Raw genomic sequence first — 70,950 nt, 5'->3', positions numbered from 1 at the left:
ACAGCAGCAGCTTCACTTCCTTCTTCATTCACTTCGATGACGGCTTTGTGCAAGATCTGACTGACGAATACATTCTTGCAAGAAGTCATTCCGGAGAAGTCAGCTGAACCAGCATTGAAGATCTGGTTAGCACCGAGGGCCTTCATCTCTGGTGAGAGCTCCTTCTCGAATTGCAGCTTGAATTTTGGCAAGGAGACTTCAACCTTGGTTTTGTACAACTTTTGCTGGACATCGGCCAGTTTTTCCGGGGTGAGATTCTGTTCGAGGGCTTGGAGTCCATCCCGTTGATTTGGCAGTAGGATTAGCATGCTGACATTCTCTCCCTTGTAGGGCAATTCCAGAACTTGGAAGTTGTCAACGGAAGTATAGGGGAATTGAGCTGTCAAGTGCATGAGTGGAACTTTCCTGAAAAGATTAACATTATATTTGAACCAATGACTGAAACTGTTTAAGTAGTATTAATATTAAAAAGTAATTATTAGAAGATTAAAATTTTTGTTAGTTTATATGTAATAGGGAACTTGAAGCAAGTGTAATATGATGTAACTCGAACATACAATCTTGTGAAATGGTTGGTGGTTTTTATGTTACTTAGAGTCATTGTGAAATATTCGTATGATCCAGCCACATATGAAAATTGGATCAATTCGACTTTTAGTATTCTCTATATTGATAAATTCTTCAATCATTTTGATGAATAGAATGTGTTGCCAAAATCTGCCAATAATATAAAGACCATTTAGTGGATTGCTGCCAGTTTCAGGGAAATTCAATATCTTCCGATATGATTATGCGGCAAATTAAAACTATATCGCTTTGATCTTTTATATTTTCTAAAGAACAAAATTTATCACTTATTTTGTTGATAAGACAGTGTGGGAAAATTTGTATATATGCTTGTTACCAAATGTTTGACTGTTTCATGTAGATGCAAAGTCTTGCGAATAACTTTTCATTTGTAAACAAAAATGAAATTAAAATGTTGATGTCTTCAGTTTCTTAAAGTAAACTCATTAAGTATTAGAAAAGTTGAAAATCGAATATTATAATTATTTTCAAATCCTATAATTTAAGTTTAAATCATTTTGTTTAATGTTAGTACATGAAATTACTGCACTATATCTTCAAATATATAATATCGTCAAAACATTTCATTCTTGTATTTTTTTATTCTTCTTTCACGAATTTTGTAAACAATGTTTAAGGGTTCTGTATAAAGAAGCAAAATATTATTTATTGTATTAATGATAATTTTTATTAAAATCATAAGCATGGTTTGCATAAATGTATAAAAATAAATGTTTAATCATATATAAAAATAAAAGTATAATAACATAAATTATTATATAGAAATATATGCAAGTGTAATAGATGTAAAGCTCTAAGATATAAAAGGTTTTCAATAGCGTGTTCTCCTAATACATTTCCTTGTCAATCGAATCGGTTATTTTAATTTCTAAGTAAAATTTTTCATGGATATATTTTCCCTATGCCGCTTTTTTCTATGTTTGTTGTTTTGTAAATCAATGATAATATTTTGTAGCGCCTGATGCTTTTGAAATTTTTATTTTTATTTTTAGATAATTGATTTATAATATATTTCAAAATTCATTATTATAATTTTTATGGAATCTTGTAATAAGGGTTTCTAAAACTCATTACCATATAGCTCTTTTAGTATCGTACCAAATAGATATTGAATAATCAATGTATTTAAAATAATTGGCAAATCCAAAGAATCAGTCCCAAATGGTAATTCGATCTTTTCAATTTTTGTCTTATTATCAAAGGTCATCACTTCTGCATCACAAGGGTCATTTGTTCCCATCAATATCGTATCTCTCTTCTATTTTCGAGAGAAACCTCAACTTATCCTACTTTCTTTTTGATAAAATGCCTTGACAGAGTCCCCAGATTCAGCCATAGCACTGACTTCATCATTTTTTTTAATTTCATTTCACAGTTTATAATTTCTAGATTCCTTATAAAAATTCAATTGCCTTACTCCATCCCCACCCACAGCCACATTTTCGATAAGTATTGTAAAACTAATGGGCTTCGAAATTTAGACTGATTTGTCGATGAATCACGTTCCTTTGAAATTGTTCTATGTTGATTCACTTATACAATTTAAAATGGTTCTTTCTTTTTCTGTGGAAAGTTGCAATACATCAAAGTTGTCAAATTCAAATTACTGCCACTAATATGGTAACAGTCATAAAAGAAGATATTTCATTCACCGTGTTGGAATTCCTGACTTAAACTTAATATGGTGTAACTCTTATGCGCACGCGCGCTTTGATGACGTCAGGAAAAAAATCTCACGATCCCGCAGAAAATGAAGTAAGTTCAAGTTTTGTTAAGAGTATTAAGAGTAAGAATGGAGTGTTAAAAGTAAGAATGGAACGAAAGATGGGTGTATGACATGCATTAGAATTCGGGCACGTGAAAATATGTAAATAATCTTTGTAAATAATTATCTGTGCTTGTGTTCTCTTCCAGAAAAGAAAAAAGATGATAATATAGAGAATGATCATCTATTATTGTATTAATGATTTCGAAGTTTTGTGGATTAAGCTTCGAAACTTCATTTTGATGTCATGTAGGAATACTTCAATTCTTTTGATTTAGAAGGTCCCGGAAAGACAGCTTAGAGTAAATTTTCTCTTACATTTAGATATTTTTGAATTTGGGGCCTAGAAATCCCAAAACACCGAAAGAAGATAGCTGAAAATAAAATACTGTAAAGATTAAAATATTGTAATGTTGTCTGAAAAACACAACTGTTATAAATTTCAAACTTTAACATATTTGAAAACAAATGAAAATTCAATTGCAAAATTACTTTACCAAAAAAAAAGAACCCCCAAAAACAGATAAAATAAAATAAAATCGTGTAAAAAATAATCTTCCTTACTTTCCTGCTGACTGCAGTCCGTTGTTATAAAATAATTGATCTCTTGTGTGTGACTTTTCAAACTGAGTTTTCCAAGTTCCCTTGAAATAAACGGCATTCAGAAGAACCAAAACTGTGGAGGGACTCAACTCATCAAAAAGCTTCTCAATCTTGCCATTCGTCTTTTCTCTGACCCAGGCGTTGATATCTTTTACAACTTTGGGAGCTTCGGTCATGAAATCTACGTCACGTACAGCTGCTTTGTAAAGTTCTTCAACGTCGCTTTTGTATTCCTCCAGCAGTTCTAAGCGTTTATCGAAAAGAACTGCATTGGCGGCGTTCAGAACATATCCATCTGAAGAATCTCCACTGCTTAAAACTTCGGTCAGAAAACGGTTGAAAGAGTCGTGGACTACATCGCTCAGTATATCTGCTTTCTCATAGCCCAAAGTCTCTCTTAATTCCTATAAAGAATCAATAGATGTAGTTAAAATGCAATATCTACAGTTAGAAAATCAAATATTAGAGAATGAAATATAATTTTAAGAAAGGTATGATTCTGATATTAGAATTTATTAAAGTTGTGAAATAAACAGCGGAAGTGGTCTCCCATAAATTTTCTCGCATATTCTCTAAAAAATTATCATGCCAGAGGATGCCTTACTTGGGATTGGCCTACAAAAGTTATGAAATATTAATTTTTAACGTGAATTTAGCAATTTTACTGAATATATCGTGTCATCGTTGGCGAGTTATTTGGCGATTAATCCTTGGCATGTGTTAATAAAAAAAAATCCAAAAATCGAACTTAGACATATTTTTCTCAACCGATTGAAACAAAACTGCACTTGCAGTCACAAAATTTCATACCAAATTTGATATATTTAAGTCACTGCGTTTTTTGAATTTTCGCATTTATACATTTCTGAAAGTATAGTCCCACAGACAATCAACCCATTATTAGACTTAGCTCAAAATTTGACATGTGTCTATACTATAAATGCTAAATCTGTGAACCGAATCTTATCTATCCAGCTCCCTTTGTTTTCTGGTTATTGTGTTAACTTATATTCGAACTGCCGGACAGACGAACTTCCCGAGAACAGATTTTACTCAAAATTTGAAAAAAAATATGATTTTTTTTTTTTTTTTGTAAACACCTTATACCAAATTTCACCCTTCTAGCGCAAAGCGTTTTTGAGTTATCTTTACCACAAACAGACAGACAGATGGACATTTTCCAACAATGTGTTTTTCGAACTTAGAAAGGTCTAAAACGTGGAGATTTGTCAAAATCTCGAGTTTGAATTTTTTGACGATTACTATAATTTTTCTATACTAATTATATGATAAAGTAAAAATTGATCTTTATAAAGATTAATAAAGATAACTCTGACACAATTTAGCCCTTTTTAAACACTTCAGTTACAATTACACCGCATATACTTCTCGATTTGAACGGGTCGTTAACTGGCCATACAGAAATCACATGCGCAGACTCTCAGTAAATGGTATGAGGTAACATTCTTAAATGAAATATGGATTGTTTTATTCAAATCTCCCACTTTAGATCACCTCAAAAATTGAGGATAATAAGCTTCCTGTATGGATGTTTGGTAAAGAAAAAGGTGGGGGGTTGGCTGAACTAACTTCCTTAGGGAAGGGTTGTACAGTGGCCGGTGATAGTCCTTATGACTCAATCGCAGTTCCTGCTAGTGTTGCTGTCGTGTTGGTCCGCTCATTCAGTTTAATCCATGTGCATTTGAGCGGATCCCAGAAGTCAAATTTGTGATTATTTTATCCAAATCGATATTGATCAATTCCCCAATACACAGAAGCCGGGAGCAGTTCGGATATTAGACAGGGAATTTCCTGGTTCGTCTTTTCTCAAAATATTTTTCAATATTTTATCCTGTGGGATTCAGTTTTTCAATGTAATTTTTTTTATATCCTTTGGTACAATTATTTTTAACGTTGTTTCTTAACCACAATTTGTAATATTTTTACTATACGTCTGACGCAGTTTAGCAAAGGTTTGCTCTTGCACCATTAAAACTCACATCTATCCATCCATCTATTGCTGATTGTTCGTTCGCCTACCATCCAATCAGCCAATTATACTCATCGAAGTTTTCTGTATTTGTTATGTGGCAAATAGTAGCTCTTTAAGCATTTTTAAAGGATTAAAGAGCTTTTCCTAATTAGGCTCTACATATAGAAGCTCTCTAAATTATTAAGTATATCGAATCATGAGTTACTATTATGCCATCACAAGAATGGTACTGTAAGAGAAAGGTAAGTGTAGAAAACTACCACTGAAATCATAAACCACTGCCTGTTTAATCAGACTTTGAAGGGCCAACGTTAATCAACATCATTTCTGACAAAAAAATATATACATATAAATTTATTATATATAATATCAACAAAACTTAGAAATTTAAAGACATTGTTAATGACTACAGATTAGAAGAATTCATAATATAAATAAGTAAGTCTGTTCTGAAAACCCTCATTTAGTTTTAATAAAATTAATCCACTAAAATCAACTAAATTGAAATGAACGTTTCCAGTTGCCTTACCTGAGCTGTGTCCCCACTTGCTCCATAGAAGAGCATGGCGAACGCTGTGGAGATACTGAAGGGGGAGAAAAACACATTTTCTGAAGAACCAGAGGCAAGTTTCCGATGAAGGTTGAAAGCGAGCTCATTGTTCGCCAAGGCAAGCTTTTGGAGGTTTTCTTTTGCCATTTCTTGCTGAGTGCAACTCGTTCCTGCTGATGCCAATGCTACACAGAAGGCAAGTAAAACGCTGAACACACTAACACAAGCCATGGTGAGAGACGCTCTGCAAAAGAAGAAACGAGAAAATTGGAACACTCAGAAGCAAATTCCAACTTTTTATATGCCAACACAAATATTAGTGGGCATTTACTTTGAGTTTGAAATCGACAACCATATTTACCATATTCTTCATATTATTTTAAAATCTACCATATAGAGAAATCCATGTTCAGATATAATTAAAGCCATAAAACTGAATATGGCTTTAATTATATCTCAAGATATCGTGTATCAAATAAACCTATCTAACACATCTATCAAGTTACCTCTTTCTTTTCAGTTCCATGTGTTTAACATAGTTGGTTACGGAAGCTTCTAAAAGACATTTGGGTTATCTTTGTTTTTATACTATTTTCTTTTAAGCTTAGCACTCTCCCTTTTTATTATACTTTTTTTAAAACATTGTGCTTTAAAACATCACATTAGAAAATCTTTCAAAGGCTCATTTGGCAATGAACATTAAACAACCGCCATCAGCGATCAACTACTACTATATTAACAGTAGCTTAGTTTTATTAACCAACTTTGATGAACTATAACTTATCACAACTAACAGGTGTGATCTCTCCAGGATTTTCTCGCACACACTCTAACATTTATCTCTCCTTCCCCCCCCCCAAAAAAAAACAGTGGACTTTGAGTAATGCCGTGAATGCCACGAGTGCGAGGATTTTCATTTTTTCAGAGCCCCACAGAGAGTATGAGAGTTATGTGCTTTGTAATATAATAAAGAAAACCAGTACTTATGTATTAATGGCATGACTTTGGCGTACAAATGTTTAGAAATATCGATCTTTGGCGTAAATTGAATGTTTTTAATATCTGGCGGTGGATTTTCGGCGACTTTTTTTAATTGATTAATCAAGTACATTCGGTTAAATACAGGTATCAGTAAATAGAATATACATTTTTGACATATTTTTTTTCAATTGCATTTACATGCATGTAAAAGTAGAGATCGGCAGACGGTTAATCTCTTGACGGATTTGGTTCCAAATTTATATAGATTTAAATTTTAGGAATTAAATGTACCAATCTCTTTATATTTTGTAATTATCATGTGCACTTGTACTCCGACAAGCAGACAAGCGGAATTCCCCCAAACGGATTCATAATTTGTCGGAAATTTACAGATTTCGTGTATAGTTTATGTAACAAATTTCATCCGTCTAGCTCAGGTCGTTTTAGAGTTATCTTATTCAAAGATAAACAATCATAATACTAAAAATGTGTTTTACAGACTCAGGGAGTTTTGAAACGTAAAAGTTTGGGAAAATCTTGTTTCAATTTTTTTTGGTGAATTTATTGTTTCTTCTCTGTATACTTCGCATACTCTAAAATAAAAAAATAAAGTTTATTTTAAATTATATTTTCCTCAATAAACATAAAACATTCTTATTAAAGTATGCTTGCTATGTGCCAAAATAATTTGATGAATAACTTTGCCGAAATCGCTCTAGTTGTTGAAGTTGGGACCTCTGTCAAAGTTTCCTTTTGCAATATCACTTAAAATGAATACTGAAGGGAAGATTATCATTACTAACATTCTAGAGATCATAAGTTTTCATAGAGAATAGAAATTGGAAAAATCAGTATAGTAGATAGATATGGGGGACACAGAACGAACAGACAGTCATAGAGAATGAATGATGAACTAAAATTTTTGAGATTTCTTCAGTAAATGGGATTTGGTGATTGGAATGCGATCTATTATAACACATCAAAGTGTCTAGAACTTCCTAATGAAATAAAAATTGATGAAAACAAAATCATATTTGTGTGAATGAGTAGGTACTGATAATTAATATCCTCGAATTCCAGATTAACACAAGTAAGCCAATTTTCCAAAATATTACAGACTGTATATAATTCTTCTTCTCTAAAAGAAATGTTCTAACAGGTGCTGCTATTTTGATGTCACAGACTTTCAATTAATGTTTTCATGGGGGAATGTTAAGTCTGCGCTTCTCCTTTTATAAAGCTGGCTATAATCAGGAAGCAATGTTGAAAGGATTGCGAAAATTCGTATTTGCTTTCAATGAATAATTAATGACTACAAAAATGTGAATGCATGTTTGTTTTCTTTATTGCGAAGTAAGAGAGGTTGATGATTAAGAACAGAGAGAGAAAGGAAATTAGAAATTGACTCATACTTGCATAACCTTATATTTAAGGACACTTGTATAAACAAAATAAACAAATTGAAACTAAATATCAATTATTTTTAGCTTTGGCAAATTGATAATTATTACTTTTTTTACTTTCTGGCATGCAATATAAAGGGAAAAATTTGTAATCGTTATAAGAACTGACTTCAAAATTCTGATGAATTTATTTCATACTTTAAGATTAATAAGTTCCTAATAAGAACTTTTACTGTAATTTCATCTGTGTGAAAAACAGATGTTCAATATGCAGAGAAATAGGAAATGAAATATATATATGAAATATGATATACATTTGCATCGAAATTATAAGCTTTTATCGAATTTCAGATGAAAACATCAAAGAAAAATTTACGAGTCAGACAATGGTCCTTTAAATAACGTAACATAAAAAGGCTAAGAGTTAGATGGATGAAATTTAGCGTACTGTGTCATCATCAAAATAGTGTGTATGTATATCATATTTTGAAACCAATTCATATCCATATTTTTTATTTGTTTGCATATCTATTCAAGTGAACGAGATCATTTAAATCACAATGAATTGAATCTCTGAATTATAATATGTTATTTTTCCACCAAATTTGTCGGCTGTTGCCAAATTTGAGATGAAATCAGTCAACGGAAACAGTACAAAAATTCATTGACAATTCAGCAAAGTTAAAACACAAAAATCTGGCGTTTTGTGAAATCTTGTGAAACTTTCGAAGGGCGAACGCTTAAGTTGATTTTTTTTAACCCTTTTCAACCATAATTTAAAATTCTAACTTTATTACTATGCATTCGAGGAAAACAATTCTTTTAGATTTCCCAATTGCGTATAACGAAATATAATCTCAGATCTTCTCTAATGCCTTCGACTTTATCCCTTTGTTAAACTAAATGCAAAAACAATGTCGTTAAATGTCGAATTTATTATAAATGACATTTTCTATTAAAATTTCGATAAATATCATATTCCTAATCTTTACAATCTTAAAATTTATTTCTATTATTATTCATTATTTTGCAAAACTTATGAGAAAAACAAACGCACTGTATCATCACTTCGTGCCTCGGCTTTGGCCCGTATTAACATCATATGTTACCGATCTTGTTCTATCACAGAAACCTTGATAATCATTTAACTTGCATTAAAGTTTGTTAAATTTATTAGATATCGATAATGATTCTTGTATTCAATTAAAATATTTTGGTCAATAAATTTTAACTATGCACAAGATATGGCATATTACTTTGAAGATCTAAAATTAAAAAAAAAAACTAATTAAATGGTAACAGAATCTTGCATGATATTAACTTCCTTTGAGCTTTATAATACGACCTTTTTCATCTCTAAAATACATAGGAAACAGCTTTAGCATATAAGAGCATGAAATTATAATTACTAGATCCGTTACATATGATAGCAAATTATAGGTATTTTTTCTCATCGCAACCCTGTAGCTAATTTGTTAACCTTTAAAATTGAGACTTTATTTCCAGTTGACAAAATCTTAAAATGAGACAAAGAATTATATTTTATCTTATTTGAATTAATTTTAATTGAGATAATAAATTTATTTCTGAAATAAAATATGAAATCGAAATTTTTATATAGATCCTCAATTTCTTTAGCCATAATTAAAATAATATCTCTGAGACAAACATTTTCAAACAAAATATTTATCCTTTTTAGAGACCAAAATCAACAGAGTTTTGAATTTCATTAATTTACGCCAATCAACTGATACTCGGAAGAAATAGCATGTTTTGATTTGGGGGTCCCCATTCAGGCACCAATTTAAAACATCAATTCATTTATTTGATTTTATGATTTAAATCAAATAAGAATGAAAATTTAAAAAAATGTTTAATATTAAATAGAACAATACTATTTTTGCTTTATACCATCAAAAATTCATTAAGGCTGAAAAATTCAAATTATTCTGAATTTTCATTCTATTGTTTCAATTCTTTTCATTTAGGATAATAGGAATTTTTAAAAAAAATTAAATGTAAACATATGTCTTGATGCCCCCCTCCTCCCCCCTAACACGACTCTTGCTAGAAAAGAATTGTTAATAGAAAAGCACAAAGCAATTTTGAACGAATCACTTACTTTATCTTTTCTTGTCATTTAATTTAGTTTTTCTAACTTTACCGCTTCAGCAGACAAAATCAACAATGTATTATTTTTAAATCTAAATGGCATTCTAGATATATTAAGAAAACTGAATTTACAATGCAATATTTTCAGCAAAATTATAACTGATGTTTCAGACATAACTAGGAACTGAAGAATTTGGACTATCTACAACCAGTCGTTAAAACATATTAGTGGCTGGAATATTCAATCCAGGAGATTTCTCAACATTCACCAAAATAATATCAACAATTTACAACGTTAGCAAGAATCTATTTGGTTATAAAATAATGTAAAACATAATAAAAATATCTTAACAATTGAAATACGAAGACGTGGACTTTTGGAGAAGTACATTCAATTGTGCAAAAAATAAATCATAAAAAATTTTAGGTATTGAAAATTTTAAACCTTGAAATTTATACCGTTTGTTAAGATAATACTGCTTATCATTTGGTTATCACATTTAAAATTCATAGACACATTTCTAGAAATAATTTTTTTCTCAACGATAAGGATATCGGATCATTCGAGTATTAAACGAATTTTACCTGCGTAATTCCTTAAAAAATTGGTTTGATTCTAATTTTTTGATGAACTAATTTAAACAGATTATTATTAATTTTTCTGACTTTAAGTTTAAAAAAATTAATCTTTTTGGTGATTTTTGTAATATTTCAGGTATTGTTCCTTTACTTTATTCAAATTACTTATTTCAGTTGCTAAGAGAATAAAAAAAACGGACATTTCAATTCAACAATAAATTTTAAAATATAAATAACCCAAGTATTTTCAGCTATCGTATTTTTTGTGCCAAGCTGTTATTATATTATTTGAAGACTTTTTAGCGTTTTCACTGGAATATAGAGGTAATCGCTTGTTAGAAGTAACATTATTTTTTTAAATTATTATTTATTCGAATTTTAATTATCGTTTGCTATTGCAATGATTTCTTTAGTTACATAATGTCTTATGTAAATAAACGATGAATATAAAATTACATTTTATTTATCCTGAAGAGAAGTATTTCTAATCTGATATACAAAAACGCTGTATAAACCAAGGAAACAGTTTATTTGGAGATAAAATAGACATAATTTTTAATAACAAAAAAAATATTTAATAATTAATTTTTTTAAATTTTTAATCATTTTAGCATTTTTAATGGAATATAAGGCAATCATTTGTCAGAAATAGTATTATTTTTGAAATTATTACTTTTTCGAGTTTTATTTATCGTTTGCTATTGCAATGCTTTCTTTAATTACATAATGTCTTATGTAAATAAACGATGAATATAAAATTACATTTTGTTTATCCTGAAGAGAAATAATTCTAATCTGATATTCAAGAAAGCTGTATAAACTAAGGAATCAGTCTATTTGGAGATAAAAATCGATATGATTTTTGATAATTAAACAAAAAAAAATAATTTTCATTTAAAATGTTTGATATTTTGTATGTTTAACCGAATATATAGGCAATCACTTGTTTGAAATAACATTAATGTCTTATGAATAATAACAATATATAAACAATGAATATAAAATTACTATTTTTTTTATCCAAAAGAAAAATATTTATATTTTGATATGCAAGAATGCTGTAAAAAATCACGGAATCAGTTTTTTGGAGATGAAATAGACATGATTTTTAATAATTAAACAAAAATGTAAAAATTTGCAATCCATTAAAAAACGGATTTTAAAAAAGCAGCATTAAGAAAATGAAGGAAATTCCATGAATATTTTGAAGGTTTTATTTTATAGAAAATATTTTCAAGGTAAGATACTAGCTAAAAAATAATGGCAAAGTCAGTAAACTTTCTCGATGAATTTAAATAAAATAATAGACAGTGATTTGAATCGTATAAAACGAATCCACTGGGCTTTTCTCATTTCTCATAAAAAATACATTAATAAACATAACTTTAAAATTATTAAGGAAATATGTATAGCTGAGAAAGAAGAATGAAAAAAATTACTATATTTATTTTAATAATAATTTTATTATTAGAAATTGTAATACACTAAGTGATAATTAAGTTCTAGAAGAATCAAATATAAATATAATATAAAAAAACTCGTTCAATTAAAACTGTATTTGCATACTAATGAATAAATATTTTAAAAAATATTTTTTGTCTTTCAATTTTAAAATCAATTTTTCTTAAACTCGCAACCAGGTGGATTTACTAGTAAAGATCCAAAATTTAGTTTCATTTATTTACTAAATAATAATAAAGTTCAGGAAAATATTAACTACTATCTATTTTCGATAATAGCATTTTTATCAAGCATATAAAATTGTATAAAATTTCAAAACTGTAGTTCATCAAAAGGTGACTGTAAAACTACTTCTTTAAAAACACGAAACAAAATCAATTATATGATTTAGAACGCAAGAAGGATCAGGAACAGGATTTAAATCACGATTTTTAAAGAAAAATCCAGATTTAGGATATGTAAACCATTTTTAAAAAACCATCTGGAGGATCATGATATTGAATCAAAATCTTTTTCTAAGACTATAAACAAATTATATGGTCAAAATTCGAATGAAAACCAAAAAATATGCTGCACAGCTATAATACAGCATAATGCAAATGAAATCGCTATCAATTTGTTTGTAAATAAACGACTCAAAATTATTTTGCATTAAAATTGTTCTCGATAAACATTAAGCAACAAAGACAACATAATTGACAAAATGTACCATAATATTTAAAAATTTAAAGTGAAATGATATTAAAAAGTGCGTTTTAAAAGAGCACGCGAAGAAACTACTTCTTACCTTTACGAATCCAAACTGAAAGAATGCTACAATTGTGTTTTCCATTTTATATATCTTTCAAAAGGGAAACTCACTCGACAGAACAGCTGTGGGAGAATGAAACTTCGATATCTTTATCTTCCACTTTAACACACTTTTATCAACATTTTATCTCTAGTATCAGATAACAATTGCATTGCTTGGTGGTTGAAAAGATCAAGCAGTCTGTTGTGACGGTTTATGATACTGAAGTATACTACAGGTTTTTCTTGTGAGTAATATGCACATGACAGACAGGAATTTATCTCTTAATTTTTTAAATAACTGAATTTTCAGATTGAATAAGATATATTCTATTTGCAGCATTTCATTTAGAGAGTATTTAAACAAATGTTATGAGAAAGGGGTGAGGGTCATTTCGTTCAGCTTTGTAAATTTTAGTAATTATTAAAATTTTTGGTGCATTTTTCCATATAATATTTTCTTCCTCTTGTAAAATGCTTGGTAAAAATATTTCCAAGTTTCTAATAAAGTTGTTTCCAAATGTTAATAATCTTAGAGAAATAAAGGAATACATTACATTTTCTCCTTTTTAATTTCATTTAAAAAAGCTCCCTTGTTTTTACACTCTCATATACGAAATATACAAAGAAAAAATACCGATACATTTCAGATCTCCCTGAATCTGAAAAGTACAATTTTTTTGAAAGTGTGTCTATTTGTTTACGTGAAAACTCAAAAATACTTTGAGGTAGATAAATGAAATGTGGCATGTGTCCTTACATGTAAATTTGTACGAAATTTGGTACATGGTCAATTTGTAAACTTCTTTCAAATTTTTAACGAAATCCATTTCTAGGAAGTATTTATGTCTGAGATCAATAGAATATGAGTACTACAAAATGTACATAACTAGATAAATAAAATTCAGAGCTTAGTTTTAGCATCTAAAATACAGATCCGTACAAAATTTTGTTTCATATCCGTGAAAGGACTGATCATTTGCCAATCAGTACATTTTCATGTATGGAAATGCGATAAAATGCAATAAGCTAATCAAATGAAATATGGTATGTGATCTTATTGCAGAAATTTATAGATTTGTAGCAAATTTTAATTTCAATAAATCGATAAAAAAATGTCCAAAATACATCCTCCAATTTCTTTACTATACTGCAAAACACTTAGGATAACTAGGGGGGCACAAAGCATGCAATTCTGAATATTCTCATGGCTTTACTCAAGTTCCAAAGGCTGCTAAAGTAAAGATAGCACACTTATTGGAGCATATGCGTGGAAGTTTCGGAGAGATCAAAGTTAGGTTTTCTTTTTCTAAAATGCATTGCATAATGTAATTTATAAATATTTGCACAAACACGCAACTTAAATTTCTGTCCATTTCATTCTTAATTCATCCTATTATAATGTTTGTTCTCTTGGCAAAGCGTTTCAGTTCTTTTATTAAATCCTTAATTAGTTCAATTCCATTTTTAATATTTATTTATCTAGCATTTTTGCGCTCAGTTGCATTTAATGGGCATTCTTTTTATTTACCTTAAAAGATTTTTCATTATAATTATCCGTCATTACTATAAATAAATTTCACAAATCACCAGATGTTTTGATACCCGGAAACTTTTAATTGATTTTTATGTGTTTTCATATGATGAAACAAATATGAAATTAGGTTTTTCCCTTCAACTCATGTTTGAATGGTATGTCTATGGCTTTATTTGCGGTAATGAATTTATAGCTTAGTCATAAAATTAAAAAGAGCAAACGCTTTCCTAAATAAATTTCAAATTCATTTTAATTATTTGAAAAATGCAGCAATATTCCTGTAAATCTACAATAGCCTAATCCGTTTGAAATGAGAATCAAATAACTACGAAAAAAAGAATTATTCTATTTTAGACTCAAAAGTTCCTTTTAAGAACTTAATGCATATACTCTCTTTGCGGATTTCAACAGTAATTAGCAATCAAATGAGTACCCCATTTGCTTTTATAATTCTTCAGTTAATGTTCAATTGAAATCGTTCATTTTGTTCTGCTGTAATGTAGCCGGTAAAGGAAAACAGTTTAAATGATTATGAAAATGGTGTATTTTTTTTTCTATTACAGCAAAATTTCTGGAAGTGGTATGCATATTATTAATTCGCCACAAAAAAGCTAACAAGAGCAAAAAATATCCAAGCTTTTCGATTTATCTTATTCATGGAATTATGAAATTGACGATCATTTTAATTGATAAGTTGAATATGAAATAATCAAAAATACCAGCATTAAATATTTCTAGGCTTAATCTAAACTTTTAATTCCTGTTATTCAAAGAAAAGTATTCTTGATCAAAAGCTTTCATAAATTGTTTTATTAACTCTAGCCCTGTTAGCTCTTATGTATGTATAAATACCAAATAAATATAAAAAGTATTTTAAATATACTAAAGGGATTAATTCCTATTAATAGAATACACATTAAAAATCAATCTAAATTAGAAAATCATTGTTGTTTTACAAATTAAAGATGGTTTCTTTTGTAAATGGAATAATTGTTCCTTTTTTTAGTCTATTTCATTGCATTATATTAATTTTTAAACTTTGAAAAGACTATTTAATATCCTTTCATATTTACAATATAATAATCCATATTTGTTAGCATTACATAAACAAGTGAAAATTAGGATATTTAAAAGTTTTTGAATTTATAATATATTTATTTAACTATAATATAATATATTCTTTTTAATTGTTTAGATTATTTTTTTATTTTTTACGAATTAGTTAATAAATATGAATATTAATACGTTGGTTAATATTATTCGAAATAGGACTTAAAATTTATGAGTTAATTAAAAATATAACTACCAATAAATAAAAAAATCTTTTTATCTGAATGAACACTTTTATCATAACATCTAAAAAAATTTCGAATTCATTCTTAATAACAAAAGATTGACAGATTAAAATTTGAAACTATTTGTATGTGGATTCTATATTTACTGTGCATTATTGCAACCAAAAGCCGTATAATAAGCATATAGCGCATTTTTCCACTTTGAAGATTTTGCGCAAAATGTAAACAATCGAAGTAGAACATCATAGCGCAGATTAGGTAATAAGCATATGCATATTGTATCATGCAATGCAATATTTTATTACAATATAATATTTCACAAAATAGAATAATATTTTGTTTAGATAACATTTTTAGCTGCGTTATAATATAATTGCTAAAAAAAATAAATTGATTAATAAATGGCTCGTAATAATTTATACAAATAACAAAATGCATACAAACTGTTTATTAGCTGATATAAAATAATACCATTAAATGCATAGACATATGATGTTATCTTTTCCATGTATCTTAATCCATTCTTTAAATTTCTTAATATAACATCTTTTTTATGCTATTTAATTAATTGATAAAAAAAATTTAATTTCCAGAAATATGAAAACTGACTAAGAAAGATATAAAATCTTTATAATCGTGTAATTGGAAAAGAATTAGGGTTTCAATTATATACTTAAGAAAATTAATTTTTATATCAAGAATTGCCGTTTAATTTATTATTTTCCCAGTACACTATGAAATAATAAATTTTTAATATGGTGTAATTCTTGTTATATTGTGCGCAATTTATGCACGTGGCAACAAATTAATCAAAGGAAAAATATGCTTTTTTTGTAGCATATTAAAAACAAGTACAGTGCTCAATTCAAACTAATATTTAAAGCAAGAAAACAGAAAAATATTAGAAAAAATTATCAAAATATATTCGATGAAACTTATACGTGAGGCTTACATTTACTTGTCCCGGATTAAAATACATTTTCAAAAACAAGTAATCAAGTTACAGGAAGTAGGTTAAAAATAACTTTGTCTGCTTTGTCCTTAACCTTTTCTTTCATACCAAGGTAATTCATACTTGAAGTTTCTGCTACACAGAATGGCAATAAAAAAGAAATGTTGATTCTTAGTGTTGCCACTAGGGAATCCCAAATTATGTATTTGAAAAGTAACACGAAAGCTTTTGTAAAGCTCGGAATTCACGGCTGACCCATAATTTAAAGGTGTATTTTTATTTTACCGTGATAACAAAAGAAATGGTGATTTGACATTTTCTCTTTTTATGATCTGACAGCAATATTTCACCATATTAGTCATACAAATACACGTGGATTTTATTCTATTTGTGCCTGAATGCTTATAAAATGCAGGATATGCATTATTCGCTGCAAATTTATAATAAAAGGGTCATTATTATGAAAAGAAAGAATTTGCTATTCATTTTCTTTTCAGGCTTTCATTATGATTTTTTTTTCTTTAGGAAATTAATGAGTATATGTAATGATATTTGCTATATGCTTCTGTGATAGATTTGTTTAAAGAAAAGAAAAGAGTTTGAAATATCGCTACATATGTATCCTTAAGAAGTGATCATGTTTGTTTTATACACATGTGTCATTTTAATAACTTCAATTATTTTGCAAATGTGCTTTTGTTCCTCTTATAATGAAGCAATCTGTCATTAATTGCAGGCTACAAATATCATTTTTTAATATAAAAAGGAATTTAGTTTATTCGAAAACTGACGGAATCACATTCAAAATTCGAAATCCCCAAAAATTCAGACTAGTAGAATCTAAAAAAGAATTTAAGATAAAACTGACATTTTTTAAATAAAAAAAAGCAGTAGAAGTTTATTTCTTAATTAATAATCTTTAAATTTACAATGTAATTAATTAAACTATAAATTTAAAATATAATAATATATTTAATTAATTAAATTATAAATTAAAATAATAAATTTTATTATTTTAATTTTTAAATAATTTCTTTATTATTGAAATTTTTTTAATTAGTAAAGTAGCGATAAGTAACTTTAATAAATAGTGTTATAGTAATTAAAAATTAAAATTATTTAAATGTAGAAATTTGGTGATACGTAACGTAATTTTAATATAATCTACATTTGTAAGGATAAGTATTTATTTATTTATTTATTTATACACTTTTTGTCTAATTTGGATGAAATAGAACACATATGCTCTTCAAGTTAATAGGAAGATCCCTTTTCAAATCCAAAAGTTAGTTTAAATATAAATTAATTAGAAGTTAGACAGGTTTTTAGTGTTTTCAAGCTTTACTTACCAAGAATATATCTTGCAAAAATAAAATTCAGATCGTATAAAAACTCAAAGAAATTATATGTTGTACAATATAAATAACATTTCGGTGTGATTTATCTTTATATTTACTAAATTTTTAAAATTTAATTCTTTAACAGTGTTTTTATTATCATGATAAAATTTGAAAATTTCATAAAATTTGAAAGTTTTATGAAATTTGAAAGTTTTATTGCTAGTTCAAACTGCTCGACCATGTGCTTTTGGCAATGTTAAAATTAATATAAAAAATTGATTTTTTTTGGACATTAACTCTGAAATAGGAACTTCTTTTGATCTTCTTGTTTCGTAGAATATGCATTTTTAATTTTGTATGCGCAGTCAAGTATTGCAGATTGATATATTTAAATTCATATTTTTCAGTCTTATTAACTAATAAGACAAAGAGAAATACATATTAAAAGTTTCAAAGTCAGTAAAAATATCAAAATAAATAATATGATCATTATAGAATAATCTTAAAATTATCAAATTTGTTTACATTTAAAAAAGTGAGAAATTGCTATTGCATTTCTAATTAAATCCCTTGTATAGTAGTGAATTTCTTGAACAAATTAAATTTTAAAAATATCATTTACTAAGGGAACACGTCATAAGCACATTTAACTAATAAAAAATTTAAACAATTTTTTGTAACAATTTTTCTTGGTTACATCAACATTCTTGATTCTGATGTAACCAAGATAAATTCGAGTTATAGGCATTACTTTAGAATTCTATTAATAGGAAATTCAAATTACAAAGAATAAATTTCGAATTTCAACATTCCAAGTCTTCAAATTCTGCTACATATACTATAAAATTTATATTAATAGTTTGATTTGTCACAGAATTCTATTAATAAGAAATTCAAATGACAAAAATGAAATTTCAAATTATCGACGAATCCAAACTAAAATCATTCCTATTCGTCACTCTACTCTACTTGCTATCTAATTTCTATTAATGGTGAGCTTTATTACATAATTCTATTAATAGGAAATTCAAGTAACGAAGAATAAATTTCGAATTAGCAAAAAATTCGAATTACAATCATTCCCATTCGTCAATTTACTCTACTTGCTATCTAATTACTATTAATGATGTGTTTATTACATAATTCTGTTAATAATAAATTCAAATAATAAAGAAGGAATTTCGGATTGGAGACGAATTCGAATTAAAAACATCCAAATTCGTCAAATTCTACTCTAATTGCTATTTAATTCATATTAATAGCTTGCTCTCTCACAGAATTCTATTAATAAGAAATTCAAATGACAAAAAAAAAATTTTGGAATTAGCGGCGAATTTGAATTGAAAACATTCTAATTCGTCAAATTCCACTCTACTTGCAATCTAATACATATTAATGGTTCTTTTTATTACATCATTTCCTTAAATTCAAGCTACAAGGAAGAAATTCATATTAATAGTTTTCTCAGTCACGAATTCTATTAATTAGAAATTCAAGTAACAAAAAAGAAATTTCGAATTAGAGACGAATTTGAATTAAAAACATCCAAATTCGTCAAATTCTACTCTAATTGCTATTTAATTCATATTAATAGCTTGCTCTCTCACAGAATTCTATTAATAAGAAATTCAAATGACAAAAAAAAAAATTTTGGAATTAGCGGCGAATTTGAATTGAAAACATTCTAATTCGTCAAATTCCACTCTATTTCCAATCTAATACATATTAAGGGTTTGTTTTATTACACCATTTCATTAAATTCAAGAGACAAAGAATAAATTCTTATTAATAGTTTTCTCAGTCACGAATTCTATTAATTAGAAATTCAAGTAACAAAAAAGAAATTTCGAATTAGCCGCGAATTTGAAGTAAAAACTTTCTAATTCGCCAAATTCTACTGAACTCGGTATCTAATTCACATTAATAGTTTGCTTCATTGCAGAATTCTATCTATTCTCTAAGTTCCAAGCTAAAAAGAAGAAAAGAAGTAACAAAAAGGAAATTTCTAATTAGCAATGAATTCGAATTAAAAACATTCCAATCCTTCAAATTCTACTCTACTTACTAGCTTCATATTAATGTTTTACTTCATTACAGATTTCTATTAATCACAAATTTTTTTAATAAGAAATATAAGCAACAAAAAAATTGAATTAGCGGCGAATACGAATGAAAAACATCCAATTTAGCCAATTTCTACTGTGCTAGCCATAAAATTCATGTTAATGGTATATTGATATATGAACACTACCAAATCTATTACCACAGTTTCATAAACTGGAATAGAAATAATATAAATAAAAATCTCAGCAATACTTACTCCGTTATGAATCTCTGACACTCTATTTTCCGTCTAGCGGGTTTGAACGTCGTGCTCGTAATAGACCAGCTGTAGGCCTTCTGTCAAACTCAGTGAAAGTGCACGCGATAAATATTTCCGGATAACGGAAGCATCCGCTGCAATGCTTCACAATCAGTTCAAGGCAATGGATCATCTATTTATTTGTTGCTGCTGGAGCTTCAAAGCAGTCTAGCGAGGTGGTTTTACCTTGAAGAGTGATGAAATGATAAATACCTTGCTACATTTCTCAAAGATTCATTAACTTAAAGATCTTGACAGAAGGTGTGTGCATTTCTTATGAATATTGCATGAAGTGCGTAATGACTCGAAAGAAATTGATTCATTTGACCGAATGTTTTTAGCATCTGTGGGGAATAAAAACCAGAGCCGGATTTACGTTAAGACATAAATTCGGCATTGTAAAGGTGAAAGGGTTGTGCATTACAAAAACCCAATTAAATTTAAAGGTCTTTGAATATGTCTGGGAACTGTGCAACAAATACACATTGTTATCAGGGATGATCTCAGAAAGTGTGACGTCCATTGAGAGCAATTTTGTTTAATGTATATATTATTCAAGAATATAATAATTTAAATTTAAAAAACAAAACAAGGGGAGTGATATTTCTTTGGCCTTCTGTGCACTAACACAAAATAGAGCGCTTTATATTCTGACGTAAATGGAGCAAGCAGGATATGGATTTTGTTTTCGTTATATTGCATCTTAATATTGACCACAGTCTGCAATTCAAGTGGCAAGGCAAGATATAAATTTTCATTGGTCTAGCTTGCTCTTATTTATTTTATCATATACATACAACTCTGTTTTTATTTTATCATATACATAGAGAAAGTATTGCACTCATAAAAAATTTGGATGTGAAGTTTTAGACTCCCTCAGTCTAAAAACCACATTTTGGGAATTATGTGTGCCTTTAATACGATAACTCAAAAATGCTTCAAGCTAGAAGCTGGACAATAAAAGTTTGATAGATGTGATTTTTATATCAAATTTGTAGATTACTCTCAAATTCGAAGGAGATCCATCCTCGGGAAATTTCTGCCCAGCTGTCTCAGTAAAAATGAGCGTAATAATTATGTAACGTAACGTAAATGAACGTAATAATTAATAAAAAAGTTTTTAAAATATGCATTTGATTTTCTGGTACTTGTATATTAACCGCATTCCAGCTATTACTCGTCAAAGTTCGTACTCTAATAGCTTATTCATTAATCTGTTATCTATGAATGACATGCTATTAATAACACGCAAGTACCATTTTGTTTTACTGTTGATGTGTTGTGACTTATGGCATTTTACAAGCCAGCTGACAGTTATCGGTCAGCGATTTAAGCCGAGCGAGCGGGGCTTGTTTTTTCAGTAGCGCCACCTAGGACCAAGAGTACGATTTAGTTACTTCATGCGTCACCTTCGCTTGCACAGCCCCTTTTTACAGGGGGACACATTTATGCACCTCACAGATAGAACACAGAAGAAGAGGAACCATGTCCGAACCGGGACTCGAACCCAGGACAGCCAGATCCTGCGGAAGATGAGCTACTCATATGCCAGGACGCCTATATTTTGTTTTACTACACTACGAAATAAAAATTATCTTGCTTGGGACACTGAAAATAAAATTCTGAGCACGTATCAACAGTCTTGCCCTAGGTATTTATGCGGAAGTAGGAAAGGACATGAACACTTTTATTAGGGAACGCGCAACAATGGTCCGGAAAGACCACTCCCGTTGCTTCAGGATGTTGCGTTCAATGATAGGCGAATATGCTGATTGACAGACTGTCAATTCTTGAAGGATAGTAAATGGAAGCTAATTAAATGTAGAATTTCACTCATATAGGTGGGGTTTTTTTTTCCTTGCGTTTCTGAGTTATTGAATCCCCAGGAATTGACAAAACGGAGAAATTTCGTTAAAGTTTTAACGGAAATTTCCTTTATGATGTTATGGCTGCATTAAAAATATCAGCTGTCTACCTGGCAACGTGTTTGAACTATCGAATTTACATACAGTGAAACAAAAGCCAGCCATAATTCTGAGAAATGATTTTATCTTCGAAATTATCTCAATTAAATCAGACTTGCATTCCATGACATTAATGATCAGGGCACATGCCCTATTGTCTCCTTCCTAATTACGATATTCAATGGAGCTCAGAATTATTGCCATTCAGGTATAGAAATCAATCAAAACCAAATTTTCTTGAAAAAATAGTACTTTTTCAATACTCAACATACATTTTTTGATTTTTATAGCTGTCTATGCTGATTTCCTCATATTTTATCAAAGAAATAAATACTATGAAATAGTGCAAAAAAATGCTGGAAAAAATTTAATTTTTTTAAATAAACTTTTCTTTCTGTATTTTTATGAACAGATTTTTTTAGCTATTCCACGAAATATTTAATAAAAACCCGTTTTAATAAACCTTTTTATTAAAGCATTATAGAAAAAGAAACAGCAGAATTATTTTATTTTATTCACGTTTTCCCTGCTTTTTACGTTGAGATGTGACCCTCTATTGTTTCTCAACGTAACTACCAGATGGCGCCACGGAAACGGAATCAAAATTTAATTTTATACATGATTAAGTGATAATTAAAATTTAATATGATGTCAAAATTAAAGTAATTTCAAGTAATCATCAGTAAAGTCATTTAAAGTCAATCATTAAAATAATTTATAAGATGTCAAAAGTATATGAGTAAGTGAAATTTTAAACGGAACCAAGAGGTGAGAGAGAAATCGAATTCAAAACTGAAGTGTAAAGTTTTCTTGGATTTCTCAACTAATAATAAAGATGAATTTGTTGTGTGTATGTGTATTTGTGTTGGCTCTCTATTGGCCAGATAGTTTGTCCTAGAGTTACCAAACTTGGCACAGATAGACATTGGAGGATGGGAATGCTTGCTTACGAACTATTTTTTTTATATTTTAATTCTAATTTTAAGTAAAAAATTGTGAATTTCTGATGTTTTTTCAGATTGACTTCTGAAAACATTACAACACTAAAATAATTTTTGCATCATTCTAGAATTCAAAAATTATCTTTCAATGATATCAATTATGCTGTAATGCAGTGTAATTTTTTTATATTTTTAATCAATTTTTTTAAAAAAAATATTTTGATCGTATTTTTCAACAATATATTTCATAATTGAAATGACCCTAGTCTTCGTCATGCAACATCTTCATTGTTGAAGCTACTATTTATTCCTGACTTATCATTAACAATGAGAAAAAAAACCTATATTTTGCTACGTTGGGAGATTCCAGTTTATTTTATTAAGCTGTGCAGGTGTCAGTAAACGATCAGATTTTAATAAAAATTTTGAAATCGTGTTGCAGTACAATTGAAATTTGAATCAAGCAATGGGGAAGAATTTTCAAATTGTATCTAAAGGCTGCTGCTCTTTCTTCAATATACTTGTATATATAAAGATATAACAAAAAGTTAAATAATATAAAAAAGTTAAATAAAATAATATGTCTATCGAAATATTGAAACTTTAAAATAATTTGTTGAGGAAAGTATTAAGATAGAATTTCACAAAGCTTCTAATCAAATTTTTTAACAATCTAGAATCAATGGGTCGAATCAACTAAATTGGCGAATCAATGGGTTTCCAAAGACAATATTTTGAAAATTATTTTGCATAATTTTTAATAGTATATCCAGTTGTTACAATGTAATTCCTTCAAAACTGTTTTCAATGTTTCGTCAAACATTTAATTGCTTGCTTTTCTTTCACTGCTTAAAACCGAAGGAAGGAAGTTCCTGTTTATTATCTGCTTAGTTAGTAAGACAAATAAAAAAAATATAGTTAAAAGAACTGCGAAAGGAAGTGTGCAATTTTTAAATAGATAACTCTGACACCTGCATTTTAATAAAATTAAAATGTCACGGAACTTGATCTACGTGAGTTCTAAATAAACATAACAGCTTTGAGGCTATTAAAATAACATAGCTCTAATATTGAACATAATTTGATGTTTAAAAAATGTATTGATTGAATCATAATAATCAAACTAAGCATAAAAGATTTAATTAATATAAAAGCGGCTAATTCTTAATAATTCGCATTTAATTTATTCTGCTGTATGTAGTGCTGAAACTCAGAGCAAAAAGTTAAACAAAATATGTTAATTTTTTATTTTTTTTTAATTTTATGACATAGAAAAAATTATGTCTGGGTACATTAATATCTAAGTTTGCAGAAATATGAAAACTAATTTGGAACGAAACTCGTAATTTTCTGCAAGTAATTTTTAAATAGATTATACGGGCGTTTGCACTTAAATAGTGTTAAAATGTAAACTTATAATGTGGAAGGGATCTTGTAATTTTCAGCTGTTATCAGATACCGAGAATCATACCTGATCTGACTCTACAACTCCCCTCTCCAAAGTTCTACGCTACTGCATGTTTGAATCTCGATATCAGATTTATCATGTGCTAGACCCACATGTATTGTGAACCTTTGGAGGAATAGGGTTTAAAACCAGGAAGCCTCAAGTCCCGAAGCTGAAATCTTATTACTATTATCTTCAAATTTTGTCCTTAACTCAATTTCACGAGGTTCCATTGATCAATTATCATCCTGTATTGCAATTTCCTTTTGTGCATTAATTATATGGGCTTCTTTATAAAAATTACGTTCATTTTTTTTTTTGTGCTATGCTAAAATTTTTAATTTCACGTATATGTGTATTATCGATGATAGTATGTTATTTTAATATATACCGAACTGAATAATGAATGAATTAATTAATTTAATAAAATTTTGTTTTCATAATAGTAACTCCATTGGGTAGTGAATTTAAGAAAAATTATTTTTAAGCCATCTTGATTTTTATTGACGTGTATAGTTAACGTCAAAAAATTCAAACTCGAGATATTGATTAATCTCCTTGTTTCAGATCTCCCTAAGTTCAAAAAACACATTTTTGGAAAATGTCCGTTTGTTTGTTTTTCTGTAAAAAAGATAACTCAAAAACCCTTTGACCTAAGTGATTGAAACAGCATACGGACTTAACACCAAATTTTGAATAAAATTTGCTCAGAGTAAGTCTGTCTGCATTACTGAAGGGCCGCGGTGGCCTGCTGGTAAGATATTGGCTTGTGAGCCGTAAGGTTTCAGGTTCGAGACCCGATTCCGCCGAAGAACCGTCATCTAAGGGGGTCTGTTGCCCTTTAAATCCGTCAAGGCCAAACGACCTCCCGCTGGTGTGGTGTGGTGTGGAGAGGGGAGTGCCAGCTCTAGTGTCGTCCTCGTCACCTGACCGTGGTTCAAAATGACGAGGTCCGTCCGAAAATAGTCCTAGTGTTGCTTGAAACGGGACGTTAATACAACTGAAACTAACTGCGTTATTTAAGTTAACTCTCTAATTAAAAAGCGAAGAGAAATAGATAAAAAAAATTCGGTATACCGATTTTAATATGTTTAGCATAGACACCTGTCATTTTTAAGCAAAATACAATTAAGAGTTGACTGTATGTCGGTCTGTACTTTCAGAAACATGTAAACGCGATAATTCGAAAACACAAATATATCAAATTTGGTATGGGGTTTTGTGATTTTGCCATACCAAAGAGCAATTTTTTGTCAAATTTTGTTTCAATTGGTAGAGAAAAATGTATCCAAAATACATATTCGATTTTTGGACAATATTAATGCATATCAAGGATTAATTGTCAAATAACTGGTAAAGAATTGCACGAGAAATTCAATAAAAGTGCTAAATTCTTTCTAAGAGTTAATATTTCGTAACTATTGAATACCAATGCCATGTAAAGCGTTCTCTGGCATGACAGGTTTATTAAAGAATATGCGAGAAAGTTTTTGGGAGACCCCTCCCACTGGCTTTTCTTCTCTGTAATGGCTAATGCAAAAATCATATTTCCAAATTATTTAATTTTCATTTCCCTCACATAGCTTAGCATTTAGTTCTTTAATAGAGCTGTCGATCATTTGTTTCGTCGTAATGGTCACATGTGTGTTATTTATGTATATTGCTTACAAGATGACAAAAATAATTCCAATAATAATTCAGCAATTCATTGATAAGTCGTTGGAAATTCACTTCCCTTACTTAGCTTATCATTGCATTCTCTGATAAAGCTGTAGATAGTTTAACTGAAATTATACCTCAGTTTAGAAATACAGTCAGTTTAGAAACGAACATATATTACATATAATTACATAATACAGAACATATATGAATGAAATATAATTTTTTTAATTATATACATAATCAAGGGAATAGATTCAAAAGGGAAGAAAGAAATATGAGTATATGAAAATGATTACAGAGTTTTAAGATTTTTAACCTCATTCGTTTAAAACAAATTGCTTAATTTCTGTATTCTCCATTTTTAAGCTATTAAAAATCCGATAAGCAAATCGTCTTCAAAAACATCTTCTGCAGAATTGAAATATATTTCTTAAATGATAATATTTTTTTAAATTTTTTAAAAATTTCGTCATTATTCAAATAATTACTTTTTGAATTTTCAAGAAAAATATATTTTTATCACGAGAGTCAGTCAAAAAGTTAGTTGCATTGATTAAGAAAACAAAACAGGATGCAAATTTTAAAATAACTTTATTTATATCTTAAAGTTCTGGTCAAAATCTATTTTTCAACGTAATTACCACCTTTGTTTGAGTATTTATCGAAGCATGGTACAAGTTTTCCGATGACTTCGACCTTTCCTACAGATGGAACAATTCGTCACAGTTTCCATTCGAGCTAACTATGTTTCGTTTCTGATGAGAAGTAGTGAATCCAAGTCTCGTCTCCGGTCACATTTTTGTCCAAATACTCACCTTCCTTTTAGTAACGTTGCAGAAATTCAAACGCACTTTCAGAACTTTTTCCTTGTTGTTTCTCAATCAATAGACGAGGCACCCATCGAGCACAAACTTTGTGAAATTTAAGATGATCGTCAATAATTTTATGCACACTTCCATGAGAAATAACCAGTTCATTTCAGATTTCGTCTATTGTTATGCGTTTATTTTCAAGAATGCATTCATTCAAGCTAGCAGCGATTACAGAATTAGTCTCAGTTGATGGTTTTCCTTCATGATCAACAACATCAATATCTGCTCATCCATTCACAAATATGTTACACCACTTCGCGATAGCTTGACATGACATTGCATTTCCACCAGACACTTCATGCAACTACTGTTAAATTTCAGTGCAATTACACCTTTTCGCCCACAAAAAACGAATCATAGCAAGCGTTTCTAATTTGGATACCACTTACAGCTGTCGAAACATGATTACAACTGATTACCAGAAAAAATAAAATTGCCTCATGAAACCTAATGAAAGGCTAAAGAAAAATTTATGAAGTTTTTTGCCACACAATTTCATCAAAAAAATCTTTGACCGAAATTTTTACGAAGTAGTGCAACTGACTTTCTGACTGACCTACATACTATTTTTTCGCATGTTACAAACAAATACTAATTTTTTTAAATTTTATTTTGTGGCGCAAGTAAGACTTTAAAGAAACTACAGACCTTTCTTCATGTCTGTTGCTAACATTATTTTATTTAATAACTTTTTTTTACTTGTCGATAGTTTTAAACTATTTAAACTTCTTGTTTTAGCCAACGGTTGAAAAGTAGTGTTATGTTCTTTTATATTATTATTACTTTAAGAGTTTAATTAATTAAATGTTATAGCTTTTTAAAGTGGAATTCTAATATAAGCAATCTATAAGAATTTTTTGGAACATTCTTTTATCTCTTTGTGAGGGTTTTGATAGGCAATTCTGGTTTCAATTGATCACCATCGTAAATCAAAAAATAAAAATTGCATTATTAAAACAAATATTACAGATTAAGTGATATGTCGGATCAAAATTAAAAATTTCCACATTAAGTCTACGGATGGAATCTTTACACTATATAAATTTCATAAGAAAAATAGGGAAAAACGACACTCATATCAAATCAACAACGTAATGAAATAAAACTGAAACATTTTTCAAGTTTATATAAATAAATCGGAAATACATTTTTCGATTCAAAAATTATGTACTAATTTCACAATTATGATTTATTTGAGGTATTAGTGAAAATTATTAGTCACAGGATACTTGAATAATTAATAACATGGAGCCCTCAATACTTAAAGCACATTTGTCAATCAAGCAACATCACGACTTTGGTATCATTTGCTTCTGAAGAGCACCATTCCAATTTAGATCCAAAAGAGTTTACTGCATATGGACAAGGTAAGAATTTTGGATGACTTTATGCTTAAGCTATCATCATTTTGCTCGTCATTTAAAAGCGTCATTTTGCTCAAATATGGAAAGGACAATGAATCTACAAAAGTTTTACCAAAAATAAAAAGGTTCCAAAAGACATGTGGATAAAATACGGCATTATTTTATAGGAATAGAATCTTTGCATTCATCAAATCCAACCTACCACTAAATTCCGCACAGATGAAAGTAGGAATACTAAAATAAATGGATGATTTCATATTAGAAGTGAAGTGGATAGAAGACATTCGTCTTCTTGGGGAACTTCTTCTTTAAACAATTAATAGAAAGATAACTTCAGAACTGCATGATGTTTTAAATTGGAGAAATACCTCTATATATTATGGTCACTTGCTTTATTCATTTTGGCACCCATTGATGGCAAAGCTAACTAGCATACAGCATTTATCAAAAAAGCCCGTAAAGGTTTCAGTGTGAGTTATGCAAATGATAAGCTCTTCAAACAGTACGTTGATAATACTATCTTAAGACCTGTAAATGTATAAAGATATATTTAATATTATTCTACGATATTCAAGTTTTATTGTAATCATTTATGTCAGTGAAAATTTCATTTTAATAAAATGTTTGATGAAGATGATAGAATAATTTCCCTTCTTAAGGATTTTAAACTTGTATTGCTGTTCCTTTATTTTTTTACTGTTAAATAATTTGAGAGATTCTTTAAATAGAATTCCTAACTTCTTGATTCTTCTTTCCCAGCATTTATCATTTTTATTATCAGTTTTAAAAAATCTTCAATCGTCCTTGAAAATGTTCATTAATGTTTATGTTTTACGCTTCCACACCTGTAAACAGAATTATGTTGAATGAAACAGAAAATAATTGCGAATTTCTAATGCAAGAAGAAAATCACAGAAATTTCAAATATGCTATGGAAGAAATTTATTAAATTCACTCTGCTATTGGATGTTGCTTCTATCTGTCATTAGCTGAGGTACACAGCAGCACAAATGTTTCATCTTTGTTCGAAATGAAAATATTTTTATGCCTTTCGTTATTTGAAATCAAGTATTTATTCACCTGTCATAAAGATTTCATTAAACTTTTCCTCATATTTTGTCATTTATGAGCAAAATTTGAAGAATTTATTACATAACAAAGAGCAATAGTTATTAGATAATATATCATCTGTTGACGATTTCGTAATGTAAATGCCATATACTAGAAAGCAAAAAATATATATTTATTGCCAAACGTTTCACAGAATATAAACATGCAAATGATTAAATACTTTTTTTGGAAATATAGTATCGATATATTTAAGTAATATTACACATACATTTTTTTTCGTGCAAAACTAATTCTTGGAAAAAAAAATTTGTTTTGTTATTCACAAGAGCCTGTTAAACTGTTCTCTTAAATTCTTAGAAGAAAGATTTATTTCTGTCTCTCAAGTCACGTCAATCATGTTACATACTTTGTGTGTCCTTTTTTATGCCACGTTTTCACTTTCTCATATATAAGAAGTATTTTATCTGTCAAAAACAATTTGGACTCCAGATTTTGACGAATCTCTCATTTTTGGAATTTTGATTGTCTCTATGTGTATGCAGAAATACTCTTTGAGGCAGACAGACGAAATTAGTCATATGTTCTTTACACTAAATTTTTAGATTTCTGTCAAATTTTGAACGAAATCCATTCAGAGATAATTTATTTGTCCAATTGTTCGAATACAAAGTAACACCCGAGAGCACTAGATCAATAAAATGTGGTACACAGATTTAATCGTGTAGGTATGAGAAATTTGGAAACAAATCCAACAAGGCATTGACCATCCCTTAATCTGTACTTTCACGAGCATCTGAATGCAATAACTTTAAAACGTAATGATATAATTCATGAAATTTGATATGTGAACATGTTTGTAATCCCATTTGTAGTTCTGTGTCAAACTTTGGTTTCATTCAGCCGAGAAGTCAACCATCTAACTCTCCGACCTGCCACGAAGACACACGGATTTAAACCATAAAACTGAATGACCGGACCACCGCAACAGCAACATTAGCGGGAACTGTGGTTGAGTTCTAAGGGCCATTACCGGTCACGATACAACCCTCCCCGAGAGAAGTACGTCCCGTCATCGATGGGAGGAGTCAGATCCTCCCCCCACCTATTAGTGTACCCTCCAGGGTGGCGAGATCCAACCACCATGTCGGAAGCATCTCATCCTCATTTCGAGGTGCCCCCCGGGGGGTTCTCATTCATTCAGCCGAGAAAAAAAGTCATCCATAACAAATATTCTTTGTTCCGGTACTTATGTATTAACCAACCTATTGCTAAAAAAAGGCCCAAAGATTGCGCGCAAATTGTCTCTTTCATAATAATTGCTAAACAATAGCCAGTGGGTAATAATACACAGGTATATTTCTTAGCAAGTGTATAAAACAGTTTTGTGGAGATATGTCTTTCTGATTAGCATTACAAATTTAAATTCAAACTTTTGACCTCAGAATACCTAAACAAAAAGAAAAATTTAGAGGATATTTATGATACTTCTCCAAAGCATCATAGCTTAATGGCTTGATTCATCTACCTTTTTATTTTTAACATCTATTCTTGATTACATAACAGTGGTAACTTGCACACAAAAAAAATGTATTTAATTTTTTGCTACGAGTCTTAATATAAATACAGTAACTGTAATAAATAACTGTAATTGTAATAAAATATGCTTAAAAATATATTAAAAGTAGAAAAAATACATTATAAGCAAACGAGATTGGTATTAATGAAAGCCTTATTTTTTAATTTTAAAAGGGGTAAAAAACGATCTTATTTTTGGACAATAATACGCTTTGAAATTATTCAAGATAAAAGTCAAAATTTTAACTTTTGACAAAAAAAAAAAAACGTAAGTAAATTTTTTAAACACATTCTTTGAGAACACTGGTTTCCTAAGAAATAACTCTAAACGTGACCTGTTGACTCTATCTGTAGGTCTGACTGCCTGGTCTGTAGAGCGTTGTAAACAGTTTTCCATGCATATTGCATTTCGTAGATAGTATGTCAAGCTGTAAATATTATCATATCTATACATTATATTCAAAAATTAAATCCGTCCCAAAGGTTATACGAAACAGAGATATGGCGCCTAAAGCGACCCGTCCGATTAAAACCACGTTTACAACTTATAGAGTCGAAGACAAATCTCGAACACCAAACCATTCGGTGGGTGTCCAAGCGACAGTGCACCCAATCAGATACGTATACCACTAGAGGACTAATCATTCTACTTTTTTCTATTTGAAATACGCCATAATAGTACTTTTACGAATTCATTATAGAATTATATTATCATTGCAATAAAAATTTACATTTATTATTGAATTTACACTTATGATTTTACAAATAAGGATTTTAATGTATAATGTTGATTCATTATGGATGTATCGTATTCTGTACCAATATTAAAATATAACAAATAAATTTCAAATCGGCCTTTTTGATACATAAATTGTAATTGGAAACAATTATCCTTTATAAAAATAATTAGAGGGTATAATCTTCCCAAAACTGACTAACATACTTTCTAATAAACTTGTCATTCTAGAGAATGCCATACATGACATAGGCATGTAGTAGTTACGAAATATTACCTTTTCGAGTGAATTTGGCACTTTTACTGAATTTATAGGTGATCCTTAGTGAGAATCTTTGTGATTAATCGCTGGCATTCGATTAATAGTATCCCAAAATCAAATTTGTGTTCTAGATACGTTTTTCTCGACCGATTGAAACAATGTTTTGATACAAAACTGTACGTGTAGATGCAAAATTCTATACTAAATTTGATATACAGGGTGTTTATAAAGTCCTGGACCCATTTTGATGTTTAATAACTCATAAAATAATAAAGATAGATTTAAATTAATAACATAAATGGTTAAATAGACTAAAAAAGTTTCATGACCCTTGTCAATGAACTTCCACGTGTGCCCACTTCGTCGCACGGAGAATATCAAGTCGATAGTCAATTTCAAGCCAGGTAGCGACAAGCATGTCGGCATCCACAGAGCCATTTGCGCACATTATGGCGATTAACAATGCCAGAAACATGAAAGGATGCTTCATCGGAGAACATTATGCTCTTCAGAAAATCAGCAGCATCTTCTATCCTCCTTAGCATATCTGTTGCAAAGGCCATCCTCCTAGGCCTATCGTTCGGTTCCAAAACTTGAACAATTTGAACTTTGTATGCATGCAGTCTTAATTTTTTCTTAATAACCTTGTACACCGTCGAAATTGGCATATCCAATTCTGTTGCCGCTGATCTCACAGATATTCCAGGATTGTGTAAAAATGTCTCTCTGACACGCTCAACATCAAAATCACTTGTGCAAGGACTTCTGGAACGTTTCTTATCTTCGATACTTCCAATTTCTAGAAAATTCTTTTTCCACCGCAAGATGTTGTTTTGGGATGGAGGATCTTTTTGGTAAATTCTTCTAAAATTTCTCTGTGCTTGCACTATCGATTTCATTTCTATGAACCACCATAAAATCTGTGCTTTCTCTTTGGTGTATGCATTCTCCTTAATATCCGCTCGAATAAAACATCACATACAAAAGTACTACATAGAACAAACACATCAAAAGTAAACATAACATTGCAATAGTTGCCAAAAACAAAAGAGAGAAAAATGCAATTAATAAGCAGACAATATTTAGAAAAGTATGGATATTTAGACTGGAAAATGAAATTATCTGAAATTAACCACACGCGCAGACGATATTTACAAAAGTAAAAATATTCAAACCTGAAAAGGAAAATATATGAGTTATTCCATCAATAAATGCCATAAGTTTGTTTATATCTTTATTATTTTATGAGTTATTAAACATCAAAATGGGTCCGGGACTTTATAAACACCCTGTATTTAAGTCATTGCGTTTTTTTAATTATCTTATTTGCTTGTTTCTGAAAGTACAAAACGACAGAGAGTCAATCCCTTGTTGAATTTGGCTCAAAATTTGATAGTTTTCTACACTGTAGATTTTAAACATGTGTTCTGAATTTTATTTACATAGCTCTCTTCGTGTTAATTTATATTCGAAATTCCAGACAGGCGGACTTCCTCAGAACAGATTTTACTCAAAATATGATAGAAATCTGCAAATTTTGGGTAAAGACTCATACCAAATTTCAACCGTATATCTCAAAGTGCTTTTGAATTATTTTTGTAACAGACAAACGGATATTTTCCAAAAATGTGTTTTTCGAGCTAACTCAGGGTGGTGATTCGTCAAAAGCTCAGATTCGAGTTTTTTGAAGATTACTATATCTTATCTATACCACGTATACGATAAAGTAAAAAAAAAATCTTTCTGTTATCAGGATGTTATCTAATGCTATCTTTGTTGACAAATTTTTCGCTAACACATCGTTACCAGGTCATTCTCTTTTATCAAAAAATTCAGAGGAAAAGACAAACTTTTTCAGTCATTTCCGGAGTGCAACAAACTCGATTCATTGTAATTTCACATACTATTTGAAAGGCTCTCACTCCATTCACCTGAACAAATAGAAGAAAGTGACCATTAGAATTCATTAATGAATAACCACCTGCTGAATAAACATGAGCTTCACAATTCCTCAGTTATTTTCCCTTACAAGTACTATTTTATTGCATTATGCATTTCTTTACAATTAGAAGATGCGCCGGTCTAGACGGGCTGCTTTAACAATATCGGATGTCATCTGGCTTTGTCTCGGTTCTGTCGTGCAGTTATCTCTTATGCTCACTCTTATTTCCCTATAATGGGCTCTTCTCTTTACATAACATTCACAAAGACAGAAATCAAAACTAATCACTGAAATCGATCTGAAATAAATGCTGATTCACTAATATAAAAAGAAGGAATGCCACATACAAATTTAAAACAATTGTCAGGAATCTGGAATTTAAGTTATTAAGTATCATGCATTCGTTTCTAAATTTATGTTGTCTTTAGTACTTTCAAGATTTGGAGCATTCTTTCCTCAAGGTTTTCAGTCAATGATTTGAGTTAATCACTTCATCCGACGTCTATGTTCACAATTATTTAATCAGAATCGTATGACTCTGTCTATAAGATAACCGATACCGATATGTACCTGTATAAATGCGGACGCAGTATATACAGGGTGATCAGCAAAGACTTTTTAAGTCCTTTGAATTCAGATGACGTCTCATATAGACAACGACATTACATGCACCTTCAGTAAAGTTGTATGCTGAATTGCTCTATAACTGGTATGAATAACCGATACCGATATGTACCTGTATAAATGCGGACGCAGTATATACAGGGTGATCAGCAATGACTTTTTAAGTCCTTTGAATTCAGATGACGTCTCATATAGACAACGACATTACATGCACCTTCAGTAAAGTTGTATGCTGAATTGCTCTATAACTGGTATGAATAACCGATACCGATATGTACCTGTATAAATGCGGACGCAGTATATACAGGGTGATCAGCAAAGACTTTTTAAGTCCTTTGAATTCAGATGACGTCTCATATAGACAACGACATTACATGCACCTTCAGTAAAGTTGTATGCTGAATTGCTCTATAACTGGTATGAATAACCGATACCGATATGTACCTGTATAAATGCGGACGCAGTATATACAGGGTGATCAGCAAAGACTTTTTAAGTCCTTTGAATTCAGATGACGTCTCATATAGACAACGACATTACATGCACCTTCAGTAAAGTTGTATGCTGAATTGCTCTATAACTGGTATGAATAACCGATACCGATATGTACCTGTATAAATGCGGACGCAGTATATACAGGGTGATCAGCAATGACTTTTTAAGTCCTTTGAATTCAGATGACGTCTCATATAGACAACGACATTACATGCACCTTCAGTAAAGTTGTATGCTGAATTGCTCTATAACTGGTATGAATAACCGATACCGATATGTACCTGTATAAATGCGGACGCAGTATATACAGGGTGATCAGCAAAGACTTTTTAAGTCCTTTGAATTCAGATGACGTCTCATATAGACAACGACATTACATGCACCTTCAGTAAAGTTGTATGCTGAATTGCTCTATAACTGGTATGAATAACCGATACCGATATGTACCTGTATAAATGCGGACGCAGTATATACAGGGTGATCAGCAATGACTTTTTAAGTCCTTTGAATTCAAAAGACGTCTCGTATAGACAGGGACATTACATGCACTTACAATAAAGTGGTATGCTGAATTGCTGTATAACCGGTATGCTGAATAACCGATACCGATATGTACCTATATAAATGCGGACGCAGTATATACAGGGTGATCAGCAATGACTTTTTAAGTCCTTTGAATTCAGATGACGTCTCATATAGACAACGACATTACATGCACCTACAATAAAGTGGTATGCTGAATTGCTGTATAACCGGTATGCTGAATAACCGATACCGATATGTACTTGTATAAATGCTGACACAGTATATACAGGGTGATCAGCAATGACTTTTTAAGTCCTTTGAATTCAAAAGACGTCTCGTATAGACAGGGACATTACATGCACCTACAATAAAGTGGTATGCTGAATTGCTGTATAACCGGTATGCTGAATAACCGATACCGATATGTACCTGTATAAATGCTGACAAAGTATATACAGGGTGATCAGCAATGACTTTTTAAGTCCTTTGAATTCAAAAGACGTCTCGTATAGACAGGGACATTACATGCACCTACAGTAAAGTGGTATGCTGATTTGATTTAGACAATTTACAGCACCTCCAGCACGAAATAAGGAAGCTACAAAAATAACTAAAAAATAAAGGAAATAGGCCAAAATGTTCTGTCAGGAAAATGTATGCTGTACCATAATAAAAACACAGAAAAAAGTTTCATGAAATTATCGGGGAAATTGACGGAGATATTTGCGATTAACCCTTTGTAATCGACGGAAAATTCACCATTTTAATCACAAATATCTTTAATCGAGAAGAGATTTTGTGTCATGTAAGTGGGCGCGATGAGTTAATATTATATAACTCTAATTAAACTATCGTATATAAACAAGAGCAATAAAAATTTGGAATTTCGTTTTTGAATTTTAATTTAATTTAATTTTTATTGTGTATGACTCAAATAAAAAATTAAAATATATCAGACAAAAAAATTGTGGTAAAATTCTGGTAAAACACACTGAGGCTAAATAAAAATTTCACTGAGATCACTTCACGATCCTTTGACACGCATAAACGATCTGCGCCGTTTCAGATTTTGAATCAACGTCAAGTGGTAAAATTGTTACTTGTAACGTTAAGAACAGTTCTCTTACCAACATGAACAATTGATTAATTTGCTTGATTTTGATGCTTGACATTAAGGACAATTCTCTTGCTGACATGAACAATTGATTAAATTACTTGATTGATAATTTTGCTTCCTATTTCATTTAGTTGTATGATTCTATTTTCGAGTATTATTGCATAAATTAGGGGGGGGGTCAATATTTCCTAAATGTTTTTGAAACATTTTTAATATTGGTCTCTAAATTTTTTTTTATCATTAATCTAAATATTAATTTTTTACATAATAACGAATCGTTTCTGTCAATAGTAATTATTGAAATAGATATTGTTATAAATATGTAATATTACTCTCCTGTGTAGTTAGAGTTCTGGTAAGGAAGACAGTTTCACAGATAGCTTTAACTGAATAGATGGTAGCTAATGCTGAATGCATGCCGGATCAATAATACCCGCCCTTGGCGATAAATTTGGCGATTTGAAAGGGATTTTGAAGAAGAAAATGAAGGACCCAGAAAATTCGAGAATCTTTGCAATTACTTCATTAGAACTCGAGTTCTGCCATTTGTCCTGGATCATCCAATGCCCAGTCATGGCAACTATAAAAAGAACAGTGAAATGGTGAGAGAGTAGTTGTGCGAATTATGAAGAGTATATTTCCAATAAATTTTCTATTATTGCTTTATGCTGTTAGGATTGTTTAGTAGCGACTTGTTGTTTTTGTGCTTCAATTTTGTGTTCATTTCTTCTGTGTGTTTACTACCTGTGTTTTCCTATAGTTTGCTGCTTGTGTGCCATTGTTGTTATTTGTTACGCCTATTGGACTATTCACTGGATTTTATATTTCGGTAAAAATATTATTTAATTTATATTCATGTCTTTTTGTAATTTATAATTTATTTAATTTTGATATTGTTATATTATTTATACGATTAAGTAAAGTAATATAACAATATCAAAATTATATAAGCATATTTTCGAGTATTTATACAACATATATATTTACTATACTCGATTGAGTTTCGAGTTATATAAGTAAATTGCATCACACATTTAAATTTGAAACTTTTTTCTACAAAAATTGTCTAAAAATTAAATTATTTTAATCGAAGATACACTCGTCATTAATCGATCCTTCTTTTCCAAATGAGATTCGTGCAACAAGCCAAGTTAAGCAACAAATCGAACATAAAAATAGCTCTACAATGAAATGAACAACAAAATTATGTGATATTTTTTTATTGTTGTTGAAACCAGTGTTGGCTGTATAATACATTTCTAAATATGATAATATGGCAGTAAAGAAAACATTCTAAATTGCATATCATTATCCCCATCACTCTGTCAAATTTTGAAATTGAGTGACATAACTTATAAAACTTTGGAAAAAATAAATGCAACCCTGTGGAATCGTACCCTTTATGACAAATCAAAAGGGAATCGTACCCTTTATGACCAAATTGAATGATAGAATTAGCAAGAAAAAATTTTTAATGCAAAAAAATTGATGGAAAAAATAAAAATAACCCTGAATAAATTGCGTTGATGTTTTCTCTTTATGACAAAAGTACTACATTCCATCAAATTAGATTCTGGACTTGGACGACAAGAATTTTTAAAATACATGAAAAAATAAATAAGAAATGGTGTCTTTGAAGTTTTCTCTTGTCTACAAAGCAATTACACGCCCAGAAAATAATATTAAATTACTTTTCTTATCCACAATTACAAAGCAGAAAGGATGGTCCACTTTAAATTCACGCGGTACAGATAACGATAGGGGAACAAGGTAAACGCCAGTTGCAGCAGCAGCAACTGTTCCTTCTTCATTAACTTCCACCAGAGCTTTATGCATCACATGACTGACACGAACTCGTTCATTTTGAACCATTCCAGTAAAGTTGGCACCGTTCCGAAACATGTTCCCAAGGCCCAAGAATTCTAGAGGTCTGTTCATATCGATGGAAGAATCTATTTTAAACTTGGGGAGAGTAAGGTTCACCGTCAACATTTTCATCTTGCTTCTGTATTCACGAATCTGATCGGGATATAAACTGTCCTCAACTGCTGCGAGTCCATCTCGTTCTTTTGGAAGCACAATCACCATGCTGATCCTGTCGCCTTTATAGGGCAGCTCCAACATTTCCCAGTCAGGGGAAGAGGCGTAGAACATTCTGTGTGATTTCCGCATCATTCGAACCACTCTGCTTAAAAATGAAAAGAAAATATTCAGTTAAACTATCTGTATTATAACTAGATTAATACAGAAATGAAAATAAAATAGATTTAAAAAACTCATTTTAATTAGTATATTAACAAGTAGGAAATAGAATTATTTAATCAAACCAGCGAGAGAGGTCTCTCTGAAACTTTTTCACATTCTCTCAATTAAATGTTATGGGAATCGGAAAGTAATGTCGTTTCTAAGCTTGTCGTTTTTCGTTAGTCATTTATCAGCCTTTTACATACTTCAAAGTCATGCCAAAGACATTTTAAGATTCGAATGACTTGTTTACTCGTAAATAATTAAATCTTAATTAGTGTTTTCCCAATTTACGGTAAAATGGCCAGCTAAATGCGAGAAGAAGATCATATCTGGTATTATGCTTTTTCAGTTTCATAAGGGTAGTAACACAACCGTTGCTACCAAAAACATTTGAGATGTTTACATAAACTCATTAGACGTTCGTAAATGCCAAAGGGGGATTTCTAAGTTTAAATCCGGTAATTTCGATCTTTCCGATTCCTGCCTATCAGAAAGACCAACAACTTTACACAATGACATGTTAAGGGCGGAAGTGGAAGCAAATCCGCATCAGACAATCGATGAACTGTCAAACACTCTTAATCAATCTTGGTTGACCATCCAAGGACATTGGCAGCAGTTTGGCAAAATAGAGCAGGTGTTTGGGTTTCGCATGATCTCTCCGAAGAAAATAAAGAGAACCGATCCACCATATGCAACTCATTGCTTCATCGGCAGAATAAAGATGGATTTTTTTAATCGCTTCTTCAATGAAAAGGAAAAATGTATCCTATATGATAAACCAAAATACAAAAGGCTGTGACTCTCTCCCAAAATGGTGCTTTTGTGTGTTTCGTGGAATATTAGTGGGATCGTTCCTTTTGAAGAGTTGAAATCTGGAATACAGTCCTTTACTGTGAACAACTGGATAGAGTAAATCATTCTTTAACTGTAAAATGCCCAGCAGTTGTCAATAGAAAAGTTGTTATTCTGCAACACGATTATGCAAGACGAAACCTGTAAAAAATCTATGAATTGGAATGGAAAGTATTGCTTCAGCTACCGTACTCAGCAGATATTGCACCATCGGAAAATGTGCACACTAGATGGCAAAAGGTTTTTGATAATGAGGATAACTATATTATTGATTAAAAGTAAATACTTGGTAAAATTTAGCTGTTTGAATTTAACTTAGAAAAACGACATTGCATTCTGGTTCCCCTAATATTGTATAAATTTATGCTTAATCGATTTTTGGATTTTTTTTTCGATAAGAGTAATAAAATTTTTAATTATTCGTGGTAAAATAGAAAATTAAAACTTTAGAAGATGCGTAGTTTGCTCGAAGCAATATTTGAAAAAAATCCATGAGACACTGGATATTACTAAGAATATAAATTGTGTGATGTCGATTTTTACACAGATCTTCACGTTGAGATGAAGATTTTATGCCCTTTTTAAACATTAATTATTATAATTAATATGGAGTATTTAAAAATATTAAATATAAATTATTATTTTTGGTGTTTTTACATTTTTTATCAATAATTTGGTTTTAATTTAAATACTAAATCACAATAAAATACGCAATTTTATTTTTTAGTGTTAAATATCAAGTATTTTAATTAATTTTTTAATCGCTATCGAAAATATATCTATTTTTACAAATTTCAAAATTGTTTCATTTCTATTCAAAGAATACTTTTTACGAATTATTATGTGCATTCTAATGAAATATAATTCACATTAGGCTTAAAAAGAGAAAATGCTCCAATCTGTACAGACAGTCGACGTTTGCTTAGTCCTGCCCTATGTGTGCAATTCTTCCAGTATATATCTGCTCCGAAGGCCTTAAAATACATGGTGAATTTTAAAACAAACAAAAAATCTCTAGATAATTTATTTTATGGAAGTATCTCTCATCCTCTATAATCTGCATTGTTCTGCCTCCTTCCATTCCATGAGCTAACTATTGTGATCAAAGAGCATTGTCATTTTCCTGATGAACAAACATCGCGTGTTGAGCATGAAAGAAAAATGCTCTCTCCTGAAAGAGTATGATCAATTTTTCAGACTAAACTGCAAGAGGCTGGGGATATGCTGAACATTTCCCAACCATACTTTCATTGATTGTTGAAATGTGAGATTGATATTGGCTGTATATTTCCGAAGAGTAATGTGATGTGGGGAGGGTGGGTAATGAAATACAGGAGGAATCAATTGTCAAAGTGAGAGAAAAGGGTAGACATGTAAATGCAACATTCCTTTGTCAAAAAACCGAAGACTTTAAGATCATTTCAATAGTGTGCTGAATATTATTCATATGAATAGCCCAAAAATATGTCAGTCTCGATAACTTTTTTGACTTTCTCGTTTAGGAATTGCAGAGAAAATATTGTAATCATCAAAAATTTTGTACTCGAAATTTTGACGAACTACTCATTTCATACTTCCATTTGACCGAAAAGCACATTTTGGAGATTATGTCTTTATATATATCTTTTTATCAGCACGAAAACTCAAAACTGCTTCGAGCTAAATGGCCGAAATTTAGTATATGGACTCACGATCAAAATTGTATATTTTTATCAAACTTTGAAAGAATTTCACTCGCCGGAAGTTCGATAACAAGTGCTCAAGAAATTATAAAATACAAAGAAATAAAATTTGATATACATGTTTAGCAACTAAAATATAAATTCTTATCAAATTTTGAATCAAATTTCACAAAAGATTGACAGTCTATTCGGTCTGTACTGTCGCATATACGTATGTAAACACAATAACTTGTAAACAGAATAACTTGAATCAATAAATTTGATATGTTATCGTGTGACTACAACTGTATTTCCGTGTCAAATTTTGATTTCAATTGGTTGAGGCGAAGTTCTTAGGTTGTGAGGGGCCGCGGTGGCCCAGTGGTAAGGTCACGGCTTCGGAACCGGAGGTTTCAGGTTCGAAATCCGATTCCACCGAAGAGCCATCGTGTAAGGGGGTCTGTTGCACGTTAAATCCATCCTGACCAAACGGTGTAGTGTGGAGAGGGGGGTACGAGCTCAGGTGTCGTCCTCGTCATCTGACCGCGGTTCAAAATTGCGAGGTCCGTTTCCAAAATAGCCCTAGTGTTGCTTCAAACGAGACGTTAATATAACTAAACTAAACTTAGGTTGCCAGTTCAAACCTCGCCGGCCGAAGATTCCCCGCGTGCTTGGTAGCTGACGCGCGTTAAATCTGTCGTGGTCACAAAGTCCTCCATGTCGAGAGTAATACCACTGGGGGTACTGGATCAGGGATGATCGTTCTCTGATTCAGGTCTAAATTACGATCTGTGGTTGAGTGAATGAAGTCCGCCCCGTAAAAAGGGTTGTGACGTGTGTGTAGCTAAGTCGTTCTCTTGGCGCTAGATGGCGCTACTAAAGAAACAAGAGGCGCTCCCCCTCAGGCATAAATCGGCTGTCTTCGAACAGCGGGCTTGTCCAGGGAAAGTGCCATAAGAAACAACAACATATTTTCTCGATTGATTCAGTAAAAATGTTAGACTCATTCCAAACATCTTTATTTCGAAACTACGATTTGTCAATACCATGCAAGACATTTGCGGCTTTAACTAAGATCCATAATTTTATGCAGGGGGAGGAAGATGAAGTTTTAATTGGAGAGAATGCAAGAATTTTCTAGGAAACCACTCCCACTGGTTTTAAAAAAGCTTAAAAAGTTTTTAAAAAATACAATTTTTTTGATTCTGTACATTATGATGGATTTTCTTATTAAAACAAATGAATAAGATGAATGATGTACTGCGATTTGTTTTTCTGGCGTCCATGTATTCCTACAGTGCTATTTTAAAGTCATTTTGGTTGTACTGGCCATTCAGATCTAGTGGTCACAGCTAAAAGCGTCCGCTATATTAAATAAAATAAACTTACTTCGATTTCGCATCCCCGCCATAATTGTAGAACCTTTCGAATTTGGTGTCACGAGTTTCAAATGGCATAGACCATAATCCTTTGAAATAGACAGCATTCAAGATAGTCATGACGGTGGAAGGATCCAAGTCATCAAGAAAATTAGGAATTTTTCCGCCTGTTTGGGAGTTTATCCAAGCGTTGATCTGCCTGACGATTTCATTTCTATCTCTCTGGAAGTTGACTTTTTGGACCATCGCGTGATAGAAATTTTCCATGGACTGCTTGTACTGGGGTATTAGATTAAGTCGTTGATCCATCAGAATAGCATTAGCGGTTTTTAAAGTGAAGTTCTGGGAAGAACCAAATATTTCTGTCAAAAGTTTATTAAAAGATTCGTCGATTTCTTCATCAGAGAGTCCAGCTTCGTTGAAACCTAAGACATTCCGCAATTCCTGAAACGAAGTAGTGATAAAATTGGTTTATCAAAGGCAACAATGTCACAATAAAAAGACAATTTAATGCAGAGATACGTTTAGGAAAATTTTGGTTTAAAATTGAATATAGTAAGTGAAAACGGCATTTTTTTTACTAAAAAGTACAGCAAAAATCTCACTTTTATGTTTAACTAGAATATATGCTCACCTGTACAGGATATATATTCTATGCCCCTCTACACAGGCTAATTTTAATCTCTACATCCTTATTTACAATATCACAGATCTGACTGTCATAGATTTACTAAAGAAAGTTATAAAAAACTACTCATGCAAATTGGCAGAATGCTCAATAAATTATTTTTAATTATAATTTGTAGCGCATTTTAGATTTAAATATATTGTAACAATAAAGATCCGGAAGACTGTAAACAAAACAAAATTCATGAACACTGAAATCAAATTTAATCAATGAAAAATGGATCGAAATAAATAGTGATCCCCTAACTACCACCAAAATATGGAATCCCAAATACAACCTATTTCATTAGCTTCAAGCCGAAGCAGAAGGCGGGTTTTGCACATCCGATAATGACGAAGACAAATAGGATGTAGATATTTTTAGATAGGATGTAGATATTTTTAAACTCCGTTACAGATAGCGACGGGCGATTATATATGCTGATACTTTTATAATAAACTGAGGACCTTTTATAATGAATTGAGGCAACCGAATTGATTGATTAGAATATTGCTTTTCTGGCTATTAAAATATTAATACTGAATAATAACTTCTTTATAAAATTACGATAACGATGTGATAGAAATTGCGATTAATTGAACTATAACTTTTTAGACATGAATTTCTGCATAAATGAAATACCTTTTATTTTAAGCTTTCTTTCGAAAGAAACCATTTAGAGAGTCTTGAAATATTAGTCGAATTTAAACCATATTAAATTTCATATCAATTTGATTTTTTAAATTCAAATCTAGTGGCGATGATTTTAAGTTTAAAAAAATATTAGTTAAGAACAGTAACCTTATCATAATTTCTCAAAAAAAAATTTTTGAGAAGTAAAAATTTATTTTTATTTTAAGATTACTAAAAGAAAAGAAATCAAAATTATAATTGTAAAATGATAATAAACAAAAATAATCTGAAATCAGAAAGCAAAGTATAAAGCAAGATCCGTTAAAACAGTCTAAAAGCTGTACATTTGCAGATGGCGCAAGAAAAAAAATTTTTAAGCCTTGCTTATCAAGTAAAATAAAAATTCCATCATTCAATGAGTTTGAAGTGGGAGACAAATTTTAAAAAGTATATTATACCAAATCGTGGATAAATAAAAATATATTTTTGAATTAATGCATCAAAGGAAGAAAAGAATTCAAAGAATTTTTTTTTCATTCATTTTGCAATTATAAGAAGGAACAAGAGCATCGTCAAAAGTATTTACAGAATAAACATTAAAATAAAACAAACCAAAACCAAAAATAAGTAAATAAAATATGAAAAGATAATACAACATCACGCGGAGAATAATCATTAAGATAAATAAAATTTAATCTTTTATTACACATATAATATAGAAAATAAAATCTCACATATGTACAACAAAATTATGAAATTAAATTAAATTTCGTTACAATAACATTGCTGCATTTTGTAGAAAAGGTTTTTTTTTTATTTAAATTGAGAGAAAACTGTAAAATTGATAAATTGGTATCCTCAAAAGTGCGCTCATTTTAATTTTAAGTCTTTAATTGTGGTATATTTTCGGAAGATATTGCGGAAATGCTATAATTATGGCTAATGTTTAATTAAATAAACTTTTACTCAGCTTTTATATTTGAAAAAATCCAATCCATTCTCTCATTTTGAAAAGCCTGATTACCAAATTTCACAAAATCGGACAACGTTTATATAAGAAACACATGAAAATACGCTCATTTATTTTTTAAAAGCGGATCATTTTTATTTGTAATACATAATATATAATTAAACAATAAGAGATTAAAATAAAAAAATATAATAATTTCACTTTCAAAATTTGTAAATTTAATAAATTACTAATTTAAATAAACAAAGCGTACACAATATTTTAAATGCAATTACACATTAAAATTTCAAAATAAAACGAAGATTTAAAAAAAAGAATAAATCCACATCGTTCAAAATTATTTTTTTAACCAAATATGACGTTTTTATTATTATTATTATTATTATTTGAGAAAACATTGTACAGCTAGAAAGTTCAATCTATATGCAATTTAAAATCATGCTCGTATTTAATTAAGACAATTCATAAATAAAACAATTTTTAGTGTATACATTTTATTTCCAATTGATCAAAATAAATTCATATTATAAATGATGCTTTTACATAGTATTAATAAATTATTGAAGGAATTACATAATTTAGTGGAATTACCGATAAATGTGAAATAAAAAACATTTAAGTTACTTAGTTATGCTAAAATAATAAAAATAAATAATTCTTGATTTTAATTAATCTAGCTAATAAATATGGTTTTAAATCCATTTGATATTGAGACATGTTTGCTGAAATAAGCACGAATTAAAAGAAACAGATTAAAATAAAATATATTAAAAATAAACATTCTAAAAACCTCCTAAATAAGAGCTTTTCAAAAAATTGTCTTAATATATACAAATATTAAAAGATGCTAATTAATTGTGTATCTTATGTAATAAAAAATTAACAAATTTTTTGGATATTTATGTCATTAGAATAGTTCTAGAAATGATCGATAAGAATCCGAGATAATTCATTAAGCTTCTCATTTATGTTAAGTTATATCATTTTATACACTTCTTCACCAAAAAACAGAATTCAAAATTTCAATATAATTACCTCCTTATATCAGAATAAAAAAATTAATTGCTGGCCTACACGTCATATTGATAATATTAAAGATAATTTTTAAAGTATTACTGTGTCCAGAGCGTGAGCTGATGCATGACGAATTTCATATCGTATTTACTCTAAAAGTATTTTCTTAAACTTCTGGAATTCGCGAATTTGTGCGTTCTTAATTCGTATCTTTTCACCGAGGCTGAGGAGCAAATATCTTCTTCAAGTATTTCTGTAAGACGGGGGTTATTTGCCTCCTTCAGTTGTCAGTAGATGGCATTAGTTGATAGATCACATACAGATTGGTTATGAGTATTATTGACAACCTAATCACCAATCAGTCCCATTGCGCCTTTCAAATAATAATATTATTCTCTAAATTTTGTCTGTGATAATTTATTAACTTCTGTAACAAATGATAAACAGAAAATAAAATATATTATACTTTAAAATTTGCCTTTTGTTACTACTAAACTTTTTTCGATTGTTTCCAATTCCCAATTTATTATTCTTTATTTGAAAATTTCTGCTTGGACCTAATAATCATAGTAAGTCTCGTAATTATATTTTAGTTGTGGTGAAATTTAAGTGTTTCGACTTATAAATCAGTAATACCTAAAAGTCTTTCAAGAAACCTATCCTCACATATAGAAATTTGGATGGATTTCAATTTTAAAAGTTCACAATGGCTTTGGACTTTCTCGGATCAACAGAAAATGATATATTTTCAAGATTCATGCACATTAATAAATAAGCATATGAAGATTTTTTATCCTTTGTCATGGACCTTGATAAATAAACTATATGACTCTTTATCTTGACTCATAGACTTTAATAGTCAGGCTCATAGATTTTTTCCAACTCAGAGATCGATGATTTCATTGACTTTTACCTTGATTCATGAACTTTGAAAGATAAGTTTATATTGATAAACAAGGGTTTTTTATCCTGATACACAAACTTGGATAGATAAACTAGTTTTTTTTTATCCTGATGCATAGATAAGCTTTGATAGATAAGCTCATTGACTTCTTTTTGTCTTGATTCAAGAATTGTCCTGGATAATATCATAGATTTCTTTTTTTTTATCTTTACTCACAGACTTCTATAAATAAATTTGTTGACTACTTATATTGTCTCATAGACTTTGATAGATAAGCTCATATATTTTTTCAACTCCATTCAGAGATTGATAATTGCCATGGCTATTATGTTAATTCATAGGCTTTGATAAATAATCTTTTATAAATAAACTAGGTTTTTATCCTGATGCATACACTCTGTTAGATAAATTTGATTTTTTATCCTGATACATAGACTTTGATAGATAAGTTCGATGGGTTTTTTTTTGTCTTGACTCATAAATTAACATAGATAATATCAGGAGGTTTTTTTTTTTTTTTTTTTCATTTTTGTACTTGTTTATGGACTTTGATAAATAAGTTCATTGACTGCTTAATCTTGACTAATGGTCTTTGACAGACAACTTTATTGACATTTTTATCTAGACAGGAGCTTTGGTCGATAAACTAGACTACATGGTATTAGAAATGTCACCATATTCGTTTATTAAATTTATTCCATAAACTTTATATAGATTAAACAAAAATTGCTTGAGATGTAGTTAGGAACTTACCACTCGTGTTTGACCTTTCGCTCCTTTATATAGCATTCCTAAAGCAAAGAAAAGGCTTGTTGGAGAAAAGAAGATATTTCGCAGAGAGTTTTCGGCTAATGTCCGGTGAAGTTTCATCGAGAATTCGTTGTTAGCATAAGCTAGTTTTTCTAGAGCTGTCACGCTATCCTCTGCAGGGAAACTGAGCACACAACTGATTAAAATACTCAACACTATGAGGAAAAATTTTGTATGTGGTGATGACTCCATCATGGTCGGACTGAAAAAGAAAAATTTTAATGTAAACACAACTGTTAAAAAAATTTAAAAATAGACAGTTATTAAATGATGAAGAGCGACATGTCTTTAGCACATTAAACAAATAATGTCTTCATTTTTTTATCTCTGAAATAAACATACACGTGATTGATGAATCTGCAGAAAAGCTGCATTAGTATCCAATTTGAGCTAAGATTAATTAAGTGTACAATTTTGCTTCAGCCAGGATTTTTTTCGATAATTTGGGCTTTATTATTAAAAAGTAATTATCTATTCATGTCCTAAAATATTGTCTATCGCCAGTTGCTACTTTTTTCCTTCTTTTTGGCAACTTTCGGATATCATCTAAAAAAACGATGCTTTTTTTGAGGCGATCTCGGATCGATTCATTTTTCTACTTCTCCATAAGAGCGAAAATGCGATCAACCATACCGCATGCCATTGGTCTAAATAGATGGTGGTCGGAAGGTACAACATTTGGATAATACGGTGGGTGGTGTAAGAGTTCCCATTTTAGCATTTCTTAGTATGTCTTAACCAGTCTTAAGACATGTGATCGAGTATTGTCCTGCTGCAAGATAATGTAGTGGATTGGTATGAGTGAAGATAGAACATGGGACCTTGTGGTTCGCAGCCAAGTAACAAGACCACAAGACAAAAGCAATTGCCCGTGCTTCGTAGCTGTTAACTGTCTTATAAGCTCTTCACCACAATGCTCTCCTTCCAGTGAGTCGGAGGTGAGACGAACGATATGGCTGTTGAATGGTGATGTTTTAGTTGTTGAGTCTGTACCCATTTGAGTAGCGCCAAGCGTTATAGCGAGCGTGTGTGGGTGAATGGTTGCTGTTGTGCCAAGGGAGTCTGACGGCTTTGTGTTGCTGCGTCACGTGAATCTGACGACTTTGGGTTGCTGTGGCGCCACAACAGCTGTACGTAGGTTGAAAGTTCATTGTTCGAGGTCACCAATGTGGTGAGTTGGGATGAGCGAGGATATAACCTGGGACCTTGTGGTTCGCAGCCGAGTAACAAGACCACAATACAAAAGCAATTGCCCATGCTTTGTAGCTGTTAACTGTCTTATAAGCTCTTCACCACAATGCTCTCCTTCCAGTGAGTCGGAGGTGAGACGAACGATATGGCTGTTGAATGGTGATGTTTTAGTTGTTGAGTCTGTACCCATTTGAGTAGCGCCAAGCGTTATAGCGAGCGTGTGGGTGAATGGTTGCTGTTGCGCCAAGGGAGTCTGACGGCTTTGTGTTGCTGCGTCACGTGAATCTGACGACTTTGGGTTGCTGTGGCGCCACAACAGCTGTACGTAGGTTGAAAGTTCATTGTTCGAGGTCACCAATGTGGTGAGTTGGGATGAGCGAGGATATAACCTGGGACCTTGTGGTTCGCAGCCGAGTAACAAGACCACAATACAAAAGCAATTGCCCATGCTTTGTAGCTGTTAACTGTCTTATAAGCTCTTCACCACAATGCTCTCCTTCCAGTGAGTCGGAGGTGAGACGAACGATATGGCTGTTGAATGGTGATGTTTTAGTTGTTGAGTCTGTACCCATTTGAGTAGCGCCAAGCGTTATAGCGAGCGTGTGTGGGTGAATGGTTGCTGTTGCGCCAAGGGAGTCTGACGGCTTTGTGTTGCTGCGTCACGTGAATCTGACGACTTTGGGTTGCTGTGGCGCCACAACAGCTGTACGTAGGTTGAAAGTTCATTGTTCGAGGTCACCAATGTGGTGAGTTGGGATGAGCGAGGATATAACCTGGGACCTTGTGGTTCGCAGCCGAGTAACAAGACCACAATACAAAAGCAATTGCCCATGCTTTGTAGCTGTTAACTGTCTTATAAGCTCTTCACCACAATGCTCTCCTTCCAGTGAGTCGGAGGTGAGACGAACGATATGGCTGTTGAATGGTGATGTTTTAGTTGTTGAGTCTGTACCCATTTGAGTAGCGCCAAGCGTTATAGCGAGCGTGTGTGGGTGAATGGTTGCTGTTGCGCCAAGGGAGTCTGACGGCTTTGTGTTGCTGCGTCACGTGAATCTGACGACTTTGGGTTGCTGTGGCGCCACAACAGCTGTACGTAGGTTGAAAGTTCATTGTTCGAGGTCACCAATGTGGTGAGTTGGGATGAGCGAGGATATAACCTGGGACCTTGTGGTTCGCAGCCGAGTAACAAGACCACAATACAAAAGCAATTGCCCATGCTTTGTAGCTGTTAACTGTCTTATAAGCTCTTCACCACAATAACTTTGTCCTGTCTCCCTTCTTACTATCGTCGTTTGAACTTTAATGATTGGTTCAAATACATCAATTACATTTGATACCAATACTCTGTGATGGTTTCGCTCGGTTTCAACAGCTCATATTACATCACACCGAGCTGGTCCCACCTATGCTATAATGCTCTGCATTAGGTGGGACCTAACGTTAAACTTTAGCACCATAATATAGAATTAGTGAGACCTCAGCATCTTTGCCTAATCTTAGGTATAACTTCAGTCCCGTGAACATTCTGTCTCTGGAATAGAAATCACTCACGAGATGTTTTTTCACTAAGAGCAGATTCACTGTAAGTATTTGAGAGCATTCAATGCGCCTTAACCAAAGTTGTGTTTTTTTTTAAATGAAAATAGAAAATCAGATGTTGGCGCAAATGACAAGAAGTTAGCTCGGAAATTGACATCTTCGATCGAGTATAAACTTATGATGCAAACATAAATTCACTAATGTGGTGTTGTCATTATTTTGATACATTCCCAGACTTACTTTGAAGCATTTTTGATCCGCCTTTTCCGACCAGCAGTTCCTGCAGCCATCTATCGGAAAACGATAGGAGCTAAGTTATACATCTAATACTTGTAGTAAGGCGAATAAAATCGTTTTACTACACATAATATGCTTTAAAAAATTCGCAGATAACTTTTCCGTTTGATTTGTTGCCATACGTACTCAAAGAACTCATTTATTTCAAATATCCAAAGAACCTCATATGAATCCTGCACCACAATTTACCAATCTCTGTTCAGGAACTTTCATTTTATGCAACTTAGTCATATTTTCTACCAAATATCGTCAAAATGATGCCTGGTTGACAAATCTAGTATTTCACATTATTCTGATATCAAAAGAAAGTCCAAAATTGTTAAGTTTGTTGCTGCTAGCGATAAGCGAGGATCGAACTTGCAACCTTTGGGTTCGTAGCCGAATAACAAGACCACTAGACAAAAGAAATTTCTCATGTCTCGTAGCTGTTATCTGGTTTATAAAGCGTCACCACATTACTCCCCCTTCAGTTCGTCGGAGGTGAGACGAACGATTTTTTTTTGTCCTGTTTTTACTGTTATTAGTGGTGATATATTGGCTGTTGCGCCTCATCCATTTTTTTTTTATTGGCTGATTATTTATCAGCTTCATTTATTTATTGGCTGATTATTTATCAGCTTCATTTTTTTTTATTATTTATTGGCTGATTATTTATCAGCTTCATTTTTTTTTATTATTTATTGGCTGATTATTTATCAGCTTTGATTTTTTTTATTTATTTCTGGTAGAGGGCGCTACAACAGTTGTATGAAGGTTTTTTTTGCGTATGACGTCATCGGGTCACAAATGTTGATATTGGCGATAGGCGAGGATCGAACTCGCAACCTTTGGGTTCGTAGCCGAATAACAAGACCACTAGACAAAAGAAATTTCTCATGTCTCGTAGCTGTTATCTGGTTTATAAAGCGTCACCACAAGTTGTTTTAATCCTGCTTGAATAGGCGTTAATATTTCTAAGAAGCAAATTCGAAGTGTATAGAAGCGATTTTCAAAAGTTGCATGCAGGTGAAGGCAACTTACATTAATATAAGCTGCATGATGAAAATCTATAATTATGTAAAAAAAAAAAAAAAAAAACTCTTAACTTTCGTGGTACAGAAATCGCTCTTATTACTGTTGGTCTACTGGCAATAATTATATGTAAACAAACCTACAAATGAATTTCAGATATCTTCATTAAATGTCTTTAATGCTGAATTGAATTCAAATTTTCTCTAAGGTAAGTAATGAAGGTACAAAATATTATTATAAATTTTCTAGAGAATACTCTTTGTTATTACTAAAAGGTCCTTTCAGTCAGTGGAAAAAGATATAAAAGATATCAAGAATTAAATTTTAAATAGAAAATTTAATCGAACCCAACAATAATTCAGATTTAATCCACGGTTATGACTTAACTTTTTTGAAACTAATGCTTACTTACAATTATCTTTAAAAATTAGTCTTTGTGTTATCTTAAAAATTATCTTTTTAATGATATCAATTTCATCACTGTACAATTTTTTGCTTAGTTTTAATATTTTGAATTCAATTATTTACACAGTTGATTTGATGCAATGTTTTTAAATATTATGTTAGAATTCAAACATGCATCAATAGTAGCAAATATGCATCAATGATGTACTTTTGCCTGTTATTAATTCCATAACAGGATTTCCACTTCCACTTATATTTTGTAAACTATGCACGTTTTTTTTATTTCCAATAAACTATTGCAAATGAATTAATGTTTTCTATTGTATCAAATAGCAAGATGAATTTTTAAAAAAAGCATATGTAATCAATGTGAATTGTTTAATAGCCTAAAAAGTCAATAGTCTGGGGGAAGTGATACATCTAACTCTCCGACCCGCCACGAAGGCACACGGATTTAAACCATAAAACTGAATGACCAGCCGCCACAACAGCAACACTGGCGAGAACTGTGGTTGAGTCCTAAGGGCCATCACCGGTCACGGTACAACCCTCCCCGAAGGAAGTACGTCCCATCATCGATGGGAGGAGTCAGATCCCCCCACCTATTTGTGTACCCTCCAGGCTGGCGAGATGCAACCACCATGGGGGAAGCATCTCATCCACATTTCGAGGATCCCTCCGGGGGTTATAATTTGGGGGAACAAATTGATAGCCAAAGGCGGCTGGTAATGTGATAATTGCATTAAAAAATCTCAATTTGAAATTTTTTTCTCACTTTTCTATTTTGCAATCCATAGGAATCCTTGCATAAATTAACGAATAAGTTCAGATAAAAACTCTTATAATATTTTAAGCATCTTAAGTTAATTTAAAACAACATATATTACATGGAAGCAAATATCAAAAAACATTTATTAATATTTCGCAGCTTATAAATCTTATAACTTTAAACGAGCAATTCTTGCATATATATAAATTTATTTATTGTATCTCGGAAATTGCCCAAACGATTTGGATCAAATTTTATATTTAGATAAGGTTTTGCTTTTTAAGTTTATCTGTATAGGTGTCTTTCCAGAAAAAGTGCGATTTTACACATAAAAAAAATTATAACTAACCATTAGAATCTTTTTCTATCTGCTGCCGTACTGACAATGTCATATAGTGTCAACTCGTAAATTTTTGTGATACTTGCATTGTTGCCATAGGATGACAATCTACTAATACCTGAAAATTTTGTGAGATGACGCTTTGTGACATTATCCGAATATGAATACGTTCGGCTCACATCCAGTAGCAACAGTGCAATTATTATGTTAACCAATTCGAATAACAGGTTAAACTAATCGCATTCGTGATGTTTTTAAAAGGTTTTTTAGAGTAAACCCGGTTTTTTAGAGTAAATTTGTTACATTGGAAAACAGTTTTACGGAACACCTGGATATATCTCTTCTTCAAAAAAATTGAATTTTATCTATTGGAACCGATTTATCTAGCAGCTGAAGGCTTAGGGTGACGAGATGCCACTTTATTAACAAGTGAAGGTATATTTGAATTTCTGTTAAATGAACTAAAAAATTTAAACATTGAAATAAATTTTTAAATTATTATATGCTTTAGAAGAACGAATTCAAGTAAGAAGACAAGCACAATTAGCAACTCTTTTGCTGTATTTGCAAAATCCATAAAACATTTCTAGTTTAGCGAAGAAATTTAGTGTACTTTCTCTAGCTACAAAAACTGAAATTATTAAGTTATCTGGAAAGATATTGTCTAGAATACTTCCAAATTCTTATGCGGAAACCAATTTTAATCAAGAGGAAATTGAAGAAACTATTCATCAGAGTAATGCTTTTTTAAAAGAAGCCATGGAAAAATCAATTCATAAGTTTCTTGAAGATACTGAAGAAAAACTTACAAATCGAACGAACAACGAATAAAAGAACAAAAAACTTAGATTTGTTATTTGATGCCATGAAAACTATAAACTATCAGTAACTAGTGAACGACTATTTTCAATTTCAGGCAATATTGTGTCCAAAATAAGAACAAGACTTAGCCACCGTTTAGTGGATATTTTATGTTTTTTAAAATCCTATTTTCTTAGGAGATATTAAAATTAGTGAAAATAATATAAATATTATTTAAAATTTTTGCTTGAGTGTCCGTTACTTTGATTAAGTAATATGTATACAATTAATCCTTAATTTTTTTGTATTTTGACTTTGATATTGATTTTGTTTTTTGTTATTTTACATAAATGAAATAAAATATTTTTCCTTTTTTTTTTGTCAAAAATTTAAAAACCGGGTAAAACCGGTTTTTTGGAAATATTGAAATCGAAAACCGGTTTTTGTATAAATCCTAACGTTTTTTAATTAAATGTCAGTCCATATGTAGATAAGATTGAAAAATATTCATATGTAACCAGTATGTGATTCGTATCTAAATATTTTCTCAGAAAACACACAATTTTACAAAACTCTATCTCCCTAGTACTTTATATTAAATTCTGCAAGCAAAGCAAGTCTAAAACTAACGAACTCGTTGTAACTTGAAATAAAATACAGATTTTCATTTTTTATTCCACCCTAAAAAAGTCACTGGATATAAATCGCTTTAGTATTTGTGCCCATTCAAAATGGAAAAAAACATGTCTAAGTCTAAATATTAGCACGTTATTATATCATAACACTTTTTAAAAAAATGATAACACACAAAACAAAAGCGAATGCCCCGTACATGTGTCGAACAATGCTTGAAAAAGGTTCAAAGCCCATTTCCTCCTATTCATCGCATTTCGTAATTTGACAGATGCGTTATTTCCGCCAAACTTCTGTTTCTTTTCACCGGATATTTCATTTTGTCACCTGTCATTGGCGGAGCACGTTGATGTAAATATACGAAGTCATTGTGTGGCGAAAGAAAAATCAATTTGAAAAAGAAAGAAAGAATCAAATGAAATATCAACACATTACTTTTTTTTTGTCAGCCGCTTCGTATGCTCTCATATTCAAAGCAATCCGTAAAATTTTAGACGATTGATTATGGTGAATTTTGCGGTACAATATCTTTATGCGTAAATATATTTTTGGATTTATGTCACTATATGAGAGTTCATGTAAATACGATTATTCAATCAGTGGGAGTGGTTTCTCTCAATCTGTCTTACATGCTCTCAAACAAAGGTATTATTTCCACTTCCCATGCATACGATTGTGAACAATGACATGAATAAGACTGTAAATAACGAATCCAACTCAAATTTTTATTTACAGAGTTTTGCGTTTTGCAGTATAGTAAAATAAATCGAATTTCAGAAGATTTTTTTCAGCTGATAAAAAGCAAAATTTGACATAGAATTGCAATTTTGAATTGGCAACATCACATATCAAATTTCATTTACTCAAATTGTCACATTTTTTAGTTGCCATGTTTACATGTTTGCAAAAGTGCAAGCTTATATAAAGATGAAATTTGGAAGAATAGGAACAAAGGATTTTGGTTTGTGTTATATAATTACATGTTACTTCAATGGAAATCGTCAAAAAAAATATTAAAAATAATACTTTCCACGGAAGATTTGCAATTATTCAGTTTTGATTGCTATTTTTTTTATCACTTCATAAACTATTTTCCAAAGAAAAATTTTTGAGAGATCATAAAATTAAAAAAAAAACTATTAATTATATTATTGAAAAAATATTCAAGACAGATTGCTGCAATATTTCTTTGTTTATTTCTGCAGTTTAATGAATATTTTTTTAACTATGACTATGGGTGTGCAAATGAATGAATTTAATATTTTTAATTGACAGAGTGGAATTTTGCATTAATTAAGTACACTATTAAAATTTTACACGATATTATTCTTGAAATTGAGTGGCAACAAAAAATAAATGAATACATTATTAAAGATGTTAACGATATTTTGATTCAACATTTAAACCAGCGGCAGTAGTCTCCCAAAAAATTTCTCGCATATTCTTTAATAAACATGTCATGTCAGAGAACGCCCTGCTTGGTCTTGGTTAAAAAAATTCTCATTTGAGTGAATTCAGCATTTTTACTGAATTTTTCGTGTGATACTTGGAGAGATATTTTGGTGATTAATCCCTAGCATGAGAGTGAAAGCATACGAAAATTGAATTTGTGTTTTAGATACGTTTTTCCCAAATAGTTGAAATAAAAATTAGGCACTGAGTTAAAATATTAGTCACAAAATCATGCACCCTATTTGATATATTTAAATCATGCACCCTATTTGATATATTTAAATCATTCCAATCCCATTTAGATGTTTCTAAAAATAAATACAAATCGTCATACAGTCAATTCTTGTTAGATTTAACGAACAAGAAAATCTGTTAAGTGTCTGGACAATAGATGCTAATTCTGTGCATCATTTTTATCGGCTGAACCGGAGTTTAACCCCATTCTTCGCCAAGATGCGATAATGCACAAAGCTGGCAACCTCCGTTTTCTCCAGATTGGCAAATCTATTATCTTTCGCCTTTATTATGCGCTATGATTAGATATCTGCTCCCTCGCTTTTAAACATTTCGCAAAACACGGCGCAAGACCGTTGTTGGCGAGTTGGCGACTTTTGAAAATTGCACCAGCAGGGGGTTAAACTCCGGTCGTACCATTTATCTATCTAGCTCACTTCGTTTTGTAGTTATTAAGTTATGTTCGACCTGTCAGACAAACAGACTTCCTCTAAACGAATTTTGCCCAAAATTTGATAGAAATTTACAAATTCGGTATAAAAGACCGTATACCAAATTTCATCCATTTACATCAAAGCGTTTTTGCATCTATCTTTGTCACAGACGGACATTTTTCAAAAATGTATTTTTCGACCTCAGGGAGATCTAAAGCATGGAGATTCATCAAAATGTCGAGTTTGATTTTTTTACAAGTATTATACTTTTTCTATGCTAAGCATACGAGAAAATGAAAAACAAACTTGTGAGATACAAAAAAAAACGAAATTCAGTGAATATAGACTTTTCAGATAGTTTCGAATAGAGTTCAGATAACCGAGAATATACGCAGTAAAAATTTGTGTTCTCCTGGATGGTCAAAAGAAGGAAGGGAAAAAAATATAATTTAGTTTTAAACATAATCGTAAAGCCTATTCACTATTTATCATGGGAACATCCGGTGACAATTTAATGACCGGATTACTGCAGTTCTTAATACGGAAACTAAGAACAAAGAAAAGTGACTTTCTTACGAGCATTTAATGTGCAGAACTCTTGCATGGAAATACGTTTCGTCATGGTTCTGTTAAACTTGTCAATAAATACTGCAACTATTGTTTCAGATAAACCAAAAATCCTCTTATTCATTCGACGATTTTTCATTCTAGAGGTGATTCCTTGGAATGACTAATTTTGGTGCTACAACGATACTTGAAATTTCTTTCATAAATCACTACTTTTTTACTTTCTCGTATGCCAGACATATAATCGAACTCGAGTTTTTACTAATCTCCGTATTTCAGCAGCTCCGCTAAATAAGACAACACATTTTTGGAACTGTGCCCTGTCTCTAATACTATCTCTCTATCATCACGATACCTGAAAATTATTTTGTGCTAGACTAATGAAATTTGTTATGTAAACATTGGATTTATAGATTTCTATCAAATTTTGAACAAACTCCTACAGTATGAAGTCTGACTGTCCGAGTACAAATAAACACGATCGACAAAATTTACCAGTGACATAAATTACAAAATTTCTAGTGAGTAGAATTTGGTGTTGGATAAATAAAATTTGATACTCGGATTTAGCATCCAAAGAGTACAACTGTATCAAATTTTGAACCAAAGATTTGCTGAATTGCTGAGATAAATTATTCCTAACCCTTAAAAAAATGAGGGCGTACAGTAAAATGTCGGCAATGACCGGTGTTTGAAGGAAGCGTCAAACTTTTTTTATAAGTACTCCAACTGGAGTAATTGCGTTATAAAAAAATTCCCGATTTCAATATCTTTTTTTAATTTTTGGTCATAGTTAGGTCATTATTTACAAATTTTGTGTACAATCTATAAAGGAATAAAGTATTTATATCCCATGAGCACAAAGGAATTACAAATGTTTTTAATTTTCTACTCTTTACTTTCTCATATGAGAAATGTAGAGGAATATTAGGCATAGGAAATATAGAGACATTTCAGGCTTCTCAAAATTCGAAAAACACATTTTTGGCATTGGCATTATGTCTGTCTGTCTGGGAACTCAATAATTCAAAAACGCTTTTAACTATACGGATGAAATTCGGTATATCTTACAACTAAATTTGTAGATTTTCCTTCAAATTTTAAACGAAATACATTCTCAAGAAATCTGTCTACCTGTTTATCTGGTTAATCGATTATAAGTAAGTCGACAATTCCAAAACTCAAAGAGCTAAATAGATAAATTTGATCTATCACGCAGATTTTGCATTCAAAATGAACATTTTTTATTTATCAAAATTTGAACCAAATCTATTGAAGGGTTGGCCGTCAACTGTATGTAATCACGTATGCATGTAAATATAATATCTTATATACGAAATGAAATTCGGTATATTATTTTGTGCTACTACAATTGCTTGTCAAACCATAATATATATGTTTTATAATTATAATTCTCTAATTTCATGCCATATATCTACGGTTTTTCCCCAAGTCCATAATTTTATACTGGGGTAAGACCTTAATTTTAGTATCTGTGAGAGTTTCGAGGAAATCACTCCCCCCTGGTTACATTCCAGTGAACAAAAAACAGGAGATGGAAACTATCATTCCAAAAATTTGAACAAACCTAAAAAATTTTAATAGTTTTCTGGAAATTAAATAAAAATTTAATTTTTAATCCTTATTATAATTTTATCTTTTATTCTGGTGATGGAAATGATTTTCATTATTTAAGTTTTTATTTCGCGTATTTATTCGTGTATTTTAAAGTATTTATAATTGTTTAAATACTCATAAACACAAAATATATTGGCGCCATTAATATGCAAAGGAAATTTTCCTTTTTCCCATTAACTTCCCTTAATCAGATGAGTAAGCATAGCAATTTCCAATGATAAACTACACAAACTTTACTCCCACGCATTAAAATTAGCATAACATTGATTATATTATCATTTGCCCCATTGTTAAATACGCTGAATTAGGGATAATAAGTTCATAACGACCTCCTCTGACCTTCATAACGACTGCTACACGATGAAGCAAATTAATTGTTTAAATACGTTTGCAAAAAAATATGAATAACTAAATATCAAATTGTTTTCTCTTCCCTCCTTTTTATTTTCTATTTAGTTATGCAATTAAAAATATATTCTTAGCAATAATATTAATGAAGGAAATATCTTTTTTGTATAGTTTGAGTTTATAATAATGTATATTTATAACAATTTTATTCTCGAATTTTGATTTCAATTTTTTATAAGATTTCTTGACAAAAAATGCAATATTCAAATAGTGATTTCAAAAATTAGCATAGGAAATATTATTTAATTAAAAATGTTCGGTTTCAGTATTTTAGTATTTCTTTTTCCTTTTCAGAAATAGATCAAGACAAAATTTAACTGAAATTTGGAAGTTAACATCAAATATATGGAAGACCAACTTCAACCAACTTCAACTATGCAAAATTAAAAGCTACTTTTCAGACACTTGTTACTATTGTTAGAAAATTTTCCTTAATCTTTATGTTAGGAATTAAAAGAGATGCTTTAATAGCATTTCAAAGGAAAATTCTTCTTTTTTTTTATTTCGGGATTACGAATGAAACAGAAATTGAAACCGAAACTTGGACAAAAATGTACATTTCTTCCCAAATTCAAAATTAATTATAAAAAGGAAAACATGCAGAACACTTGTTTAAATATAACTTTTTATATGAAGAGAATTCAGTAATACCAAATTACTGAAAATGTATTAAAAATCCATCTTAATCTTCATAAAATTATACTATTTGAATTACTATTAGACTATTAGAATGCTATTAAAAATTTTTTTACATAAGCGATATTATTAGCATAAATAAAAAAATGTTTCAATAGCAACTCAAAAGACAATTTTTTTCTTTTTGTTTCAGATTTGCCATTGATACAAAAACGGGGGCAATTAATTTATTTTCCTCTAGCATTTCAAAGCATTATAAAAGCAACACACCCAATAGCTTACAGAGTTTAAATATGAAGAATCAAATCTATTGATGCCAATTTCTTGAAAAAGTTCTATTTACATATTAATTTTATTAATAAGAAACTATTTTATCTTGTTTTTGCTTTTAGATGCTGATTAATATTGTTAACAATATTTACATAAATCATATAATTGACATAACTAGCAACTCAAAGGACAATTTTAACTTTTTATTTCAGATTTACATGTGAAATGTAAATTGAGATAAAAATGGTGCAATTACTTTATTTTCCTGTTTTATTTTAAAAATTATAAAAAATAACATACTCAATAGTTACAAAATTATAAGATTTAAATGTGATTTCTCTAAGATCTATTTACATGTTACTAATATATAAAATTTACATGTTTTTAACATTTAATTTTAATATTACAAAATTATCTTACCTATTTGCTATTTATCAGGTACTGATTAAAGTTATTAAAATTTTTACATACACAATATTGCTGACATAAACAGAAATTTTTCCTTTACTTCAAATTTTCGAATAAATTGTAAATTGAAAAAAAAATGTATTTTCCTCTTATTATCAAAAGGATTATAAATTCATTATAAAACATTGTGGATGCAATCATACGCATATAACATGGTTTAAATGTTTTTTTTCTATGAATCGAATTCATTGTTTCCAAATAATCGCAGCAAAAAATTCTATTTTCATGCTTATAATACTCAAAGGATTTATTTCAACAATACAAAATTATATTATCCTGTTACTTCTTTTCAGGTACAGATTAACGTTATTGGAAATTTTTACATAAATGAAAGGTAATTTCCATATAAACTGAAGTTTTAATAGTAAGTCAACAAAAAATTATAATGTAAAATGTGACTGAAAATGGCACAATAATATATTTTAATACCGTATTTCAAAATTCAGTATAAATTTCTAATTAATATTGACAGATATACTTCCATAAATCAATACTAATTGCCTTAAGAAACAACATTTTTATAACAACTCAACAAAAACATTTCCTTTTTAATGAGAATGTGAATTGATATCGAAAAGGGCGCAATAATATAATTTACTGCCGTATTTCAATGTTGAGTATAAAATGCTGATCCAATTCAATATAAATTGTAAATTAATATTGTTAAAAATGTTTATATAAATGAATACTAAAAATACCATACTGATCAAATACTGATAAAATTCAGTATAAATTACTAATTAATATTGTTAGAAATATTTATCTAAATGAATACTGATTGCCATAAGAAACAATATTTTAATAGCAACTAAAAAAAATTTCCTTTTTAATGAGAACTTAAATTGAGACCGAAAATGACACAATAATGCATTTTCCTGCAGTATTTCAAAATTCAGTATAAAAATAAACTGATCCAATCAAACATATATTATATGGATTATATATCGCTTTTTATCTTTGAATCGAAATCATTGATATCAAATTATGAGTAACAAAAAATTCTAGTTGTATGCTTCTAATATACAAAAAGCTATTTTTAACAATACAAAATTATCTTACCTGGTTGCTGCTTTACAGACGCTGATTAGCGGACTCTAACAACGAGTTATATGCTTTCCTTTTAGGCGGAAGGCAATTTTCGTAATATCCTTTGTGATCTACTGAGGTATTTCAGGAAGTAAATAAAACTGGTGACAGTTTAGTTATTCACCATTCTTTCACACATCCCTTTTCATAATGCAGTGGGTGAGCGATTTCAAGAATTCTACAGATAACTAAAAAGTCCTTAAAAGGAAATTTACTACAAGTGACAATTCATTGATTGAAGGCTGCATATGAATTTTATATTTATGCACTCTAAAGTGCTGAAATTATTAAAATATATTTGTTTACTTGTGGAAAAAAGAATCCGTTGTATTCTCTGTAAATTTTGGGAAATAACAACTTGAAGGTCTCGCCTATTGTCAGTTTTATTCCCCATTGTTTAATTTGAGCTCATGAAATGCAAATCATATTCTAGAAAGGAAAAATGAACATTGGTTTAAGGCGACAAGGTATCTCAAAATTTATTTTTTTAAATGTTAATGTTTAAAATTATATTTTATTTTTATTTTAAGTAAAATAGTACTCTATAAGTTCCCCCTTAAAAAAATTTTGAAATAATTTAACAATTTTTGAAAAATGCAAATTTTTTGAAAAAATTTGAGATTTTTTAAAAATTTTAAGGCTTTTTTAAATATGAAAATTTTTCCCCAAATTTTTTTCAGGCAGCTACTAGTATGCTACATAAAACTTAATATGGATTTTCTTCTGCCAACGGTAATGATTTTTTTATATTTTTTTTATTGTAAAAAACACAAAAAAATCTGAAAAATATAGAAATTTTGACTTCGGACATTTTAAAAAAAAATTACTACACACCTTAAAGTTAATTCCATACTAAGTTTAATAAAACATATATTTCTGAACATTCATAAAAACTTTCGCACCCCTACCCCACTTTTTAAGAAAGCCTTAGACTTTTGAAATGTAGCATATAAGCAAAAACACAACATGGAGAAAAATGCATTTAAAGTTTTTATTCATCTAAATCATCATATAAAATCTATCCAATTTCTTGTAACTTTTACAAAATATGATTCATGTGATTCTAAACGGTTTAAAATTAAATAATTCAAAAATGTATTGAAACAAAATATTATATTTGTATATTGAAAATATAAGAAAAGCTAACGAAAAATCAAAAATTCACAAATCTTTATCATAACACCTTTAAAAGAATTAATACGCATATCAAATGTATATTTCTGCAATTATGCTTGCTATTTCTGCTTTTCTGCTATTCTACTTGATCGATGCAATTGTAACTTTTGAGAATTTTCTCCAAATGACTCTGTGAAGAGTCTCATTGGAGTTTTGAGTCATGCACTGAATACATTGCTCTAATAGCTCATTTGATGCAAGCCTTTTGGTAAATTGGCAATATTTTTGCCAAATGAGCTTCTTTTACAGGTGTTTGAATCTGAAAAGTGGGTGTGGCAACATTGTTTACTCTCCTTCACACATAAAAAATTCTTCAATAAGTAAATAAAAAATAAAGCTGCAGCTCTAAAATTTTGCAGGCACATTTAGATAGACTCAATTTATCATATGAGCCAATAAAATGTTTTTTTGATGATTTTTCTAGTACTCTATCGCATTAAAAGTGACGTTATTTCTCTGAAAATTTTTTTTAAATATTAAATAATAAAAAAAAATTAAAAATTTGACTTGATGATATTATCTTCAAAATGCAATGAACACAGTTTTTAAAACGATTTTATTTATAAGTGTACAAAAAAGAAGGGATTTCTTTTATTTCCGTTATTTTAGGTTTTTTTTATTGCAATTCATTATATATGGGTTCCATTATAACTAGTACCAATAGTATGGAATCGAAATCCAATTAAATCTAATATTTATTAATTGAATCGTTAAAATATTAAAATAGTGCATTGTCATTGAGAACACATAATTGAACAAAATATTAAAGCTCTATAACATTAGAAGTTTATTGTTGAATAAGAAACCCGAAGAAATGTTTTTTTTCCCTTAATATTCTCATATATTTTTAGAGAAATTCTCGTTTCTTGTTCAGCTTCTTTGTATGCAAAATTTCATTTATTTAAATCGTAACATATTTTTTAGTTATTACGCTTGTATAATATGGAATAAACAATGAATATAAATAAAGATGATGATTTATGTAACTAAAAATAGATGAATATTTTATATATAACTAAAAAATAGGCAATTAACGGAATCACTATACTACAAATATCTGTTCCTACAATTTAGAAAGTGAATCCCTATACGGTACAAAGCAGGAGGCAAGAAATATGAAATTGAGCACAAATTCGCTTTGGCGGGTGAGAATGTGCACCTCTATCAGTAGCGTTTTTAATAGTACCTTTATGTCATATTAGATTGATTCATATACAAAGTGAACAGAATAGCTGTACGAATATTAAAAATAATTGTACAGGCATATCACAATTCAATTCTTAAGAACACTTCATTGAGGAAATTATGAACATAAGCCGTATTTAAAAGAATATATTGAAATTATATACTAGGAATATTCTCGTCGGACCATCTGATCACCAAAAGCTGCTAGTCGTTTGTCGTAACAATTTGCCAGACAAATTCAATGAATCTGACATCAAAAGATGGCAACAATAGATCGTTTTATTTGAATAAATCATTGGCCTTAACTCACACATTATTAACAGCTGTATTATAACAGACACCAGAAATATCTGATGTAGATAGTATTTCATACAAAGTTGAAACAATCGGTGCTATTCAATTATATTTATTACTGAAAATGCTAAATTTAGAGGAAGTATGTTAAATTATACAAGTGCTATTGCATTTCGGCAAATAAAGAAATAAATGGATAATTTCATTTCTATTAGCAGCTACACAATGGGAACATATTGAATCTAATATAGAAAGCTGTAATTCATTCAATAAATTTCCATTTAAAGAAGTTTACTACTTAACGAAACTCAATTTCCTTCCTGAAATTGACTTTGAATGTCATTTGTTAGTTATTTAATTTCCATATTACGAAAAAATAATTTCTATATAACGGAGTTTTCCATTTAAGCTGCTTTTTTTATTAATTTATTTTTTCAATATTTCATGTCTCATTTGCTGACAGTCCAAGAATATCTGCCATATTAACTGTCAGGAAACATAGTAACTTTAAAAAAAGAGAGAGAACTGTTGAAAAAGATAGTAATTGTCTAATTTTTTTTACATTGCAACATTGCTATTGCAGATCATATCATATATCAGATATATTGCAAATTATTAAGAAATGTAAGAATACACAGCAATTATACTGTACTCTTGAGAATGAAAACTGCCCCCCCCCTAAAATTTTAGTCAGATGAAAATCTGTTCGATTTTGGAAATACTTGAATAAAGTCATTATTAAGAACACTATACATAATACATTCCATTCAGTTGAGTCTAGGCGATACATCTATTAAAGAGTCCTATGTTTTTTATATTACAGATTATAAAAGAAGTTACAGTATGTTTTGTGAGTGTGTGTGTGCTCCCGCACTTCTGTCTGTTTACAATATAAACAGTGTTAAACTTTTTGGTGCATTAATCAATTATTTAAACACAGTGACTTTAATGGATTTCATAAAACACTGAGAGGGCTCTGACATCCCAAACACCGACGCTCTGGAGCAATTACTAAATAAAAAAGCAATGCAATAAAAATACAAATTAATTTAATATCTAAGTCTAAGGTGCTATTTTTTACTTCGTAATTTTAAAAATATATAAATTTTAGAAATAAAATTTCAATGGAATTACATAAAATTACGATAAATCGATGAATTGTAATGAGACTGATATCAAACACATATATGTAGGATTTAAAATAAACCTAATATAATATATTTCTTAATAAGTTGTGAGGTTTCAGTTCATCGTGTTATACATACAAAATAGATTATATTTAATAGAATTATATTTTTTTAATAATATTTTAAATACTATAAAGTAATTCATAAAAATTTACACTCATCAACATTCTGTAACTATACCTGAAAAATCATTCTGTAGTAATGAATTCTTTGCTATTTTTTTAGTACAACATTTGCTATTGCTGTTTTTTAATATAGTATTTGCTATTGCTATTTTTTTAAATACAGCCATTGCTATTGCTGTTTTTTTTAATACATCACTTGCTATTGCTATTGCTTTTTTTAAATATAGCATTTTCGATTGCTATTTTTTTAAATACAACACTTTCTATTATTTTTTTAATACAGCACTTCCTATTGCTATTTTTTAAATACATACAAATACCGACTTTTGGAAACCAAATAGATAGCTAAACTTCTGACACAACATTTAGTAATTTCATTCTAGCTACAAAATTCGTAAAACAAATCAAATGTTTATTTTTTTAAAAAAAATATTTAACTTTCTATCCTTTCGTGTGTAATTTTACTATACAGGAAAACGTCACTTCGGTTAATGTTCTAATAAAAAGTAGCAAAAACTTTAAAACAGAAGACAAAAAAAATAAAATAACCTGAGGTCAACGAAGCTGTCAGCAGCAGGTTATGATGAGAATAGCTCACAAGCCTGGCATCTGCGTCAAGGACATTTAAGAACTAAATAACCTGTTGCGACTTCGGAATATAAAAGAGGTCTATTTGGAAAAACCCCTGACCAGCTGAGTTCGACGAAAACGAAACAGACAAAAGTTGCAAACACTTTTCTCCCTGTTTCGGGCGGTTGCCAACACTTCAGCTCATTTTTCATTGTTTCATAATTCATTCAAAAAAAATTTTAATTAGAATAATAATGAATACTCGACAGGTCCATTGAACTGCTATTTAATTGGTGATTCTAAAATTGTTTTTTAAAAATATTATTTTTATATTATTTTTATTAGATAGATATATTTTAATGTAGCTTTAGCTGCAAAAATAATTATTATATTTCAGTTCATAAAAGAATATTTATGAATAACTTAAATTGTTTTAAATAAATTGAAAAGCGGTAAGATTGCATCGTAAACTACTTCCCAAACTTTGAGGAAAAAAAAATTTAAAAAATACTTTTGACTGCGGTTTTTATGAAATGAAAGTTTAAATAGTATCTGAAGTATTTCACAAAAATAAAATTAAGACTTACAGTTTTACTGAATGGTTTTATGATGAAAATATATTATTCAAACAAATGCAAATTTATCTTTGGTTTGGTTAATATTTATTCCAAAGTTAATATTTGGTTAATATTATATTTATAATATGCTATATTAAAGTAATATAGCATATTTTTTTAAATATAATTTTTACTTTCTTGTATGTAGTAGTATTTCTTGTATGTATATGTAGTATAGAGAAAATAAAGTAAGCGTCAACAAATTCAAAATCTAGATTTTGACAAATCTCCACATTTTAGACCTCACTGAATTCGAAAAACACATTTTTAGAAAATGCCCTTCTGTCTATCTGTGAAAAAGATAACTGAAAAATATTTGACACCTTACAGATGAAATTTTAAATACGGTTTTTACTCCAAATTCGCAGACTTTTATCAAATTTTAAGAAAATCCATGCAAAGGAAGTATGTCTGTCCATCTGTTCGAATATAAGTTAACATAATAATTACAAAAAAAAGAAAGCTAGATGGATAAAATTCGGTGCACAGATTTAACATTTATAGTGAAGACACCTGTCATAGTTTGGGTCTAATTCAACCAGGTGTTGACTGTTTGTCCGTCTGTGCTTTCAAAAACAAGAAAAAGATTGATAAAACTCAATGAATATACCAAATTTATCACGGGATTTTGTTACTGCAAGTGCAGTTACAAGTTTCGTGTCAATTTTTTTTTTTCAATCAGTTGAGTTTAGTTTAGTTATATTAACGTCCCGTTTTGACACTAGGGCTATTTTGGGACGGACCTCGTCATTTTGAACCGCGGTCAGGTGACGAGGACAACACCTGAGCTGACACCCCCCTCTCCACACCACACCAGCGGGAGGACGTTTAGTCAGGACGGATTTAACGTGCAACAGACCTCCTTACACAGCGGTTCTTCGGTTGAATCGGGTCTCGAACCTGAAACCCTCCGGTTTCAAAGCCGAGACCTTACCACCAGGCCACCACGGCCTTCATTCAGTCAGTTGAGAGAAACGTTTCTAAAACACACATTCGATTTTTGAATACTATTAACCGTATACCTGATATTTCTCGTCACAATTTCGTCAAAGATGACACAATAGATTCATTAAAAGTGCTAAATTCATACTAAAAATCAATATTTCGTAACCATTGCACGCTCGTATCATGTAAGACGTTCTCTGTCTATGTCTATTAGAGAGTCTATGTCTATTATGTCTCGTTCTATGTTTATTAGAGAGTGTGTGAGAAAGATATGGAAAGATCACTCTCGCTAGTGTTAGATGAGAATTACATATGAATACTTTTTCTCCTAATCTACCCAGAAATAGGTTATATGAGCAATTATCAGGAGCGCAATTTTTTTGTGGTTTAAAACCAATGAGCGTGAATTCATTTAAAGTGAAACTTCATTTCATTAACAAAACCGCATTATTAATTTTATTTTACAGAACTACAAACAGACAGGAAATCTTTTAAATTCAGTTTAACAGCTCATGCGGTTTGACTGATAAATCGTAGAAATGAATTCATGCCTGTTTAAAACCATGAAACAGCGCAACAGTTAAAAAAAAATCAATCGAATAATGAATGGTTTACTTAAATTGTTTCAAAAGAATATTATGTTTAATGAATCACATCTTTTCTTTGCACAAAAATTAATGTGAGCTGTTATACATAATATAGAGAAACTGTGCAAGCTTGAGGTTCGAACTCGCAACTTTAGGGTTCATAGCCGCGTAACATAACCACTAGACAAAAGCGTACACTAATTCCCGGAGGTTGTTATCTGGCTTATGAAGTTACCGCCACAATACTCCCCCACCAATGAGTCACTGGAGTTTATCGCGCCAGTTATGGCGAGTGACGATCGTTTTTATCGCGCCAAGCGTTATTGCGGGCGACGGCGAGCGTGCGTGAGTGGTTGTTGCCGATAGATGGAGCCACGACAGCTGAACGAAGGATGCGGTTGTTCAGAACCAGGGTCACAAATGTACAAGTTTGTGGTTCGAACTCGCAACCTTAGGTTCATAGCCGAGTAACAAAGCCATTAGACAGAAGTGTACACTCGTGTCCGGAGGTTGTTATCTGGCTTAGGAAGATCCTGCCACAAAAGTATAGTAATCGTTAAAATATTCGAATGCGAAACTTTGACGGATCACCACGTTTTAAACCTCCCTGAGTTCGTAAAACACATTTTTGGAAAATGTCCGTCCGTCTGTCTGTGACAAAAATAACTCAAAATCACCTTGAGCTAGACGATTGAAATTCGATATACGGTCTTTACACTAAATTGTCAGATTTCTGTCAAATTTTGAGTAAAAAGTCTGTTCAGAGTAAGTCAGTTTTTCCGTCCGTTCGAATATAATTAACACACTAATTACAAAAGGAAGAGAGCTGGATAAATGAAATTCTGTGCATAGATGCATAAATAGTGTAGACACCTATTAAAGTTTGAGCCAAATCCAACTATGGGTTGACTGTCTGTCTGTCTGTACTTTCAGAGATATGGTAACACGATAACTTCAAACTAAATGACATATACATATTAAATGTGGTATGGAATTTTGTGACCATAAGTGCAATTTTGGGTCAAATTTTTGTTTCAATCGGTTGAGGAACACATGTATAAAACAAGAATTTGATTTTCGAATACTATTAACCAAATGCCAGGGACTCATCGCCAGGGGCCGCGGTGGTCTGGTGCTAAGGTCTCGGCTCATGTGTGAATGTGCCACCTTGTAAAAAGGGGCTCTGCAAGCGATTGTGATGCGTCATAACGAAATCGTACTCTTGGCCTTTGTTGGCACTATTAAAAACAAGAGACTCTCTCTCACGGCTTAAGATCGCTGAATTCGAAATCAGCGAGCTTTTCTATGGCAAGTGCATCCGAAACAACAATTATTTTCACTGATACTTTCGCGATAATAATTACTTTGGACATCTTTTGGGTCGCGGTGGCCTGGTGTTAAGGCCTCGGCTTGTGAGCCGTAGGGTTTCGGGTTCGAGACCCGATTCCACCGAAGAACCGTCATGTAAGAGGGTCTGTTGCACGCTAAATCCGTCTGGGCAAACGTCCTCCCGCTGGTGTGGCGTGGTGTGGAGAGGAGGGTACCAGCTCGTGTGTCGTCCTCGTCACCTGATCGCGGTTCAAAATGACGAGATCCTTCCCAAAATAGCCGTAGTGCTGCTTTAAAACGGGACGTTAATGTAACTAAACTAAACTCATCGCCAAGTAATTCGCCGAGAACGGCTCGATTGGCTCAGTCAAAATACTAAATTTACGCTAAAATGTAATATTTCGCAACTATTCTATCCCAATGCCATGTAATGCATTCTCTGGTATGACATGTTTATTAGAGAGCATGCAAGAGAGTTTTGAGGGCACTACTCCCGCTAGTTGCGATGTTGAACAGAGATTATTTAAGAGATTGTTTTTATCATGCGCAGTTTTATGATTTGAAACCACGTGTAAATTCATTTTGGCAATATATCATCAAAACCACTTGAGGTCTTGACAATTTAATCAAAAAAATTACCTATTTGTTTGCAATTCTAAAAAATAAAATTTAGAAGTTTTTTTAATTAATGTATCGTAAATATTTATAT

The 70,950-nt window shown here is 30.5% G+C and overlaps 2 protein-coding genes across 5 annotated transcripts in view; both read right to left on the bottom strand.

The window, feature by feature from the left end:
* Nucleotides 1-20,411, bottom strand: part of LOC129984731 (intracellular coagulation inhibitor 2-like) — a 20,585-nt gene extending 174 nt beyond the window's left edge. The window contains exons 1-4 of one of the 2 annotated variants that reach the window (XM_056094679.1): nucleotides 20,269-20,411; nucleotides 5,479-5,743; nucleotides 2,918-3,360; nucleotides 1-405 (exon numbers count right to left, since the gene is read on the bottom strand). The exon at nucleotides 1-405 is cut by the window's left edge and continues 174 nt beyond it. In XM_056094679.1, coding sequence (XP_055950654.1) covers nucleotides 1-405; nucleotides 2,918-3,360; nucleotides 5,479-5,730 — 1,100 coding nt within the window. In that variant the 5' untranslated portion in view covers nucleotides 5,731-5,743; nucleotides 20,269-20,411. Of the gene's footprint in view, nucleotides 406-2,917; nucleotides 3,361-5,478; nucleotides 5,744-12,822; nucleotides 12,968-20,268 lie in introns of those variants that run through there. The other variant, XM_056094678.1, reaches the window with a different exon arrangement.
* A 17,700-nt stretch (nucleotides 20,412-38,111) lies between these two features.
* LOC129984082 (serpin B6-like) lies at nucleotides 38,112-66,813 on the bottom strand. Of its 3 annotated transcripts, none has more exons than XM_056093858.1 (4): nucleotides 66,743-66,813; nucleotides 47,991-48,249; nucleotides 43,060-43,493; nucleotides 38,112-39,095 (listed from the first exon to the last, which is right to left on the bottom strand). In XM_056093858.1, the coding sequence occupies exons 2-4, from the start codon at nucleotides 48,240-48,242 to the stop codon at nucleotides 38,558-38,560; spliced, it is 1,224 nt and encodes a 407-aa protein (XP_055949833.1). In that variant the 5' UTR covers nucleotides 48,243-48,249; nucleotides 66,743-66,813; the 3' UTR covers nucleotides 38,112-38,557. The 3 variants fall into 3 exon arrangements, with proteins under 3 accessions (XP_055949833.1, XP_055949832.1, XP_055949834.1); XM_056093857.1 differs by lacking the exon at nucleotides 66,743-66,813 and adding an exon at nucleotides 62,200-62,384; XM_056093859.1 differs by lacking the exon at nucleotides 66,743-66,813 and adding an exon at nucleotides 62,200-62,384 and having other exon boundaries at nucleotides 38,112-39,092.
* Between the last annotated feature and the right edge of the window lie 4,137 nt (nucleotides 66,814-70,950).

Source organism: Argiope bruennichi, chromosome 9 (assembly GCF_947563725.1).
Source record: "Argiope bruennichi chromosome 9, qqArgBrue1.1, whole genome shotgun sequence".
NCBI classification, from domain to species: domain Eukaryota; kingdom Metazoa; phylum Arthropoda; class Arachnida; order Araneae; family Araneidae; genus Argiope; species Argiope bruennichi.
Note: the sequence above shows the minus strand (reverse complement) of the source record. Positions and strands in the feature narration are given on the sequence as shown.

Excerpts from the sequence above, each read along its gene's own strand:
- LOC129984082 (XM_056093858.1), bottom strand. The coding sequence starts at position 48,242 with ATGATGGAGTCATCACCACATACAAAATTTTTCCTCATAGTGTTGAGT. Across the intron at positions 43,494-47,990 it reads CGAAAGGTCAAACACGAGTG|GAATTGCGGAATGTCTTAGG; the intron begins GTAAGTTCCTAA and ends ACTTCGTTTCAG. Across the intron at positions 39,096-43,059 it reads GGCGGGGATGCGAAATCGAA|CAGAGTGGTTCGAATGATGC; the intron begins GTAAGTTTATTT and ends TTCATTTTTAAG.